Genomic DNA, 67,658 nt, shown 5'->3' on the forward strand with positions numbered 1-67,658 from the left:
CATAGGCTATGCTGCAGCAAGTGTAGGCCTACCTGTCACAAGAAAAAAAGTTACCATGATGAGATGATAGGTCTACATGCGTTTTTAACTGCTGCTCCATACTGAGATGGGCTGTCTGTCCCCACCCTGAGTGTTGATTCATCATGCAGAGGCCGTTGTGAAGCCAGATTTATAATTTAACAGTTCCATTTCACGTCATGCTGTTCATAAAAATAATTTGTTATAATTTACAGGTTTCTCGCAGTTATTTATCCCGGGAAAAGGTAGTGGTTCCCGGTAACCGGATTCCCGTCATTCAACCCTACTGGGAACATTGCTTGGCTGAAGAAAAACACACCTCCCTGTGGTCGTCAAAGGTGTCCTGAGAGGTCACACACAACACACCCCATAATGATAAGGCATGGTTTACGTTTCATGACAGAGAAGTAGTTACATGTTCCTTGGTGTCCACATCACCAACAAACTATCATGGTCCAAACACACCAAGACAGTCATGAAGAGGGCACGACAAAGCCTATTCCCCCTCAGGAGACTGAAAAGATTTGGCATGAGTCCTCAGATCCTCAAAAAGTTATACAGCTGCACCATCGAGAGCATCCTGACTGGTTGCATCACTGCCCAGTGATGTTCCGCCCAGTATATCACTGGGGCCAAGCTTCCTGCCATCCAGGACCTCTATACCAGGCGGTGTCAGAGGAAGGCCCTAAAAATTGTCAAAGACTCCAGCCACCCTAGTCATGGACTGTTCTCTCTGCTACCGCACGGCAGGCGGTAGCGGAGCGCCAAGTCTAGGTCCAAGAGGCTTCTTAACAGCTTCTACCCCCAAGCCATAAGACTCCTGAACAGCTAATCATGGCTACCAGGACTATTTGCATTGTCCCCCCACCCCACTCCCTCTTTTACGCTGCTGCTACTCTCTGTTTATTATCTATGCATACTCACTTTAACTCTACCCACATGTACATATTACCTCGACTAACCTGTGCCCCTACACATTGACTCTGTACCGGTACCCCATGTATATAGCCTCCCTACTGTTATTTCATTTTCATTCACTGCTGCTCTTTAATTATTTTTTACTTAACACTTATTTTTCTTAAAACTGCATTGTTGGTTAAGGGCTTGTAAGTAAGCATTTCACTGTAAGGTCTACACCTGTTGTATTCGGCGCATTTGGCAAATAAAATTTGATGTCTGTACATCTATTAATCTTTCTATCCACCCTTCCTCCCTCCCCCCCAGCTGTGGATGCGTTAGAAGCACTTAACCATGATGTTGACGGTTTCCTGGTGTCTAACCACAGAGCCAGGCAGCTAGACGGGGTCCCCGCTATGGTGAGGGAACCCAACACACACACACTCTTCAGAAATGTTTCATTTTATAGCCTGTGACATGTGTTATGCGTCTGTGTGTAGCTGGATGTGGTGTCTGAAGTGGTGTCGGTGGTAGCAGGGTGGTGTGAGGTGTACGTGGACAGAGGGGTGAGGAGAGGGAGAGACGTCCTGAAGGCCTTAGCTCTGGGGGCTACCGCTGTCTTCCTTGGACGACCTGTACTCTGGGGGCTCGCCTGCCAGGTACAACTGTGTGTGTGTGTGTGTGCAGATGATGCCAATTGCAATGATCATATGTGGTTGTGTTACCCACTTCAGTTGAGTGTCTGCTAAATAACTAAAATGTCAAATGTGTGTGGGTGTTTGTAGGGGGAGCAGGGTGTCAGTTATGTTCTGGATCTCATGAGAGATGAGCTACACCTGGCGATGGACCTGGCAGGTAACCATGGTGACCACTATCCATAGCTAATTAACCTACTCTGGCCCTTTCCTCCTCATCTCCTTTCATTGCCTTCTTGTCTCTTAATTCTAGCCCTCTCCTCCAATCCTCCTCCTTTCATTTATCCAAGTATGTGTAACTGCATACATGGAGTGTCTGAAAGCGGGTGTTGCAAAAGTGGGTGGATCAACAGTGATGGGTGTAACATCAGCGCTCCGTTATTGGTTAGGCCGCCATAGCCCAGTGCGCCGCGGGTCAGCTTATTCTTAATAGCAGCCACGCGAAACAGTTGAGTGAAAACAAATCTGCCCAATTAGCTAATTCGCTTTCCATATACCAACTTCTGTTGATCCACCCTGTTTTTTTGCCATGGCCACTTTGACACACTCCACGTATGCAGTTACACATGACTGCATTTATCTGCACTGACTTGAGTTCAGAGGTGAGGGTTGAACCGTGTGTTTTGTCTGCAGGATGTCGTTCGCTGGCGGAGGTTAAAAGATCCCTTGTCAGAAGACCTGAATTCACCTCCAGGATCTGAAGAGTGAAGACGCGGAATTCACACACACACACACACACACACACACAAATTGGGTTTCAAAGCACCAGCCATGTTTTGCACATAATCTCTTGCACATCTAGCATTCCAGTGTTAATACTATTGTAATTATTCTGCACTATAGCCTATTTATTGCCTTACCTCCATAACTTGCTACATTTGCACACACTGTATATATATTTTATGTTGTATTTCTGACTTTGTGTTTTTTTTTTACCCCTTATGTAACTCTGTTGTTTTTATTGCACTACTTTGCTTTATCTTGGCCAGGTCGCAGTTGTAAATGAGAACCTGTTCTCAACTGGCTTACCTGGTTAAATAAAGGTGAAATAAAAAAAAAAAATAAAAATGGAGTGTCTGAAAGCGGGTGTTGCAAAAGTGGGTGGATCAACAGTGATGGGTGTAACATCAGCGCTCCGTTATTGGTTAGGCCGCCATAGCCCAGTGCGCCGCGGGTCAGCTTATTCTTAATAGCAGCCACGCGAAACAGTTGAGTGAAAACAAATCTGCCCAATTAGCTAATTCGCTTTCCATATACCAACTTCTGTTGATCCACCCTGTTTTTTTGCCATGGCCACTTTGACACACTCCACGTATGCAGTTACACATGACTGCATTTATCTGCACTGACTTGAGTTCAGAGGTGAGGGTTGAACCGTGTGTTTTGTCTGCAGGATGTCGTTCGCTGGCGGAGGTTAAAAGATCCCTTGTCAGAAGACCTGAATTCACCTCCAGGATCTGAAGAGTGAAGACGCGGAATTCACACACACACACACACACACACACACAAATTGGGTTTCAAAGCACCAGCCATGTAACACCTGGATAAATTAGTGATTTAATCAATTAGTAATTGTAGTGATTCTCGCTGCTTTTCAACAGTTTACAAAACACTACGAATCTGATGTAATATACTGATGAAATAACCCTCATCACCTGGTATCATTTGAAGCCTCATTAAATCATGTTTCTTTCCAATATTACTGGTGTTGCGGTTTGACTAGCCTTGCACAGCCATACTTCCAAATCTCGTCTCACTGAAACCTGGACTTCCGAGGGTTTGACTAAACCGGTTGTATTGGAAAAGTCACTAAGCTAAGAGACAGAACTAATGGCAATACAAATATCAAGTCAATTTGATAATCAACAGCTGGTGACTTCAGTAGACCAGCAGATGTCACTAACACACAGCTTTGACACAGTAAACCTTTTTGGTACAATTGGTGGTAATGTTGAAAACCTTGGAAACGTCACCATCATACAGACACTTAAAATTCCCACCACACACACACACACACACACACACACACACACACACACACACTTGCAGAATCCTGATCCTCTTTACAGACCATACTAGTAATCTAAACAAGTAGTTGACACATACAGCGAGAGGCTATCAGAGCAGGTTCATGGTTTAATCACATCATTCATCAGATACAAAACAGTTCCCATGGCAATACTGAGATTAAAAATACGCACTCAGAGTACATTTTGTATTCTTTCCAAACACAAGTGGGTGTGTGTTTGTTCATGATTGAGGCAAGAGTGTATTAAGTTGCAACCGTTACTTGGTGTTGCCATGGTTACTTGGTGCTGTTGAGCACAGCGACAGTCTTCATGCCGTAGTGATAGTAGCTGTAGCCTGACACAGTCGTCGTTACCGCTGTGATATACCTGCACAAACAAACACAGTATCCCAAAATATGCAGAACAATAACAATGTACCATTTAGAGTTCCAGTGTGCAGTGTGTGTAGCCTGCAGAAACAGACTGCTTGTGGAGTGTGTCTTACCATAGGGCTTGCAGGAGCGGACTGTCTGTGTAGTGAAAGACGGGAGAAGCCAACGATGCTGCTACCAGAAAGAGCTGGATCGCTGTGTTCACCTGCATGCCCGCACACAACCCACACACACGATTAACCAACTAGACAAACGACTGGGGACTGTTGTATGACGTTTTGTGCATATATACACTACCGTTCTAAAGTTTGGGGTCACTTAGAAATGTCCTGTTTTCGAAAGAAAAGCAATTTTTTTGTCCATTAAAATAACATCAAATTGATCAGAAATACAGTGTAGACATTGTTAATGTTGTAAATGGCTATTGTAGCTGGAAACTGCTGATTTTTAATGGAATATTTAAATAGGCGTACAGAGGATCATTATCAGCAACCATCAGTCCTGTGTTCCAATGGCACGTTGTGTTTGCTAATCCAAGTTTATCATTTTAAAAGGCTAATTGATCATTAGAAAACCCTTTTGCAATTATGTTAGCACAGCTGAAAACAGTTGTGCTGATTAAAGAAGCAATAAAATAGTCCTTCTAGAGACTAGTTGAGTATCTGGAGCATCAGCAATTGTGGGTTTGATTACAGGCTCAAAATGGTCAGAAACAAATAACTTTATTAATTTTTATTTCACCTTTATTTAACCAGGTAAACCAGTTGAGAACAAGTTCTCATTTACAACTGCGACCTGGCCAAGATAAAGCAAAGCAGTGCGATAAAAAACAACAACACAGAGTTACATTTGGGGTAAACAAAACACAAAGTCAAAAATACAACAGAAAATATATATACAGTGTGTGCAAATGTAGCAAGTTATGGAGGGAAGGCAATAAATAGGCCATAGTGCAAAATAATTACAATTTAGTATTAACACTGGAATGATATGTGTGCAAGAGATTATGTGCAAATAGAGATACTAGGGTGCAAATGAGCAAAATAAATAACAATATGGGGATGAGGTAGTTGGGTGGGCTAATTTCAGATGGGCTGTGTACAGGTGCAGTGATCGGTAAGGTGCTCTGACAACTGATGCTTAAAGTTAGTGAGGGAGATAAGAGTCTCCAGCTTCAGAGATTTTTGCAGTTCGTTCCAGTCATTGGCAGCAGAGAACTGGAAGGAATGGCGGCCAAAGGAGGTGTTGGCTTTGGGGATGACCAGTGAGATATACCTGCTGGAGCGCATACTACGGGTGGGTGTTGCTATGGTGACCAATGAGCTAAGATAAGGCGGGGATTTGCCTAGCAGTGATTTATAGATGACCTGGAGCCAGTTGATTTGCCTAGCAGTGATTTATAGATGACCTGGATGTAGTCTATCACAGCCAACAAGAGCGTACAGGTCACAGTGGTGGGTAGTATATGGGGCTTTGGTGACAAAACGGATGGCACTGTGATAGACTACATCCAATTTGCTGAGTAGAGTGTTGGAGGCTATTTTGTAAATGACATCGCTGAAGTCAACGATTGGTAGGATTCAGTTTAACGAGGGCACGTTTGGCAGCATGAGTGAAGGAGGCTTTGTTGCGAAATAGGAAGCCGATTCTAGATTTAACTTTGGATTGGAGATGCTTAATGTCAGTCTGGAAGGAGAGTTTACAGTCTAACCAGACACCTAGGTATTTGTAGTTGTCCACATACTCTAGGTCAGACCCACCGAGAGTAGTGATTCTAGTCGGGTGGGCGGGTGCCAGCAGCGTTCGATTGAAGAGCATGCATTTAGTTTTACTAGTGTTTAAGAGCAGTTGGAGGCTACAGAAGGAGTGTTGTATGGCATTGAAGCTCGTTTGGAGGTTTGTTAACACAGTGTCCAATGAAGGGCCAGATGTATACAAAATGGTGTCGTCTGCGTAGAGGTGGATCTGAGAGTCACCAGCAGCAAGAGCGACATCATTGATATACACAGAGAAAAGAGTCGGCCCGAGAATTGAACCCTGTGGCACCCCCATAGAGACTGCCAGAGGTCCAGACAACAGGTCCTCCGATTTGAATGAGATGGGCCTGACTCGAGGCTAGCTCAAGGCTGATTAGCCAACCACAACATCCATTAGGTTGCAGCTAGCTAGTTGCGATGATCCGGTGTTAAAGGTCCAGTGATTCAGTGATTCCGGCAGAACCGCTGTTAGCTGGCTACTCCCGTCCGGTAGACAGAGAGGTAGATAGCCGGGATATGGGCCTGGCTCGAGGCTAGCTCAAGGCTAACTGGTGCTTGCTTCGGGGGCAGTGGTGATTAGCCAACAGCAACATCCATTCGGTTGCGGCTAGCTGGTTGCGATCCGGTGTTAAGGTCCAGTGATTCAGTTATTCCGGAAGAAAATCTGATGTTCTGGGTTAAAACCGCTAACGATGGCTAATAGCAAGTAGCTAGTTAACTGGCTAGCTAGTTTCAACTGGAGATTCTAGATAAAAGGTAAGTAAATAATAGAAGCCGTTCCACATTGAGTGAGGCGGGTTGCAGGAAAGTATATTTAGTAGAAGGATGAAAAGTGTGATAGGGGAAATATATACAACAAAAGACAAAAAATTGAAAAAACAGACTATTTACACGGACACACAACAGAGTACACGACCGCACTGCTACGGCATCTTGGAACTTTCTTCTGAAACTCATCAGTCTATTCTTGTTCTGAGAAATGAAGGCTATTCCATGCGAGAAATTGCCAAGAAACTGAAGATCTCGTACAACGCTGTGTACTACTCCCTTCACAGAACAGCGCAAACTGGCTCTAACCAGAATAGAAAGAGGAGTGGGAGGCCACGGTGCACAACTGAGCAAGATGACAAATACATTAGAGGTCCTCAACTGGCAGCTTCATTAAATAGTACCCGCAAAACACCAGTCTTAACGTCAACAGTGAAGAGGCGACTCCGGGATGCTGACCTTCCAGGCAGAGTTGCAAAGAAAAAGCCATATCTCAGACTGGCCAATAAAAATAAAAGATTAAGATGGGCAAAAGAACACAGACACTGGACAGAGGAAGATTGGAAAAAAGTGTTATGGTCAGACGAATCGAAGTTTGAGGTGTTCGGATCACAAAGAACAACATTTGTGAGATGCAGACCAAATTAAAAGATGCTGGAGGAGTGCTTGATGCCATCTGTCAAGCATGGTGGAGGCAATGTGATGGTCTGGGGTGCTTTGGTGGTGGTAAAGTGGGGGATTTGTACAGGGTAAAAGGGATCTTGAAGAAGGAAGGCTATCACTCCATTTTGCAACGTCATGCCATACCCTGTGGACGGCGCTTGATTGGAGCCAATTTCCTCCTACAACAGGACAATGACCCAAAGCACAGCTCCAAACTATGCAATAACTATTTAGTGAAGGAGCAGTCAGCTGGTATTCTGTCTATAATGGAGTGGCCAGCACAGTCACCGGATCTCAACCCTATTGAGCTGTTGTGGGAGCAGCTTGACCGTATGGTACGTAAAAAGTGCCCATCAAGCCAATCCAACTTGTGGGAGGTGCTTCAGGAAGCATGGGGTGAAATCTCTTCAGATTACCTCAACAAATTGACAACTAGAATGCCAAAGGTCTGCAAGGCTGTAATTGCTGCAAATGGAGGATTCTTTGACGAAAGCAAAGTTTGAAGGACACAATTATTTTTTCTATTAAAAATCATTATTTCTAACCTTGTCAATGACTACATTTCCTATTCATTTTGCTATATTTCCTATTCAAACTCATTTCATGTATGTTTTCATGGAAAACAAGGACATTTCTAAGTAACCCCAAACTTTTGAATGGTAGTGTGTGTGTGTGTATGTATGTATGTATGTATGTATGTATGTATGTATGTATGTATGTATGTATGTATGTATGTATGTATGTATGTATGTATGTATGTATGTATGTATGTATGTATGTATGTATGTATGTATGTATGTATACACACGCACACACACACACACACACACACACACACAAACAAACACAACCAGTCAAAAGTTTGGACATACCTACTCATTCAAGGCTTTTTCTTTATTTTCACATTGTAGAATAATAGTGAAGACATCAAAACTATGAAATAGCACATATGGAATCATGTAGTAACCAAACAAGTGTTAAACAAATCAAAATATATTTTATATTTGAGATTCTTCAAATAGCCACCCTTTGCCTTGATGATAGCTTTGCACACTCTTGGCATTTTCTCAACCAGCTTCATGAGGTAGTCCCCTGGAATGCATTTCAATTAACAGGTGTGCCTTCTTAAAAGTTAATTTGTGGAATTTCTTTCCTTCTTAATGCGTTTGAGCCAATCAGTTGTGTTGTGACAAGCTGGGGGGGGGGGGGGGGGGGGGGGGGGGAATATACAGAAGATAGCCCTATTTGGTAAAAGACTAAGTCCATATTATGGAAAGAACAGCTCAAATAAGCAAAGAGAAATGACAGTCCATCATTACTTTAAGACATGAAGGTCAGTCAATACGGAAAAGTTCAAGAACTTTGAAAGTTTCTTCAAGTGCAGTCGCAAAAACCATCAAGTGCTATGATGAAATTGGCTCTCATGAGGACCGCCACAGGAATGGAAGACCCAGAGTTAACTCTGCTGCAGAGGATAAGTTCATTAGAGTTACCAGCCTCAGAAACTGCAGCCCAAATAAATGCTTTACAGAGTTCAAGTCACAGACACATCTCAACATCAACTGTTCAGAGGGGACTGTGTGAGTCAGGCCTTCTAAAGGACACCAATAAGAAAAAGAGACCTGCTTGGGTCAAGAAACATGAGCAATGGACATTAGACCGGTGAAATTTGTCCTTTGGTCTGGAGTCCAAATTGGAGATTTTTGGTTTCAACTGCCGTGTCTTTGTGAAACGCGGTGTGGGTGAACGGATGATCTCCGCATGTGTAGTTCCCACCATAAAGCATGGAGGAGGTGGTGTTATGGTGTGGGGGTGCTTTGCTTGTGACACTGTCTGTGATTCATTTAGAATTCAAGGCACACTTAACCAGCATGGCTAACACAGCATTCTGCAGCAATTCGCCATCCAATCTGGTTTGGGCTTAGTGGGACTATCATTTGTTTTTCAACAGGACAATGACCCAACACACCTCCAGGCTGTGTAAGGGCTATTTGACCAAGGAGAGTGATGAGTGCTGCATCAGATAACCTGGCCTCCACAATCCCCCGACCTCAACCCAATTGAGATGGTTTGGGATGAGTCGGACCACAGAGTGAAGGAAAAGCAGCCAACAAGTGCTCAGCATTTGTGGGAACTCCTTCAAGACTGTTGTAAAATAATTCCAGGTGAAGCTGGTTGAGAGAATGCCAAGAGTGTGCAAAGCTGTCATCAAGGCAAAGGGTGGCTACTTGAAGAATTTGTTTAACACTTTTTTGGCTACTATAATATAATAATAATATAATATGCCATTTAGCAGACGCTTTTATCCAAAGCGACTTACAGTCATGCGTGCATACATTTTTGTGTATGGGTGGTCCCGGGGATCGAACCCACTACCTTGGCGTTACAAGCGCCGTGCTCTACCAGCTGAGCTACAGAGGACCACATTACACGATTCCATAAGTGTTATTTCATAGTTTTGATGTCTTCACTATTATTCTACAATGTAGAAAATAGTAAAAATAAAGAACAAGCCTTGAATGAGTAGGTGTGTCCAAACTTTTGACTGGTATTGTTTGTGTGTGTATATATATATATATATATATATATATATATATATATATATATATATATATATATATATATATATATATATATATGTATGTATGTATATATATACATACAGTATCTCACAAAAGTGAGTACACCCCTCACATTTTTGTAAATATTTGAGTATATCTTTTCATGTGTCAACACTGAAGAAATGACACTTCGCTACAATGTAAAGTAGTGAGTGTACAGATTGTATAACAGTGTAAATTTGCTGTCCCCTCAAAATAACTTAACACACAGCCATTAATGTCTAAACCGCTGGCAACAAATGTGAGTACACCCCTAAGTGAAAATGTCCAAATTGGGCCCAAAGGGTCAATATTTTGTGTGGCCACAATCATTTTCCAGCACTGCCTTAACCCTCTTGGGCATGGAGTTCACCAGAGCTTCACAGGTTGCCACTGGAGTCCTCTTCCACGCCTCTATGACGACATCACAGAGCTGGTGGATGTTAGAGACCTTGCACTCCTCCACCTTCCGTTTGAGGATGCCCCACAGATGCTCAATAGGGTTTAGGTCTGGAGACATGCTTGGCCAGTCCATCACCTTTACCCTCAGCTTCTTTAGCAAGGCAGTGGTCGTCTTGGAGGTGTGTTTGGGGTCGTTATCATGTTGGAATACTGCCCTGTGGCCCAGTCTCCGAAGGGAGGGGATCATGCTCTGCTTCAGTATGTCACAGTACATGTTGGCATTCATGGTTCCCTCGATGAACTGTAGCTCCCTAGTGCCGGCAGCACTCATGCAGCCCCATACCATGACACTCCCACCACCATGCTTGACTGTAGGCAAGACACACTTGTCTTTGTACTCCTTACCTGGTTGCCGCCACACACGCTTGACACCATCTGAACCAAATAAGTTTATCTTGGTCTCATCAGACCACAGGACATGGTTCCAGTAATCGATGTCCTTAGTCTGCTTGTCTTCAGCAAACTGTTTGCGGGCTTTCTTGTGCATCATCTTTAGAAGAGGCTTCCCTTCTGGGACGACAGCCATGCAGACCAATTTGATGCAGTGTGTGGCGTATGGTCTGAGCACTGACAGGCTGACCCCCCACCTCTTCAACCTCTGCAGCAATGCTGGCAGCACTCATGTCTATTTCCCAAAGACAACCTCTAGATATAACGCTGAGCACATGCACTCAACTTCTTTGGTCGACCATGGCGAGGCCTGTTCTGAGTGGAACCTGTCCTGTTAAACCGCTGTATGGTCTTGGCCACCGTGCTGCAGCTCAGTTTCAGGGTCTTGGCAATCTTCTTATAGCCCAGGCCATCTTTATGTAGAGCAACAATTCTTTTTTTCAGATCCTCAGAGAGTTCTTTGCCAGGAGGTGCCATGTTGAACTTCCAGTGACCAGTATGAGGGAGTGTGAGAGGAATGACACCAAATTTAACACACCTGCTCCCCATTCACACCTGAGACCTTGTAACACTAACGAGTCACATGACACCGGGGAGGGAATATGGCTATTGGGCCCAATTTTGACATTTTCACTTAGGGGTGTACTCACATTTGTTGCCAGCGGTTTAGACATTAATGGCTGTGTGTTGAGTTATTTTGAGGGGACAGCAAATGTACACTGTTATACAAGCTGTACACTCACTACTTTACATTGTAGCAAAGTGTCATTTCTTCAGTGTTGTCACATGAAAAGATATACTCAAATATTTACAAAAATGTGAGGGGTGTACTCACTTTTGTGAGATACTGCATATATATATATATATACACACACATATATATATACACATACAGTCAGTGGGGAGAACAAGTATTTGATAACCTGCAAAATCGGCAGTGTTTCCTACTTACAAAGCATGTAGAGGTCTGTAATTTTTATCATAGGTACACTTCAACTGTGAGAGACAGAATCTAAAAACAAAAATCCAGAAAATCACATTGTATGATTTTTAAGTAATTCACTTGCATTTTATTGCATGACATAAGTATTTGATCACCTACCAACCAGTAAGAATTCCGGCTCTCACAGACCTGTTAGTTTTTCTTTAAGAAGCCCTCCTGTTCTCCACTCATTACCTGTATTAACTGCACCTGTTTGAACTCGTTACCTGTATAAAAGACACCTGTCCACACACTCAATCAAACAGACTCCAACCTGTCCACAATGGCCAAGACCAGAGAGCTGTGTAAGGACATCAGGGATAAAATTGTAGACCTGCACAAGGCTGGGATGGGCTACAGGACAATAGGCAAGCAGCTTGGTGAGAAGGCAACAACCGCAATTATTAGAAAATGGAAGAAGTTCAAGATGACGGTCAATCACCCTCGGTCTGGGGCTCCATGCAAGATCTCACCTCGCGGGGCATCAATGATCATACTTATGTCATGCAATAAAATGCAAATGAATTATTTAAAAATCATACAATGTGATTTTCTGGATTTTTGTTTTAGATTCCGTCTCTCACAATTGAAGTGTACCTATGATAAAAATTACAGACCTCTACATGTTTTGTAAGTAGGAAAACCTGCAAAATCGGCAGTGTATCAAATACTTGTTCTCCCCACTGTATATATATACAGTGAGGGGAAAAAAGTATTTGATCCCCTGCTGATTTTGTACGTTTGCCCACTGACAAAGGAATGATCAGTCTATAATTTGAATGGTAGGTTTATACACACACATATACACACATATATATATATATATATATATATATATATACACACATATATATATATATATATACATATACATATATACATATACATATACATATATATATATATATATATATATATATATATATATATATATATATATACACACACACACACACATATATACAGTTGAAGTCAGAAGTTTACATACATTTAGGTTGGAGTCATTAAAACTATTTTTTCAACCACTCCACAGATTTCTTGTTAACAAACTATAGTTTTGTCAAGTCGGGTAGGACATCTACTTTGTGCATGACAAGTAATTTTTCCAACAATTGTTTACAGACATATTATTTCACTTATAATTCACTGTATCACAATTCCAGTGGGTCAGAAGTTTACATACACTAAGTTGACTGTGCCTTTAAAAAGCTAGGAAAATTCCAGAAAATGATGTCATGGCTTTAGAAGCTTCTGATAGGCTAATTGACATAATTTGAGTCAATTGGAGGTGTACCTGTGGATGTATTTCAAGGCCTACCTTCAAACTCAGTGCCTCTTTGCTTGACATCATCGGAAAATCAAAAGAAATCAGCCAATACCTCAGAAAAAAAATTGTAGACCTCCACAAGTCTGGTTCATCCTTGGGAGCAATTTCCAAACACCTGAAGGTACCACATTCACCTGTACAAACAATAGTACGCAAGTATAAACACCATGGGACCACGCAGCCGTCATACCGCTCAAGAAGGAGATGCGTCCTGTCTCCTAGAGATGAACGTACTTTGGTGCGAAAAGTGCAAATCAATCCCAGAACAACAACAAAGGACCTTGTGAAGATGCTGGAGGAAACAAGTACAAAAGTATTATGGATGATTTTCTAGTACATATGTTGTAGAATGAAACGCCTATATGCCTTAAATGTTTATGGATTAAGAACCAATTAAAGGGTTAAAACACAGCAGGGACATTTCTTTAGTGCAAATGCTGTGCTTCTGATAAGAATGGTTCCTTAACTCCCTGCAGCTGGTCTGGGTATGTCAATGACATGTGATGGCGATACAACTTCTCATTGTAGCTGTGTGGAGATTGGAGTAACAATGGAACTAGTGTTATCACTTGTTTGTGCTTATGACCTGACACACATAGCCACATGCACATAGTCACAAGGAAAAACCATAGTGGCTCAGGATCCTTGGAGGATGGCTGTTTGGAAAGGCTTAAATGTATGTTATGGACATGACGTGTAAACCATGTTTAAGTATGAATTGATATGTTTTATAATGTGTTATGAAATGATAAGGGTAAAACCGAATGAACATGATTGATACTTTGTACTCCAGATGCATGCCTGGATAGTGAATATAGTCAATACAGAGTGTGATTGTCCTTTAACGTAGGTATGTATGTTATTTTCTGAGAGCGTGTCCGAGTCACGGCACCAATATAATGAGATGAGACACAGAGGCCCCATTTAGAGAAACGCACGTAGCCTTCGCGAGTAAACAACATGTGACACCGAAGGATGTTAATCATGTACATATAATGGAGTAACTGTGTAGGTTGTATAAGCATGACTATGCATGTGTCTGTATAAAAGGAGAGCTCCGAATCAGGGAAAACAGATGTTCTGCTGATCATCTCGGCTTTCGTTGCTTTGTGTAATAAAAGTATATTTTCATTCTACAAAAACTCTGGAAGAACTTTTGATTTTTAACAAGTATAGTGATACTTATCCACGACATATTGGCGAGCCAGCCAGGAGTGGAAGGGATCATTGAGTACTTCGCCATCAGAGAAAGTTTGGACAAATCACACACAAAATTCAGTGGCCACTGTTAATACAGGTAAGCAACGTTCTTACTTTTAAAACATAGAAATTATGTGATTCGATCAAGCTGAATCTGAGGGTAAGGTACAGAAGGGGTCTCTCCAGCATTAAGGACTACATTTAAGAAAAGTACAGAGGTTTTTTTGGAATGAGAATTAAGCATGCATGCAATGTTGTTGATAATTGAGGTTTAAAAATCCTGCGGATACAGCCCAGGGGATACAATACACAGGGAACTTAGTTGTAAAATACTTTCATTTTGGCAAGAGAGGCTGCTCATCGTAACCGGTGTGTGTGAGTGTGTGTGTCCTGATCAGAAGGGGATCAGAAGGAGTGTGTGTGTCCTGATTAGAAGGGAATCAGAAGGTGTGTGTGTGTCCTGATTAGAAGGGAATCAGAAGGTGTGTGTGACGTTACCAGGAGGGGTATGAGAAATCCTGTTGGAGGAACAGGTCACGTGTACGGGTGTGATCATATGACGTATACACATTGTATTTCGGCCAATCTTTTAGGGTATCATTACATTTAGGAAATGTATTAGTAATGTAGGATTATGGTCAAATTGACCATAGTAAAATGTCAAATTCTAAAACTAGCCGCCGAAATTGTCGCAACCCCTATTACTAGTCTGTTCAACCTCTCTTTCATAACGTCTGAGATCCCCAGAGATTGGAAAGCTGCCGCGGTCATCCCCCTCTTCAAAGGGGGTGACACTCTAGATCCAAACTGCTACAGACCTATATCCATCCTGCCCTGCCTTTCGAAAGTATTTGAAAGCCAAGTTAACAAACAGATCACCGACCATTTCGAATACCACCGTACCTTCTCCGCTATGCAATCCGGTTTCCGAGCTGGTCACGGGTGCACTTCAGCCACGCTCAAGGTCCTAAACGATATTATAACCGCGATTGATAATAGACAGTACTGTGCAGCCGTCTTCATCGACCTGGCCAAGGCTTTCGACTCTGTCAACCACCGTATTCTTATTGGCAGACTAAATAGCCTTGGTTTCTCAAATGACTGCCTCGCCTGGTTCACCAACTACTTCTCAGATAGAGTTCAGTGTGTCAAATCGGAGGGCCTGTTGTCTGGACCTATGGCAGTCTCTATGGGGGTGCCACAGGGTTCAATTCTTGGGCCGACACTTTTCTCCGTGTATATCAATGATGTCGCTCTTGCTGCTGGTGACTCTCAGATCCACCTCTACGCAGACGACACCATTTTGTATACATCTGGCCCTTCATTGGACACTGTGTTAACAAACCTCCAAACGAGCTTCAATGCCATACAACAATCCTTCAGTAGCCTCCAACTGCTCTTAAACACTAGTAAAACTAAATGCATGCTTTTCAATCGAACGCTGCTGGCACCCGCCCACCCGACTAGAATCACCACTCTCGACGGGTCTGACCTAGAGTATGTGGACAACTACAAATACCTAGGTGTCTGGTTAGACTGTAAACTCAACTTCCAGACTCACATAAAGAATCTCCAATCCAAAGTTAAATCTAGAATCGGCTTCCTATTTCGCAACAAAGCCTCCTTCACTCATGCTGCCAAACATGCCCTCGTAAAACTGACTATCCTACCGATCCTTGACTTCGGCGATGTCATTTACAAAATAGCCTCCAACACTCTACTCAGCAAATTGGATGTAGTCTATCACAGTGCCATCCGTTTTGTCTCCAAAGCCCCATACACTACCCACCACTGTGACCTGTACGCTCTTGTTGGCTGGTCCTCACTACATGTTCGTCGTCAAACCCACTGGCTCCAGGCCATCTATAAATCACTGCTAGGCAAATCCCCGCCTTATCTTAGCTCATTGGTCACCATAGCAGCACCCACCCGTAGTCTGCGCTCCAGCAGGTATATCTCACTGGTCATTCCCAAAGCCAACACCTCCTTTGGCCGCCATTCCTTCCAGTTCTCTGCTGCCAATGACTGGAACGAATTGCAAAAATCTCTGAAGCTGGAGACTCTTATCTCCCTCAATAACTTTAAGCATCAGTTGTCAGAGCACCTTACCGATCACTGCACCTGTACACAGCCCATCTGAAATTAGCCCACCCAACTACCTCATCCCCATATTGTTATTTATTTTGCTCTTTTGCACCCCAGTATCTCTATTTGCACATAATCTCTTGCACATCTAGCATTCCAGTGTTAATACTATTGTAATTATTCTGCACTATAGCCTATTTATTGCCTTACCTCCATAACTTGCTACATTTGCACACACTGTATATATATTTTCTGTTGTATTTTTGACTTTATGTTTTTTACCCCATATGTAACTCTGTGTTGTTTTTATTGCACTACTTTGCTTTATCTTGGCCAGGTCGCAGTTGTAAATGAGAACCTGTTCTCAACTGGCTTACCTGGTTAAATAAAGGTGAAATAAAAATAAATAAAAAAATGTGATAGGGTTAACATTCCAAATTTGGGCCCTTTGATAGAATAAAATATTTATTTATACAAATAGAGGTTAAGCGCATTTGAGAACAACATTGTGTGAATATGGAACAAGAGTGGTATAATGGTATAAATGAGTCACACTCTGAAGTTTGAATGATGAGGTATAGAGGTGTGTATGATGATTTTATAGAAATTTGGATAATAAGCTTTTGATATAATCCATTTGATTAAACTCGTCAGATCTGGTTTCAAAATCAATGAATGTAGATTTGACTCGTTGACTGCTAATTCATTCCCTTCGAGCTTGTGAGATATTTTCTGATAAATTGTGTTATGTGCAAGATGTTAAAATTACAGACCATTATAATTGGAATAAAGGAGGATTTACCTGTCATTTCAATAAAGCATAGGTTCTACATGACTGACTAAAATCTAGGTTTTCTGATTATAGTTCAACTATGGTTATGGGTTGCTTAGATTGATAGAACAGTCAGTGTTGATTTTGTGATGTAAGACTGGGATTTAGCAGCTTGCGTCTTTCGAATTGAAAGACTCACTTATTCAACAGGAATAGTGGGACGAGTTCAAGAGTCATTTTTTGTGTGGTCTAATGATTTGGGAGTTTAAACTACTGTGAATGGGATTGTAATTTGGAATATTGAATTGAATATATTTTATTTATTTTATTTTATTTATTTGGATAAATAAATATATGGATATGAATTGAATGTATGCTTGTCAATCATAGCAAGTGTTTGTTTTATTAACTATAGCCTAATCAGAAAGGACATAAATGTAACAGAGGACTGGCAATTATAATAGAGCTGTGGCAATTATTTGAATTGATAACAGAGGAAAGTGATTTAATAGAGAAGTGAGAATTTCAAATTTGAATTGTTAAGGTAGACTCGAATGAAATTAATGTATTTTAATAATATGAATGCAAATATACTATTAGTTATTGGTGGTTTGTGAATAGACTTTACTAATGCCATGTTTTAGTTTACGGGTAAAAGAGAGTTGTACTTGCTGGACTGTATCGAGCTGTAAGAGACATTTTAAGCAGAAGTCTGAATAGTTGAATGGAAAACATTTATTTGACAAATTCTAATTGTTATTACTTTATTCTATAGTTTGCGTAACACCAGGGACGTATGCAAATAGTTAATGAATTCTAAAACGATAATTTGTTTTCGTTACGTGAACCAGTGGATTGCAAGTAGCTTTAACTATTATGCTGATGGGATAGCACCAACTTATTGTGGGTTCTAGATTTGTTAAACAACAAATTTATATTTTAACTAAATTAATGCAATAGGCTACAATTATAACATTATCAGAAAAAGGCAATAGCTAATGCGAAAGAGCTATTACCTATGTCATTGATCCAGTAATGATACCTGGATAATAGTAATAATAGAAATCTAGGTAGGATAATTTAGGATAGGGACTAGCTGTCCAGATATAAACAAGTAAAAGAGAAAGCTAAAAACCAAGATTAGGGAATAAATGCCGAGACGAAGATTAGAGAGAGAACAGATACAAAAATTCAGATACGGGAAAAATGGAGTATGTCAATACAACTGGAGGGTTTTTGAAAAGTAGAGTAATGAGGATATTGATCGGGGAAAATAGGGTGTGGTCTAGTGACCCGAGGCTGAACAAACCACTGGGAATATACCTAATCACAAGAAAGCGAGAGAGGATTTATAAATTTGATGTAACTTACAGGAAAGTAATGATAAAGATAAATAAAATAAAATAATATTAAAAGGAGGGGCACAAGGGATAAACACATTTTTGGAAAGAAGCAGAGTATGAAGATATACTAGGAAGGATACCATTGATTGAGGAATATAAAAACTTTTAGCTGAGAAAGCTAACAGAAATAATTTACTTTGCATCCTAATATAAACACTGAACCAAACATAAGATTAGCAACAGGAAGGCCAAGAATACAAGGAGTAGGGATGGCAGGAACATCAGTAGAAATCATGAAGAGAAAGTTCCCAGAGAATAAGGAAGAGATTGGAAAAATCTCTGATAAATGGGAAAAAAGAACCAGAAAAATAGCAACAACATGGCCAAAGGAGGGAGCGTTTGATGTAGCGGTGTGTGAGGATATGGATACCCTAATAAAGAACTATAAAACAGGAGAGAGAGGGGAGAAAATAAAGAAGAGAGAGAAAGAGAGAAATCTTGAAAATATTTTGGGAGGAAGGAAAGAGTTGGAGGGACAGCATAGCCAAAGCTAGAAGGATAATAATGGAGAGGAAGAGTGAACCAAAAAAGGCTGGTTTAACTACACCACCACCATACACAGAAGGGGGCAGTGTTCTCAGGTCACAGGTCTAGTCTCAATAACAGGGAATGTAGAGCTAGAAGGAGAAAAAGGGAAGCAACAGCCTTCCACACCAAAGAAAGGAAAATAATCACATTTAGATATAGACTGTTATGGAGGACTGAAGAGTATGTTAAACAAATTGGAAAATTATGGGATAGATGGACAAGATGTTGATGGACAGAGCAAGTGGGATGATGAAAGTAATGAGGAACTAAAACAGTGTGCTGACTCTGAGCAAGAACAGAGTGAGACAGAGGGACAATTATCACACCAAGGAACCACAGGAGGCAAATCTATAGTAACAGAACTAGGTGAAGCACTGCAAGCCCACCTGGAAAAATCAAAGAGAAAATTAAGAAACAGAAGAACAACAACAAAAAACAGATAAATAAGGAGCCCAGTATCCTATTTTGGTAAAGGGGACACGGGTTCACTATGTGCCCTGGGGATCGCAGGACCTGGAAGGCCTGGTGACTAGACTGCCTAACCTGCATGAAGGAGCAGGGAAATGGATTAGAACATATGAAGAACAAACAATGGGGAAGCTACTGGCAGTGGGAGACTTGAAGGCATTGCTGGCCAGGGTGGTGGGAGTGGCCAAAATGGAGGACCTGTTGCAGGCGGCTGGCCTTATACAGGCGGAGCAGAGGACGTTACTGGATGGAGTGGCCTTTGACAGTTATAGGCCAGGACTATGGCACACTCTGAGAATGGAGTATCCAGCCAAGATAGACCTTAAGGCACTGAGAGGGGAGCCATTGGGGGATAAAGAAAACCCGGCAGGTTACCTGAAGGACCAGCTCAAAAGGTGGCGACAAGAAACAGAAAAAGATCCAGAGGGTGATCCACTAATGACAACACTGTTCAGGACATCATTGATGGAAGCAATGCCAACGCCTGTCAGAAGCAAACTGGAAGATGAGGGGATTGGACTAACATCAAAGTCATACAAAGAGTTCTGTGACCATGTTATTCATGCAGTGGAAAAATACAGGAAGGACAAACAGAAACGGACAGTGCAGGGGAGAGATAGTCAGAGAAAACTGACACGGATGCAGCTGGAAGAGCTGACAAGAAAGGACAAAAATAAAACACAAGCTCCAGTGATCGCTCCAGCGCCACCGGAAGAGGGCACCATGGCACCTGTCATATAGGGAGGTCAACAACCACCGCCTCAACCACAAGGCCAAAGAGCTCCTGCCTTACCAGTAGTGAATGTGTACACATTACAATCCCCTAGACAGTGGCAAAACAAAAATTATAAAAACAGACCAAGGAATCAATGGTACCGACCACAGCAGCAGACACACCAAAATGGTGGACCAAGAAGACCAGGTGTATGCTGGAGGTGCAATCAATCAGGACATACAAGAAGGAATTGTCCTACCAAGCCGTGGTGGCCTAGGCAACCACAACAGGGTAATTGGCAAGGAAATGGGCCCAGCTTAGCTGAATGGCAGCAGTCTCAGACACAGGCTCCACAAGGCCCAGTGAACCCGTGGGGAGGACCAAATCATTGATACTAGGGATGCCCAGGTAATCCTAAAGGGGAGGGTCAGCTAGTGGCAGTAACTATGCAGGCTGATGAAGAACCTATGCTGCAGGTTCAGGTGAATAATAGAGGCACACCAATGATGATAGATACTGGAGCAACTTACTCATGTGTAAGTCCAAATTATGCCTCTCACCTCCCCATATCAGGCAAATATGCACAGACAGTAGAATTTATGACAAATGCAGTTAATACATATGACAGTTCCAGTAAAACCAGAAGCACGAAAATTCTACATTTATACCTATATTAGTATCAGAACAAACTTCAGTTAATCTAGTAGGAAGAGATGCACTGTGTAGAATGGGGGTCCAGATTAAATGCACATCAGAGGGACTAATAATAGTTCAGGAAGGGGTATGTCCACAGATGATCATGGCTACAGACAAAACAGCAAATGTATACTGGATAGGGAGCATAGAATCACCAATACAAGAGGTATTAAAAGAAGTGGGGAACATTTATCAAGAAGTTCAAGAAATGAGAGTACCAAAATCAGGCTATCATTGTACACTGCAATATGATTCATATCAAAATAATTTGCTAGAACAACTATGGTTAAGGAAGGCATGAGGTAAACTAGCTTCCATGAGATCGCAATATTTTATAATAGGAAAACAAGGGTCACCAATGGAAGCACAAGATGCTCTAGGATCTGATATCATACAGATCTGGTTCATAACACTTTTAGTGGCCAAGGGATAACAGCCAATGTTGTTGTTTACTTTTTTGAACACATGAATCACGATGTGAATCATGTGTCCAAAGGGGGGAGTACTGGTTAAAACAGAGTGACTGTAACAGGCCACCAGTACTAAAGGCAGACAAACAGAAGTGGAGATTGGTTCATGACCTGAGAGCAGTAAATTAAGTAGTTCAGGATAAAGCAGAAGGTGCCTAATCCACACACACTGTTAACAAATGTTCCACCAGAGGCAAAATGGTTCTCAGTAATAGACTAATGTGGAGCATATTTTAGTGTACCCTTGGCATGAGAAAGTAGACATTTGTTTGCATTTAATTACAAAGGACAGCTGTTTATGGAGTACAGTGGAATTATTGTCATGTTTGTTTATAGTTAAAACGTTTGGGTGGCTAATTAAGATGTACTATAGTAAATGTTAACGAAATGTACATTTTCTGTTCCAGGAGAATGGGAGTTCCAATATTTCTCTTTGGAATGTTTCCTGAGACTGTGAGCTGAGGAGAGCAGTTAGTAAAACTCAGCAATCTTGTAATTAGGCCGTAAGAGGGAGCTACCAAATTAAATAAGGCCTATCCATTTGTTTGGTTTTGCCCTACGTTTCACCAGCACACACGACCCACCTATTATTAATATTTGTAGTTGGGTAGGGTTTTATTTTTGGTTTCATAGGGTAGAAATAATACACCTTAAAGGGCACATAAAGTACATTTTTGGTAGTTTCTATTGCCAGAGTTTTAAGTACACACATGTAAATTCTCCTGATAAGAAATGTACTGAAAAAACCCAATGTAAACTTGGTACGCAAAATGTTTGAAATGTTTAAAATATATTTAAATAATATCTTAGATAAAGGGGAAGGAAATGGAAAGAGACATTCACTTACATGGGGTTGAATGACCTCTGGCCTTTGTTCTGACTTTCTGGTGGGGCCTGATCACCCTCCCTAGAAAGCTAGAGACATTGTGTGAGATTTATATGTAGTGTGAAAACACTAATAATTAGGAAGAAGCTTATAATTTAGCAATAGGCCTATGTATGATTCATACCATAACAAGGACAGAGAAAGATAACTAGCCCTGAATGAGGGACACCTGTCGCTAATACATTTTACTATTCCTTGAATGACCTGTTATCAAGGGTTATTATTCTAATTTGATTTGGTGTTTTGTTTTTTGGGGCCTTACCTCTGGCACTAATGAGTTATCGCATGCAAGCTAACAGAAATACGCATCTAACACCGCATGAAATGCTAACAGGTTGACATGCCTGTGCTGGTGCTTAGGGGACCATATTAGGGTCTGCCTCTAGAGCACATGGAAAGGGAATTGGAAGGGTATATCAGGCAACTAACTGTCATATATGAAGTTATATACCAACAGGAGAGAAGCAGAGTTCTAAAACCAGAGGCGAATCTACCATGACCAGTGGTCCCGGGGGAGAAGGTCTACGTCAGGGTCTTCAGAAGGAAGTAGAACGAACAGAGACATGTGGTACCCTACGCCTTCATCCAGGTTACACCAACTGCTGTAAGGGTTGAGGGGAGCTCGACCTGGTATCATCTAAACCGACGACCGAGAGATGAGGAAGTTGAGGATGCCGAGACCCTAGTGACGGAAGAAAGTCCTGAGCGAAAAGGACCAACGCCAGCCCGGAGTAGAGGCCCAGAAGCAGATGGTCATTATCAGAACATTGAGGACCACTTGACTGCCCTTATGGCAACCTAGATTGTCTATATGGGGTAGTGGCAGGGGGTGTATGGGCCTGTCATGGTTACAAAGCTCAACAGCAACAATTGGAGGTTAGCTTAGAGGGAAACCTTCCGGATTTGTACCCAGTACCTGACTGGGCTCCTCGTCCTCATCGTGATGGGTCAGACAATGAGGAAGATACATTGGTCTGAATATATATTCTTATAAAATGAAACCACAAATGGCAAGGCTAAGAATAAGTATATGCACATGCTTACACTCATTATATGTTAACTTTTGTTTTATTGGTTGGGACATAGAAAGTCCCAAAAGGGGTATATATGGATGATTTTCTAGTACATATGTTGTAGAATGAAATGCCTATATGCCTTAAAATGTTTATGGATTAAGAACCAATTAAAGGGTTAAAACAGAGCAGGGACATTTCTATGTAAACTTCCGACTACAACTGTATGTATGTGTGTGTGTGTGTGTGTGTGTGTGTGTGTGTGTGTGTGTGTGTATATATATATATATATATAATATATATACACACACACACACACACACAGTTGAAGTCGGAAGTTTACATACACCTTAGCCAAATACATTTAAACTCAGTTTCACAATTCCTGACATTTAATCCTAGTAAAAATACCCTGTCTTAGGTCAGTTAGGATCACCACTTTATTTTAAGAATGTGATTTGTCAGAATAATAGTAGAGAGAATTATTTATTTCAGCTTTTATTTCTTTCATCACATTCCCAGTGGGTCAGAAGTTTACATACACTCAATTAGTATTTGGTAGCATTGCCTTTAAATTGTTTAACTTGGGTCAAACGTTTCGGGTAGCCTTCCACTAGCTTCCCACAATAAGTTGGGTGAATTTTGCCCCATTCTTCCTGACAGAGCTGGTGTAACTGAGTCAGGTTTGTAGGCCTCCTTGCTCGCACACACTTTTTCAGTTCTGCCCACACATTTTCTATAGGATAGAGGTCAGGGCTTTGTGATGGCCACTCCAATACCTTGACTTTGTTGTCCTTAAGCCATTTTGCCACAACTTTCGAAGTATGCTTGGGGTCATTGTCCATTTGGAAGACCCATTTGCGACCAAGCTTTAACTTCCTGACTGATGTCTTGAGATGTTGCTTCAATATATCCATATCATTTTCCTTCCTCATGATGCCATCTATTTTGTGAAGTGCAACAGTCCCTCCTGCAGCAAAGCACCCCCACAGCATGATGCTGCCACCCCCGTGCTTCACGGTTGGGATGGTGTTCTTCGGCTTGCAAGCGTCCCCCTTTTTCCTCCAAATATAACGATGGTCATTATGGCCAAACAGTTCTATTTTTGTTTCATCAGACCTAAAGACATTTTACCAAAAAGTACGATCTTTGTCCCCATGTGCATTTTCAAACCGTAGTCTGGCTTTTTTATGGCGGTTTTGGAGCAGTGGCATCTTACTTGCTGAGCGGTCTTTCAGGTTATGTTGATATACAGTGAGGGAAAAAGGTATTTGATCCCCTGCTGCTTTGTACGTTTGCCCACTGACAAAGAAATGATTAGTCTATCATTTTTATGGTAGGTTTATTTGAACAGTGAGAGACAGAATAACAACAAAAAAATCCAGAAAAATGCATGTCAAAAATGTTATAAATTGATTTGCATTTTAATGAGGGAAATAGGTATTTGACCCCATCTCAATCAGAAAGATTTCTGGCTCCCAGGTGTCTTTTATACAGGTAACGAGGTGAGATTAGGAGCACACTCTTAAAGGGAGTGCTCCTAATCTCAGCTTGTTACCTGTATAAAAGACACCTGTCCACAGAAGCAATCAATCAATCAGATTCAAAACTCTCCACCATGGCCAAGACCAAAGAGCTCTCCAAGGATGTCAGGGACAAGATTGTAGACCTACACACGGCTGGAATGGGCTACAAGACCATCGCCAAGCAGCTTGGTGAGAAGGTGACAACAGTTGGTGCGATTATTCGCAAATGGAAGAAACACAAAATACCTGTCAATCTCCCTCGGTCTGGGGCTCCATGCAATATCTCACCTCGTGGAGTTGCAATGATCATGAGAACAGTGAGGAATCAGCCCAGAACTACACGGGAGGATCTTGTCAATGATCTCAAGGCAGCTGGGACCATAGTCACCAAGAAAACAATTGGTAACACACTATGCCGTGAAGGACTGAAATCCTGCAGCGCCCGCAAGGTCCCCCTGCTCAAGAAAGCACATATACAGGCCCGTCTGAAGTTTGCCAATGAACATCTGAATGATTCAAAGGAGAACTGGGTGAAAGTGTTGTGGTCAGATGAGACCAAAATGGAGCTCTTTGGCATCAACTCAACTCGCCGTGTTTGGAGGAGGAAGAACGCTGCCTATGACCCCAAGAACACCATCCCCACCGTCAAACATGGAGGTGGAAACATTATGCTTTGGGGGTGTTTTTCTGCTAAAGGGACAGGACAACTTCACTGCATCAAAGGGACAATGGACGGCACCATGTACCATCAAATCTTGGGTGAGAACCTCCTTCCCTCAGCCAGGGCATTGAAAATGGGTCGTGGATGGGTATTCCAGCATGACAATGACCCAAAACACACAGCCAAGGCAACAAAGGAGTGGCTCAAGAAGAAGCACATTAAGGTCCTGGAGTGGCCTAGCCAGTCTCCAGACCTTAATCCCATAGAAAATCTGTGGAGGGAGCTGAAGGTTCGACTTGCCAAACGTCAGCCTCGAAACCTTAATGACTTGGAGAAGATCTGCAAAGAGGAGTGGGACAAAATCCCTCCTGAGATGTGTGCAAACCTGGTGGCCAACTACAAGAAACGTCTGACCTCTGATTGCCAACAAGGGTTTTGCCACCAAGTACTAAGTAATGTTTTGCAGAGGGGTCAAATACTTATTTCCCTCATTAAAATGTAAATCAATTTATAACATTTTCGAAATGCGTTTTTCTGGATTTTGTTGTTGTTATTCTGTCTCTCACTGTTCAAATAAACCTACCATTAAAATTATAGACTGATCATGTCTTTGTCAGTGGGCAAACGTACAAAATCAGCAGGGGATCAAATACTTTTTTCCCTCACTGTAGAACTCGTTTTACTGTGGATATAGATACGTTTGTACCGGTTTCCTCCAGCATCTTCACAAGGTCTTTTGCTGTTGTTCTGGGATTGATTTGCACTTTTCGCACCAAAGTACGTTCATCTCTAGGAGACAGAACGCGTCTCCTTCCGGAGCGGTATGATGGCTGTGTGGTCCCATGGTGTTTATACTTGCGTACTATTGTTTGTACAGATGAACGTGGTACCTTCAGGCATTTGGAAATTGCTCCCAAGGATGAACCAGACTTGTGGAGGTCTACAATTTTTTCCCCTGAGGTATTGGTTGATTTCTTTTGATTTTCCCATGATGTCAAGCAAAGAGGCACTGAGTTTGAAGGTAGGCCTTGAAATACATCCCCAGGTACACCTCCAATTGACTCAAATTATGTCAATTAGCCTATCAGAAGCTTCTAAAGCCATGACATCATTTTCTGGAATTTTCCTAGCTGTTTAAAGGCACAGTCAACTTAGTGCATGCACAAAGTAGATATCCTAACAGACTTGCCAAAACTATAGTTTGTTAACAAGAAATGTGTGGAGTGTTTGAAAAACGAGTTTTAATGACTCCAACCTAAGTGTATGTAAACTTCCGACTTCAACTGTGTGTATATATACACACACACGTGTGTGTGTGTGTGTGTGTGTGTGTGTGTGTGTGTATAAGGTACAGAGACTTACCTTGCTGATGGTGGTGGGTTTGAGCTGTGCTGTTGTGTAGCAGGGGTTAAAAAACTTATTGAGAGTCACCTGGAATGAGAGAGAAGGAAAGAGAGAGAGCGCGACGAAGAGAGTGAGGGCGCAAGAGAGAGGAAGATAATTATTATGTAGTCTAAACAGAGCAACACCAAAGATCTAAACGCAACACAGTACTGGATCCACTGCCATTCATCTCCTCATTCCTGTATCCTGACTGATGGACCACAGTGTGTCCGTGACAGCCCTGAACCAGCCCGCTGTGTGTGTGTGTGAGACTTACAGGAGGTGGGACAGTCTTGTATCTGACGTAGAAAACAGCCGCTATCAGACCGACGTCTCTGGCGATCACCAATGCTGTCAGGGGAGCTGAGAACACACATGGTCATTTTTGCTTTCAAATGTGACTTCTACCTCTATGTATTGTGGATTGTGTCGACATTGTTTGGGATTATTAGCACTGTAAACAGAAAGATTTAATTGAATTTCGCAGCATTTCAACACACACACACCTGGGATGAGCTGTGCGTAGGTGAGACTGATGTAGAGAACGCTGATGAGGATTTTATCAGCCAATGGGTCAAGCGCGCTGCCCAGCGCAGACTTCTGACTGGCCCAGTTACGGGCTATATAACCATCCAGCTACAAATAAAACACACAGGGTTAACAGAGTGTCTAGTATGTGTGTATGGTGGTGTATTTTTGATCAAAGTACACACATACATACAAATATATATATACAGTGCTATGAAAAAGTATTTGCCCCCTTTCTAATTTTGCATATTTGTGATACTGAATGTTATCAGATCTTCAACCAAAACCTAATATTAGATAAAGGGAACATAAGTGAACAAATAACACAACAATTACATATTTATTTCATAAACAAAGTTATGCAACACCCAATTCCCCTGTGTGAAAAAGTAATTACACTCAATAACTGGTTGTGCCACCTTTAGCTGCAATGACTCCAACCAAATGCTTCCAGTAGTTGTTGATCAGTCTCTCACGTCGCTGTGGAGGAATTTTGGCCCACTCTTCCATGTAGAACTGCTTTAGCTCAGTGACGTGTGGGTTTTCAAGCATGAATTGCTCGTTTCAAGTCCTGCCACAACATCTCAATTGGGATTAGGTCTCGACTTTGACTAGGCCATTCCAAAACTTCCAATTTGTTGCTTTTTAGCAATTTTCATGTAGACTTGATTGTGTGTTTTGGATCATTGTCTTGCTGCATGACCTAGCTGCGCTTCAGCTTCAGCTCACAGACAGATGGTCTGACATTCTCCTGTAGAATTCTCTGATACAGAGCAGAATTCATGGTTCCTTCTATTAAGGCAAGTCGTCCAGGTCCTGAGGCAGCAAAGCATCCCCAAAGCATCACACCACCACCACCACGCTTGACCTTTGGTATGATGTTCTTACTGTGGAATGCAGAGTTTGGTTTTCGGCAGGCATTACTGGAACCATTACTGGTCCAAAAAGTTATACTTTTGAATCATCTGTCCATAGAACGTTCTTCCAAGAGTCTTGATGATCATCCAGGTGCTTTTTGGCAAACTTGAGTCAACTTTTTGTACGTAAGAGACTGATCAACAACTACAGGAAGCATTTGGTTGGAGTCATTGCAGCTAAAGGTGACACAACCAGTTAATGAGTGTAAGGGGGCAATTACTTTTTCACACAGGGGAATTGGGTGTTGCATAACTTTGTTTATGAAATAAATGAAATAAATATGTAATTGTTGTGTTATTTGTCCACTTATGTTCCCTTTATCTAATATTAGGTTTTGGTTGAAGATCTGATAACATTCAGTATCACAAATATGCAAAAGTATAGGAAATCAGATAGGGTGCAAATACTTTTTCATAGCACTGTATGTGTGTGTGTATATATATATATATATATATATATATATATATATATATATACACACATATACACACACACACACATACACACACACACACACATATACAGTGGGGAGAACAAGTATTTGATACACTTCCGATTTTGCAGGTTTTCCTACTTACAAAGCATGTTGAGGTCTGTAATTTTTATCATAGGTACACTTCAACTGTGAGAGACAGAATCTAAAACAAAAATCCAGAAAATCACATTGTATGATTTTTAAGTAATTAATTTGCATTTTATTGCATGACATAAGTATTTGATACATCAGAAAAGCAGAACTTAATATTTGGTACAGAAACCTTTGTTTGCAATTACAGAGATCATACATTTCCTGTAGGTCTTGACCAGGTTTGCACACACTGCAGCAGGGATTTTGGCCCACTCCTCCATACAGACCTTCTCCAGATCCTTCAGGTTTCGGGGCTGTCGCTGGGCAATACGGACTTTCAGCTCCCTCCAAAGATGTTCTATTGGGTTCAGGTCTGGAGACTGGCTAGGCCACTCCAGGACCTTGAGATGCTTCTTACGAAGCCACTCCTTAGTTGCCCTGGCTGTGTGTTTCGGGTCGTTGTCATGCTGGAAGACCCAGCCACGACCCATCTTCAATGCTCTTACTGAGGGAAGAAGGTTGTTGGCCAAGATCTCGCGATACATGGCCCCATCCATCCTCCCCTCAATACGGTGCAGTCGTCCTGTCCCCTTTGCAGAAAAGCATCCCCAAAGAATTATGTTTCCATCTCCATGCTTCACGGTTGGGATGGTGTTCTTGGGGTTGTACTCATCCTTCTTCTTCTTCCTCCAAACACGGCAAGTGGAGTTTAGACCAAAAAGCTATATTTTTGTCTCATCAGACCACATGACCTTCTCCCATTCCTCCTCTGGATCATCCAGATGGTCATTGGCAAACTTCAGACGGGCCTGGACATGCGCTGGCTTGAGCAGGGGGACCTTGCGTGCGCTGCAGGATTTTAATCCATGACGGCGTAGTGTGTTACTAATGGTTTTCTTTGAGACTGTGGTCCCAGCGCTCTTCAGGTCATTGATCAGGTCCTGCCGTGTAGTTCTGGGCTGATCCCTCACTTTCCTCATGATCATTGAAGCCCCACGAGGTGAGATCTTTCATGGAGCCCCAGACCGAGGATGATTGACCGTCATCTTGAACTTCTTCCATTTTCTAATAATTGCGCCAACAGTTGATGCCTTCTCACCAAGCTGCTTGCCTATTGTCCTGTAGCCCATCCCAGCCTTGTGCAGGTCTACAATTTTATCCCTGATGTCCTTACACAGCTCTCTGGTCTTGGCCATTGTGGACAGGTTGGAGTCTGTTTGATTGAGTGTGTGGACAGGTGTCTTTTATACAGGTAACGAGTTCAAACAGGTGCAGTTAATACAGGTAATGAGTGGAGAACAGGAGGGCTTCTTAAAGAAAAACTAACAGGTCTGTGAGAGCCGGAATTCTTACTGGTTGGTAAGTGATCAAATACTTATGTCATGCAATCAAATGCAAATTAATTACTTAAAAATCATACAATGTGATTTTCTGGATTTTTGTACCTATGATGAAAATTACAGACCTCGACATGCTTTGTAAGTAGAAAACCTGCAAAATCGGCAGTGTATCAAATATTTGTTCTCCCCACTGTATGTATATATATATATATATGTGTGTATGTATATATATATATATATGTATGTGTATATATACACACACACATATGTGGACACCCATTCAAATTAGTGTATTCGACTATTTCAACCACACCCGTTGCTGACAGGTGTATAAAATCAAGCACACAGCCATGCAATCTCTATAGACAAACATTGGCAGTAGAATGGCCTTACTGAAGAGCTCAGTGACTTTCAACATGGTCGTCATAGGATACCACCTTACCAACAAGTCAGTTCGTCAAATATCTGCCCTGTTAGAGCTGCCTCGGTCAACTGTAAGTGCTGTTACTGTGAAGTGGAAACGTCTAGGAGCAACGACAGCTCAGCCGCGCAGTGGTAGGCCACACAAGCAACGTCAGCACAAGAACTGTACTTCGGGAGCTTCATGAAATGGGTTTCCATTACCAAGCAGGCGCACACAAGCCTAAGATCACAATGCGCAACGCCAAGCGTCGGCTGGAGTGGTGTAAAGCGCAACACCATTGGACTCTGGAGCAGTGGAAACGCGTTCTCTGGAGTGAGGAATCACGCTTCACCATCTGGCAGTCCGACGAACGAATCTGGGTTTGGCGGATGCCAGGAAAACGCTACCTGCCCCAATGCATAGTGCCAACTGTAAAGTTTGGTGGAGGAGGAATAATGGTCTGGGTCTGTTTTTCATGGTTAGTTTTAAGCCCCTTAGTTCAAGTGAAGGGAAATCTCAACACTACAGCATACAATGACATTCTAGACGATTCTGTGCTTCCAACTTTGTGGCAACAGTTTGCCTGTTTCAGTATGACAATGCCCCGTGCACAAAGCGAGGTCCATGCAGAAATGTTTTGTTGAGATCGGTGTGGAAGAACTTGACTGGCCTGCAGAGAGCCCTGACCTCAAACCCATTAGCCTCCAGTATCTATGCTGCAATAGTCTATGTGCCAGGGGGCTAGGGTCAGTCTGTTATATCTGGTGTTACTCTCCTGTCTTATCCGGTGTCCTGTGTGAAGTTAAGTAAGCTCCCTTTAATTATCTCTCTCCCTCCCCTCCCGGAGGACCTGAGCCCTAGGACCATGCCTCAGGACTACCTGGCCTGATGACTCCTTGCTGTCCCCAGTCCACCTGGTCGTGCTGCTGCTCCAGTTTCAACTCTTCTGCCTGTGGCTATGGAACCCTGACCTGTTCACCGGACGTGCTACCTTGTCCCAGACCTGCTGTTTTAAACTCACTCTCTCTACCGCACCTGCTATTTCAACATCTAAATGCCCAGCTATGAAAAGCCAAGTGACATTTACTCCTGATGTACTGACCTGTTGCAACCTCTACAGCCACTGTGATTATTATCTATGAACGTTTGAACATATTGGAGAAAAATCTGGCCTTAATGGCCATGTACTGTTATAATCTCCACCCGGCACAGCCAGAAGGGGACCCCTCAAAGCCTGGTTCCTCTCTAGGTTTCTGCCTTTCTAGGGAGTTTTTCCTAGCCACTGTGCTTATACATCTGCATTGCTTGCTGTGTGGGGTTTTAGGCTGGGTTTCTGTATAGCACTTTGTGACATCTGCTGGTGTAAAAAGGGCTTTATAAATACATTTGATTGATTGATCAAACACCTTCGGGATGAATTGGAACGCCGACTGCGAGCCAGGTCTAATCGCCCAACATCAGTGCCCGACACCACTAATGCTCTTGTGGCTGAATGGAAGCAAGTCCCCACAACAATGTTCCAACATCTAGTGGAATGCCTTCCCAGAAGAGTGGAGGCTGTTATAGCAGCAAATGGGGGACCAACTTCATATCAATGCCCATGATTTTGGAATGAGATGTTCGACGAAAATGTGTCCACATTATTTTGGTCATGTAGTGCATTTCAAGGTGTATATGTGTGTGCAGGCAGGCGTGTGTACCACGTCAGTAAATCCAGCCAAAGCAAACAGCCCAAGGGAGAGGTGAAAATGTTGCTCAGTTATCAGGACTCCCAGGACTGGAGCCAGTGCGATGCGACACACACACAGCAGGTTGGGGATGGTCCACGGGTTCTCATACTGAAACACACACACAGAAAGTAAAAAAACACTGGTTTTGCTATATTTAGTGCAGGACTGTGCATTGTTCATATGACTAGAGAATGTGTGGTTCTTTCGGTCTTTAAAACATGCATGACAGGACGAAAGTGACAGCAAGGGAAATCAGCCCTAAAAGTAGACTCAACAATATGGCATAATTTAGCCTACAGCGGGGCAACTTCCTGCTCACAGACATCAACAACAATGAATCTGCCAAGACTACGACTTTTCTTACCACACACCGACCTACCAGTTCTTTAAACTTGAACAGTCCTTGACCAGGATCAGGTAGTCTATCAGCTGGCTGGGTGGTTTCCCTCTGGTCCTCTCCAGTTGGGCAGTCGGCTGGGGTCTCCCGGGGTTTTCCACTACAGAGACCTCTCCAGCCTGGAGACACACCAGAACTCACCGGGATCAACCTCAACCCCAGGAGAAGATGAGAGGGAGACGAGAAAGAGGGATCCGTAGGATAAAACTTAAAGCGGTTGTCGTTACTCCGCGTCCTCTCGTGGCCTCTGCGGTGACAGGATCGGGTGACGCTTTCGGTGGGACCCTTTAGCGCGTGGCCCCTAACCTCTGGGGTCGTTAGGTTGGGGATGTGTGTGTGAGATTGTGTGTAGCTGCACCAATGGGCGACTGAGGAGATTCTGTTTTTGAGTCTCTGCAGCAACTTCAGTTCTACCCTCACACACACACCGGTCTGCTGCTGCCGCCATGACGCAGGAATTGGCCGAAACACACTTCTCCTCACACAGCGCGCCACGTTAGTTACGTGCCCTCGCGCACACACCGCCAAGAAAAACATCGCGAACAACACGCGATTTACAAACTAACCTCATGTACTCCTCTTCACACACACAGCTGTTTATAACACCTCCCCGCTGGTTCATATTTTTCCTGTTTCCTTATTATCAACCAGCAACTCTAGCCGATCATGCCAACGTCTTCCATGTTTGCTGCCGTATTCCGCGACAGTTTTACGACGTCGTGTTATTGGTGGATCTCACCAGACATACAAGCGTCTCTGGTCACTTAAAAGACGGCTTACCAAAATCGGTCCTGGGGCCCACCCGGGTGCACGTTTTGGTTTTTGCCCTAGCACTACACAGCTGATTCAAATAATCAAAGCTTGATGATGAGTTTGTTATTTGTAGTGCTTGGGCAAAAACCAAAACGTGCACCCGGGTGGGCCCCAGCCCCGATTTTGGGAAACCATGTTTTAAGTGACCAGAGACGCTTGTATCTCTGGTGATATCCACCAATACCACGACGTCATAAAACTGTCGCGGAATACGGCAGGACCGAGTTTGGGAAACCCTGATTTAAAAAGTTAGCTAGTTGTGATAATTTGGGTAATTATAATCCGACAATGCAGGATGTGTAAACCGTTTGAGGCTTCAGAGTGCATAATCTGTTACCACTACCTGTCTCCCTTTCTCTACAATGCAAACGTTACTTATTTCACGCCTGCGCACTCAGATAAATCCTTGAACCAGCCACTTGCGCCACAGCTGAACAACCAGCGCCTCGCAGTGGCCTCTATGCGCAACTGCAAAGGAGTCTGCAAAACCCAGTTGTTCCTAATATTTTCAACATTTACTTTATTTTACCAAAACGTTCATAATATTTATAACTTATTTATTTTACCACATTCGTCTCCAGAGCAGTTAAATGTTAAGATTTGCCTAAGGCAAATAGTCAAAATATAAAAAATACATTAACATTGGTCAGGAATTCATATTCAAAACAGTTTAATTATTCATGTATTAAACTGTAATATATTAATCAGTATTGGAAGAATTCACTGATACACAATCAATTCTTAAGTAACAGCAGGTCTTTAGATTATGTTTGTGTGTTATATAGTCTGTAGCTGGTACTGTCTGTGTCCTTTCTTCAGCAGGTAGCCCTGTTCATTCAGAGAACTGATGAAACCTTCAAAGTCAGCAACCTGTTTCAAAACACACACACAAAACCTTTTGAATTCCAAGACCTGAAACATAACAGCGGCCGTAAGACAGAAAGCAACAGACAAAGGTGTGTGTAGGTGTTACCTGTATGTTGAGGTCCTTGGCCAGGCTGCGTAGCTGTGTGAGGTCGTACAACATGGTGTGTGTGCGCTGAGCATGTGTGTTGAGCGCAGTGATAAATCTCTTGGCAGCTGAACGCTGACTCATCCCAACACCCAGTACCGACCGCTCAAAGTCCAGACCTCCACTACCATCAGAGAAGGTATCTGCCAGACTGACACACACACCAGACAATATACACATTCACACACACCAGAATGTCCCCCACAGAACTGTCCCTTTTATTTGAAGGTATTTTCATAAATCTGTTTTACCGTTTAGAAATGAAAGCACTTTATCTAGTCCCCCCCATTTGAAGGTATCATAAGTATTTGAACAAATTCACTTATAGTGTAGTCAATTTAGTCCAAAGTTTAGTATTTGGTCCCATATTGCTAGCACGCAATGACTACAAGCTTGTGACTCTACAAACTTGTTGGATGCATTTGCAGTTTGTTTTGGTTGTGTTTCAGATTATGTTATGCCCAATAGAAATGAATGGTAAATAATGTATTGTGTCCTTTTGGAGTCATTTTTATTGTAAATAAGAATAGAATGTTTCTTAACACTTCTACATTAATGTGGATGCTACCATGGATTACGGATAATCATGAATGAATCGTGAATAATGATGAGAGAGAAAGTTTTAGAGGTATAAATATCATACCTCCCAAAAAATGCTACCCTCCATGTTTTAGGGGCATGATCTCTGTGCATCTGTAAATTACTCACTCATCATTATTCACGATTCATTCATGATTATCTGTCATCATGGTAGCATCCATATTAATGTACAAGTGTTTAGAAACATATTCTGTTCTTATTTACAATAAGTGACATTATGTACCCATTATGTAACCTATCAGTGAATTTGTCGAAACACTTATGACACCTTCAAATGGACTAGATACACATAGTACATTCATTTCTAAACGGTAAAACATATGTATGGAAATACCCTCAAATCGAAAGGTGACATTCTGTACTGTCACCTCATATAAAACATTTGATCTCAAATCCAAAATGGTAGAGTATAGAGCCAAATTAAATGTTTTAGCTTCACTGTCCAAATAGATACGCAGGGGAATGTATGTGGGATAGTGTGTTACCTGTGTTTCATGATCTCCACTACGTCTTCAGCGTCACTCTTGGTGGCTGTCTCTCTGAGCTCCAGCTTCGCCCGCGCCTACACACACACACAGTCAGGAGTCAGGGCACAGGGTCACCTCTGTGTGACATGTTAGAGACTTTAGGATGTGTAATGATCAAATGACGTGTGTATATTTGAGTGATGTGTTTGAGTACCTCTGTGAGGCGGATGAGGGACTCCAGCTGACGTGTGGTGATGGGTGTGGCGTCGACAGGGTGTGTGTGTGAGCGCAGGGAGAGGTAGAAGTCCTGGAGCGTCTGGGCAGCGGCGGTAGAGAGCGAGGGATGAACATAGCGGCGAGCGTAACCAACATATTTTCTCAGCAGGGAGTGGGGGATGGGGTCTACACACTCCCCTGGACACACCTTACAGACAGACGGACTCAATGTCAGAAATTCCATATATATTGGTAAAGTACTTTGGCATTTGTGTGTGTTGTCGTATGTGTGTGGGTACCTGCAGCCGGTCAGACAGGGGTGTGTCGGAGGGCTCCAGCAGTGAGCTCTGTGATTTATGGTCGTCTCCTCGTGTAACCACGGCACCTGAGGCCCCTCCCTTCCCTGACCTGACGGCCATGACATGTTCCGACAGCCGGCGGTCATGTGACTCATCAGGAACATCCAATAGGAGGAAGACCACGTCAAACCTCGACAGGAGGGCACTGCCCATCCTACACACACATACACAAAATAAGTTAACTTGTACCTACAGTTCAGCATTAGCTAAAAATGAAAGGTGTATGTTTACTTGAGGTTTTCGGAGACCGTCTTGGCCCTGTTGTAGTGTCCTCCAGCAGGGTTAGCAGCAGCGATAACAGAGGTCCTAGCAGGTAAGGAACACACCAGACCAGCCTTAGCCAGACTGATGGTCTGCTGCTCCATGGCTTCTAGTAACGCCTGCTGCTGGTGGCCCAGCTTATCAAACTCATCTATACAGCACAGCCCTGACACACACACACACACACACAAATGGCACAGATAGGTTGGATGATGACAGTTGGGATGATGACAGTTGGGATGATGATAGTTGGGATGTAAGCACACACCCCCACCCCTACCTTGGTCTCCTAGTACCAGAGCTCCAGCCTCCAGTGCGTAGTCTCCAGAGCCAGCGTCTCTGGAGAGAGTGACGGTCAGCCCTGACGTACTGGTAGTGTTACCACACACATAGATCCCCCTGGGAGCCACATTACACACCGCCTACCCACACACACACACACACACACACACACAGTTACACCGGCGAGTTTGAGGTTGGCGTGTGTGTAAGTGTGTGTGCACGTTACCTGTAGCATCTGACTCTTCCCCAGGCCAGGGTCTCCCACCACCAGTATATGAGGGTCTCCTCTGACGGGGATCCTGTTCTTATCATCAGCATGCTTCTGACTGCCTCCAAACAACGCTAAGGACAGGCCTGCTTTTACTAGCTTCAAACAAACACACACACACTTTTTTTTAAACAAACACAATTTTTTAAAAACGTGGCCACAGCTTAGCTGAAACAACATGGCCACTGGAAAGGCTTACTCACCAGGTGGCCGTAGATGGCTGGACACAAGGAGCTGGAAGACAAGTCACATCAGTCACTCACAATAGATATCAAAAGCACTCTAGTAGTACAGTACAGTACAGTAGTAGAGTAGTATTCTGTGTTTGATTGTGTCTTACTGTACGATGAGCTTCAGTAGATCAGGTTGGCTATGTATTTCCTGGATGGCGTACAGCTCCTTCAAAGAGAACTCTATCCCCGATGACCGTTCACCTCCAGACGACCCCTGACCTCCAGCCTCCTTTACTTTCTGACCTTAAGAACAAACTTTTTGTCCACGCAATTTGGAAACACTTCATTGTTTGGCCTTCGGCCTCCCAATAACATGAGTAACAACTACACAATAACAGACCTACAACTACCTTTAGAGTTGCTGACGGAGTTGGCCTCGATGTAGAGCAGGAACATACACTTATCCTTCTTCCCCCTGCTGCCGCCTACACACACACCTCATCAATTACTCAGACAGTGCCAGTGATGTTAACAACTGTGTGTGTGTGTGTGTGTGTGTGTGTGTGTGTGTGTGTGTATACCGTCGTCTTGGCTGACTCTGACTGTTCCAGTAATAGTAACAGTGTCTCCAGGGACAGCACTGTCACAGAGGTCAGAGGTCAGGTGACATTCCACTGTCCGAGGGATCCGCCCTGCCTCCCTCTGCTCTCCTCCAATCATCTCCTGGACCCTGGGGCACCATGGGAGATAGTTTGCATCAACAGCCTCAGTCCCCTAAACCCTTTCCCCCTAGCCCATACACCCTAGTCACTGACCCCTAGCCCATACACACGGACCCCTAGCCCATACACCTTAGACATGAACCCCAAGCCCATACACCCTAGACACAGACCCCTAGCCCATACACACTATACATGTCTGGAGATCTAAGAGGATTGGATAGTTATGTTTAAGCATGATAAATAATAGTGTAGTTACTTGATATTCTGCCAGTCCACAGTGAGGGTGAGAGGGGAGCTCCTGTTGGGGACGAATGAACGACTGCGACACTCTGGCTGCACACACTGAAGAAACACACGCACGCACAATCAGTACACACACACACACAGCCTGTGGTTCAATCCAATGTAGGTTGTGGTGAAAGTGCTCTGTGGCAAGGTGAGTGTGTGTTGTACCTTGGTGGGCGTGGTGAACTTGCCGTGTGGCAGGGTGAGTGTGTGTGTGTGTGAGCAGCCGGAGCAGGTGAAGGCCAAGCGTGTGCAGAGTGGTCTGATGTTGCTGACACGGACCACGGTCCCCCTCACACACACCAACCGACCAAACACACTCGCACGCAGCATCCTCAGGGCTGTCAATGGCTCATAGTTATACAACCTGAAACAAACACACAGTTATACAACCTGAAACTGAGTCAGAGAGAGACCGTGAGAGAGAGTGTGCGTGTGTTTTACCTGGCGCTGATGTGTGGTATGTTAATGATGGGTGTGGCTCCCCCAGGAAGCCCTTCCCCGTGTAACTCTGCAGCGTGTCTCTCCAAGTCCACCGTCAAAACCTGACACACACACACATTAAAATACATAGACACAACTACCTTCAGTGAAGTATGTGTGTGTGTGTGTGTACCTGGTGTATGGCGAGGCCCAGACAGTTGAGGGTGGTCTCTGGTTGTTCTCTCAGCTGATTGGCCAGGTCCGGCAGAGCCATACACACCTCCTTATCCTCAACCAGACCCTTATAGTCCACCAACACACTGCCCTGACGCTCAATCTCATCCTACACACACACACAAATTAAGCTTACCTGCTCGCCAAAGGCTACTATTTTCAGAGCTTAAAACAATGTGCTGAAAACTCTGTTTTTTCATCTTACTTTGTCGTAAAGGTGTATCTGTGAGGTGAAGTACTGTTCAAACACTTTGATCTTCTCCACATACGGAGAACTCTCTACGAAACCTTCATACAGGAAACACACACACAATTAGATCATTACAAAAAAAATAGGCATATAGACAATACACACATACCACAGGTTGGCGGAACCTTAATTGGGGAGGACGGGCTCGTGGTAATGGCTGGGGTGGAATAAGTGGAACGGTATCAAATACATCAAACACGTCTTCCATGTGTTTGATGCAATTCCATTTACGCCATTCCAGCCATTATTATGAGCCGTTCTCCTCCACTGATACACACCTACCTTCAGTGAAGTAGAGGGCCCAGCCTTTATAAGGACAGAGTCTGTCCAGAGTGGTCTGAGACACACAGGACTGAGAAGAGCCTAGAGAGACAGCAAGAGAAAGAGATACTGAAGCCTCCACCATGCAGTCAGTGTTGTCCCAAAACCAAGGGGTTGGAAATCATTGAGGGGTTAAGGAATATTTAGAGGCTAGTTAGGGGCTAGTCTTCCCTCTAACTGACCCTTACCTCTAACCAGGCTAACCGTGTGTGTGTGTCTGACCCATACCTCTTTGAGCACTGGGGGGGCGTGAGTTTCCTCTCTGTGGTCTTCCTCTCCATCCCCCTCCTCCCCCTCTCCATCCCCCTCCTCTCCATCCCCCTCCTCTCCATCCTCCCCTTTGCCCGCCTCTGCAGGAGCCGTGACCAGAACCCTCTCCACTCATCTTACACCTGGAAATGAGAGAGAGATAACGTAGAGAAATAGAGAGGTTCAGGTGTTTGGGGATGAATAGGGATAGCTCGTTCTGAAGGCATCCTAACATCCTGAACATTTGTGGAAAACTGTAATATTGGGGAATGGAGCGAAACAGGCTAAAGTTCTTAATGAAGATTGGCCTAGGTCTAATAATGCCTTGTTCCTTGTTGTAGTATGTTTCATGGAGAAGGGTGTGTTTTGGGGAGACGCACTGGGAAAGGTGGAGTCAAAGTGACCAGGAGTGGTATGGTGTTAATTTATTGCGTGTTAGAAGAACAAAATGAAAGTGCACTGTGTCTTGGGGAATTCAGTAGAAAGCTTTAATTTTCTGAACAGGGCACCGGTAAAAGGTGTCATCTCTGGCGTTGCGGTGGAAATTGAGGCTGAAAAACTAAAGCAGAAAGGTACCAGGAGTAGTGTGGGCAAGTCGATTGAACCGTATGGTGAATGGAAGGAAAGAGGAAAGCCTATTGGTGCTATTGTTATTTGATGAAGAATCTCTTCCGACATGCAAAGCTGAGATACAGTGGGGGAAAAAAGTATTTAGTCAGCCACCAATTGTGCATGTTCTCCCACTTAAAAAGATGAGAGGCCTGTAATTTTCATCATACATACACGTCAACTATGACAGACAAAATTAGAAAAAAATATCCAGAAAATCACATTGTAGGATTTTTTATGAATTTATTTGCAAATTATGGTGGAAAATAAGTATTTGGTCAATAACAAAAGTTTCTCAATACTTTGTTATATACCCTTTGTTGGCAATGACACAAGTCAAACGTTTTCTGTAAGTCTTCACAAGGTTTTCACACACTGTTGCTGGTATTTTGGCCCATTCCTCCATGCAGATCTCCTCTAGAGCAGTGATGTTTTGGGACTTTCAACTCCCTCCAAAGATTTTCTATGGGGTTGAGATCTGGAGACTGGCTAGGCCACTCCAAGACCTTGAAATGCTTCTTACGAAGCCACTCCTTCATTGCCCGGGCGGTGTGTTTGGGATCATTGTCATGCTGAAAGACCCAGCCACGTTTCATCTTCAATGCCCTTGCTGATGGAAGGAGGTTTTCACTCAAAATCTCACGATACATGGCCCCATTCATTCTTTCCTTTACACGGATCAGTCGTCCTGGTCCCTTTGCAGAAAAACAGCCCCAAAGCATGATGTTTCCACCCCCATGCTTCACAGTAGGTATGGTGTTCTTTGGATGCAACTCAGCATTCTTTGTCCTCCAAACACGACGAGTTGAGTTTTTACCAAAAAGTTATATTTTGGTTACATCTGACCATATGACATTCTCCCAATCCTCTTCTGGATCATCCAAATGCACTCTAGCAAACTTCAGACGGGCCTGGACATGTACTGGCTTAAGCAGGGGGACACGTCTGGCACTGCAGGATTTGAGTCCCTGGCGGCGTAGTGTGTTACTGATGGTAGGCTTTGTTACTTTGGTCCCAGCTCTCTGCAGGTCATTCACTAGGTCCCCCCGTGTGGTTCTGGGATTTTTGCTCACCGTTCTTGTGATCATTTTGACCCCACGGGGTAAGATCTTGCGTGGAGCCCCAGATCGAGGGAGATTATCAGTGGTCTTGTATGTCTTCCATTTCCTAATAATTCCTCCCACAGTTGATTTCTTCAAACCAAGCTGCTTACCTATTGCAGATTCAGTCTTCCCAGCCTGGTGCAGGTCTACAATTTTGTTTCTGGTGTCCTTTGACAGCTCTTTGGTCTAGGCCATAGTGGAGTTTGGAGTGTGACTGTTTGAGGTTGTGGACAGGTGTCTTTTATACTGATAACAACTTCAAACAGGTTCCATTAATACAGGTAACGAGTGGAGGACAGAGGAGCCTCTTAAAGAAGAAGTTACAGGTCTGTGAGAGCCAGAAATCTTGCTTGTTTGTAGGTGACCAAATACTTATTTTCCACCATAATTTGCAAATAAATTCATTAAAAATCCTACAATGTGATTTTCTGGAGAAAAAAATTCTCAATTGGTCTGTCATAGTTGACGTGTACCTATGATGAAAATTACAGGCCTCTCTCATCTTTTTAAGTGGGAGAACTTGCACAATTGGTGGCTGACTAAATACTTTTTTCCCCCACTGTATATGAGATACGAGAGCTTATGTGAACAGACTGTTGCAGTGTCATAAATGTAAAAAGTTTGGCCACTGGCAAGTGTGTGCTGAAGGAATAAATACGGTATGTTGTGGAAGAGTCAGTGGATACACGTTCATGAGTTCCCTGTAAGGGTGAAGAAGGTCTAAGTAGCAAAAATCCGGGCTGTCCACCAGGTCTCCTATGCAGAGGCAGTGCAAATAGCTGAAGGAAAAAGTGCAAATGAGGAAGAAATGGCAATGGATGCTCCGCAGCCTGCAGAAAGTGTTGTTCATCAGTTGAGGGATCCTGAAGTAGTGATTGTTAAGAAGGTGGATTTTGTTGCCTTTATTGCGGAGGTGATAAATTGTACAAGTCAAACTAACAAGACATCTTAGAAACTCGACATAATTGTGAATGCAGCAAACCGTTTTTTGGACCTCCAGGACTTTACGGCTGAATCGTTGCAGGGAATACAGTCCGAAGATGCGCTTCGCTCTCAGGACCCAGAGCCTGTTGGGAGAATGAACAGAATCTGAAAGGAGTACATATTTTTGTTGTAGTTTTTGGGCGGGGGAGATTGTTTGCGGACCGACATAATGCCGAAGAAGATTAACCTCGCTAACATAACTAGTTTAATAGAGGAATATGACTCGATAAATCAATTAAATAGCTAGCTGTTATGTTGGGGGTGAACGAGAGCTAACTTAGGTCATCTGAGCTAGCTAACTCACAATTTACGCTGAAAAGTTACCACCTACCTTAACTAACTTCAGCTACCTCACCTGCTACTAGAACATCTAAACTAGCTAGCTAACGTTAGCTACAATCGTGGAAGACAAATGTTGCTGCTCACCGGAGTTGCTTGGCTGGGAAGCGAAGTCACCTCTAAAGACAAACTTTACAGATTAATAGATACTCGTTGGTTACGCTTCTTTAATGAGCTAAATGTGCAATGATATTCTTAACTAGCTATAGCAGAAATATAGAATCCATATATTTGGCTATAGTAAGTAGTTAACAAAACGTCAGCTTCTGGATTCTGTTGATGATGGTTCTGTTTATCAATTTTTTGCTTTGGCGCAATTTTGAGGCAACTTCCGCTTCTTTGCAGCGGAAGACCATACAAATAGCATAAAAAATACCAATCATAGTTTTGTTTTAAGTCTTCTATGAATATCTATACAACACACTTGTTATAGAAGCTAGCAGAAACTATAAATGCAGTATGATTCGTACGTAAAAAAATCGTACTGGATTTCAACTTGCAATTTTCTCCAGCTCGCTAGGTGGAGGTAACGCACCAAGACTGTCTGAGGAAATCAGAATAAATAGTCATACAACCAAGGAAGATTCTCTCTCATCAGCACCATCTCAGCAAAACGGATTCTCCGGAATATTTGTTTTTACCTTGTCGACGACACACACACAGCCCAATCAGCGATGGATACCTCCGGGAAAGAGAAGGAGGCGATGCAGTTGATGGCTGAAGCCGACAAGAAGGTCAAATCCTCCGGCTCGTTCCTGGGGGGTATGTTCGGGTGAGATGAGATGCACTGGTTTTCTTGTACCAAGTCAGTAAATGAGCGCTAATTTCAGTACTTTATCACGGCGGGGGGAAGGGTCGAGGCTTTGCATGACATTGGACACCAAAAAATAGCGAGTGTATTGGTGATGTAGCTGTATGATGGTTAGGCCTACATTAATGTAAATGGTTTAAAAGTATAATTATACAGTAGTGAGGGGGAGAATGTCGGGCCTGTTTGTCGCAGTCAGGCCTCTGCCTTGGGGAGAAGATCTGCAGTGTTCCGGTCATCTGACAGCAAATGGTCAACATGTACTGTTTAACCACCAGGATATCGTTGCTCATTACAGATGACAGTAGGACCGCGTATTAAAGGGTAGTGGCCTATTATATAGGTACGGAAGTCCAGAAAGGACATACTGTATGAATAAATAAATTCATTCCTTTGTTATGTCGAGATCACAACTTATTTACACTACATCACCAAAAGTATATGAACACCCCTTTAAAATTAGTGGATTTGGCTATTTCAGCCACACCCGTTGCTGACAGGTGTATAAAATCGAGCACACAGACATGCAATCTCCATAGATAAACATTTGCAGTAGAATGGCCCAGTCAACTGTAGAGCTCAGTGACTTTGAACGTGGCACCGTCATAGGATGCCACCTTTCCAACAAGTCAGTTTGTCAAATTCCTTCCCTGGTAGAGCTGCCCCAGTCAACTGTAAGTGCTGTTATTGTGAAGTGGAAACGTCTAGGAGCAACAACGGCTCAGCCGTGAAGTGGTAGGCCTCACAAGCTCACAGAACTGGACCGCCGAGTGCTGAAGCGCATATCACGTAAAAATCGCCTGTCCTCGGTTGCAACACTCACTACCGAGTTCCAAACTGCCTCTGGAAGCAACGTCAGCACAATAACTGTTCGTCGGGAGCTTCATGAAATGGGTTTCCATGGCCGAGCAGCCGCATACAAGCCTAAGATCACCATACGCAATGCCAAGCGTCGGCTGGAGTGGTGTAAAGCTCACTGCCATTGGACTCTGGAGCAGTGGAAATGCGTTCTCTGGAGTGATGAATCACGCTTCACCATCTGGCAGTCCGACGGATGAATCTGGGTTTGGTGGATACCAGGAGAACGCTATATGCTTGAATACATAGTGCCAACTGTAAAGTTTGATGGAGGAGGATTAATGGTCTGGGGCTGTTTTTCATGGTTCGGGCTAGGCCTCATAGTTCCAGAGAAGGGAAATCTTAACGCTACATCATACAATGACATTCTAGACGATTCTGTGCTTCCAAATTTGTGGCAACAGTTTGGAGAGGGCCTTTCCTGTTTCAGCATGACAATGCCCCAATGCACAAAGCGAGGTCCATACAGAAATGGTTTGTTGAGATCGGTGTGGAAGAACTTGACTGGCCTGCACAGAGCCCTGAACTCAACCCCATTGAACACCTTTGGGATGAATTGGAATGCCGACTGCTAGTCAGGCCTATCGCCCAACATCAGTGCTGACCTCACTAATACTCTTGTGGCTGAATGGAAGCAAGTCCCCACAGCAATGTTCCAACATCTAGTGGAACGCCTTCCCAGAAGAGTGGCGGCTGTTATAGCAGCAAAGGGGGGACCAACTCCATATTAATGCCCATGATTTTGGAATGAGATGTTCGACGAGCAGGTGTCCACATACTTTTGGTCATGTAGTGTATCTCATGATCACGACATAACAAAAGTTGTTTTGTCGAGATCACAAGATAAACTCTATAAATAGGAGTGTGGGCGTATTGATGATGGATTGACAGTATGTCTGAGGCAGCAGAGCTCATGGTGGATCAGAGCATACGTTTTTATTGATTGCTACACAAAGGGATGGTACATTTCATGCTAACATCATGCTTTCGTTTGTGTTTGCAGCTTATTATCAGTTTCTAAGTTAGAATGTAAGCAAGCTAAATGTTCCTTGCCTTGAGCTGAAAGCACATGGGGCATTTAAGCCCTGAATGATGTCTGACAGGCAGCACTGTCCCCCAGGCTGTGTGTTCCACCCCCAGGACCACAGTCAATCACATGCAAGCAATAACGCAGCCAACTTGGCTAGTCTCGTGAGCGAGCTAGCTAGCTAGGTAGTCTTGTTAGCTAGCTTGCTAGCTAGCTTGTTATCTGTGTTGGTTGTTAGCTTGCATAACTGATATGTGTATAATTGTAAGGGACACTTAATGTTATTTCAATTTACAGAGTGGGTGATCTCCATTCCTGACAGGCTGATCAGATTCAAGAGCAACCTCACAGGCTAATAAGTCAGGATTCTGCCTTGTAGGCTTTCATAGGTAAAGCTTCTTGTAGGCAGATTATCATTCAGTGCGTTATGTATATGATCAAGAGTGGGTGCACTCTATTCCTAGCAGGCTGATCAGGTTCAATAGCATCCTCAGAGGCTAATAAGTCAGGATACTGCCTGTAGGCAGTCTACAAGGAGCCTTACATATGAAAAAGCCTTCAAGGCAGTATCCTGATTTATCAGCCTCTGAGGCTGCTATTGAATCTGATCAGCCTGCCAGGAATAGAGCACACTCACTCTGGATTCTATGCATCAGCCTATAAAGCGCTGACAGCTAATCTGCCTGCAAGGAGCTTTACCTATGAAACAGCCTACAAGGCAGCATCCTGACATCAGCCTCTGAAGCTGCTATTGAATCTGATCAGCCTGCTAGGAATAGAGCTCACCCCCCGAATCAGATATGCATCTGCCTATAAAGAACTTTGACAGCTAATCTGCCTGCAAGGAGCCTTACCTATGAAACAGCCTACAAGGCAGCATCCTGATTTATCAGCCTTTGAGGCTGGAATGTTATCTGATCAGCCTGTCAGGAATGGAGCTTGCCCACTGTAAATGTAAATATTATGCACAAAACATGACGTGTCCCTTATAATTATATAACAGTTATGGAAGCTAACAACCAGCATAGATAACAAGACTACCTGGCTAACTAGCTAGCTCATAAGACTAGCCAAATTAGCTGCGTTGTTACTTGCATGCGATTGGCTGTGGTCTTGGGGGCGGCATGCAGCCTGGTAGACTACCTGTCAGGCATCGTTCAGGGCTTAAATGGCCCACGAGCACATTGCGATCAATGCAGCACAGGGCTCCTTGATGAGTTGGTTATCGTGCATCTGAACAAATGAATGGATGATGCGTGGTACTTTTGATTATCTCGTGATCTCAACAAAACAACTTTTGTTATGACTTGATCATGAGAAAATTATCTTGTGATCTTGACAAAACAACTTTTTTGTTATGTAGTGATAATGAGATAAATAAGTTGTGATCTTGAGATAACAAGATAATATTTTTGTATTCATACAGTATGTCCTCTCTGGACTTCCATATAGGCCTATTCTGTAGAACAGACATGGCTCTCTGACATGTAGAGTAAGCCAGCTCTATTCATGAGATGTCTATATTTTCTTTAGTAGACAATGATCAGTTTGCATCCTCCTGAATGAGACCCAGTAAACACAAACACACATATTCTGACGGTGTCCAGGTCTATAGCTCATATACCTGCCAAGGTTTTTAACCGTGTGTGTGTGTGTGTGTGTGTGTGTGTGTGTGTGTATTTCAGGGGGAGTCACCACAAAGTAGAAGATGCATGTGAGATGTACGCCAGAGCAGCCAACATGTTCAAGATGGCCAAGAACTGGACCGGTGGGTCACACACACACACACACACACACACACACACACACACACACACACACACACACACATACAATAGACATTATAATTATATTTGTGTGTGTGTGTAGCTGCTGGTAATGCGTTCTGCCAGGGTGCCCGGCTCCACATGCAGCTGCAGAACAAACTGGACTCAGCCACCAGCTTCGTCGACGCAGGGAATGCTTACAAGAAGGCTGACCCTCAGGGTAGGAACACGCACCCACACCCACTCACTAGACTAGACTAGAGGGCAAAGCCTCCCTGACATCTGGGACCCTCCCCTTTGATATTAGTCGCTAATAGTAGGTCAAGTATGCTTCTGTCTGTGTTCTCTCTCTCTTGCCCTCTCTGGTGGGAAAACCTAACCTCTCTTACTCTGCTCCCTTCATCTATATCCCTGCCCCCTTTTCTCTTTCTCTCTCCCCTATTTCACTCCTCCCTTTCCCCCTCTTTCTTGTAGAGGCTATCAACTGTCTAAATGCAGCCATCGATATTTACACTGACATGGTAAGCCTAGTCCAACCCTTGAGCCCTGACCTCTAATCCCTAACCTGTGACCTCTAACCATACCACTCTCATCTTGAACCTGCTTCACCCGTTTCTATGTGCAATTGTGCATGTACTGTGTGTAAGGGGGGCTATGTTTTCTAGCCATCATCGAATGAGACCGCCCGATATGAAGGCTGATACAGTATGTATATTCTAGTGATTCTGTATCAGTGTTGTTGCAATCGACATGTTATTCTCCATCTCTGTCCTAACGATCCACATGTGTATTACAGGGTAGGTTTACTATCGCAGCCAAACATCACATCACCATTGCAGAGGTGTATGAGTCTGAGCTGGTGGACATAGAGAAGGTACGGAACACACACACAAACGCGCGCGTGCACACACACACACACAGACACACAGACACACAGACACACAACTCCTTATGAACAATACTTTATGTGTGTGTCTCCTGTTGCCCAGGCGATCGCCCACTATGAGCAGGCAGCCGATTATTATAAAGGGGAGGAGTCAAACAGGTGAGTCTCCTGTGTTGTTTAGTATAAATGAATACTATACTATTCAGTTATGCTACCCTCTACTACTACTGTACTGTACTCAAATGCTATTGTATTATACTACTCTAGTACTTTTTATCATATAGATTAGGGTTCAGGGGGAGTTGTCATGAGAGGTTCTCCAGGGCTCTATACTGGGACCTGTGCTGTTCCTTCTGTCTCTCGCTGTCTCTCTCCTCTCTCTGTCAGTTCTGCTAACAAGTGTCTGCTGAAGGTGGGCCACTACAGCGCTCAGCTGGAGCAGTATCCGAAAGCCATTGAGATCTACGAGCAGGTGTGTTTGTGTGTGTTTTGCCTGCATTTTAAAACCCTGAAATGTAATCGGCTCTCTCTGAGGGATGTCAAAGTGATGTAATGGTGTGTGTGTGTGTCAGGTGGCCACCAATACCATGGACAACCCCTTGCTGAAGTATAATGCCAAAGAGTACTTCTTTAAAGCCTCCCTCTGCCACTTCATAGTGGATGAACTCAACGCAAAGGTATTATTATTATTATTATTATCATTATTATTAGTGGTAGTAGTTCTCTTGTTTTGAAGCAAGACACACAGAGTAGACACATATTCTTCATATTATTCCAACTGAACCGAGGGAGCACCTGTCAATTATTAGTGATTACAAGTGTGTGTGTTTGTGTATTTTATAGCTGGCCATAGAGAAGTATGAGGAGATGTTTCCTGCTTTCGCAGACTCCAGAGAGTGCAAGCTGCTGAAGGTAGACACGATGAGCGCCTTTGTGTGTGCGTGTGTGTAACAGACTTCACGCTGCTTGTTTAACAGCATAGCTTCCTTCTTCACGAGCCCACACCCATCTCCCCCTCTCTGTCTCTCTGTAGAAGTTGCTGGATGCCCATGAGGAGCAGAACTGTGAGGCGTTTACTGAAGCTGTTAAAGAGTTTGACTCCATCTCTCGTCTGGACCAATGGCTCACCACCATGCTGCTCCGTATTAAGAAGACCATCCAGGGAGATGCTGGAGATCTCAAATAAAGAGATATAGAGGGGTGGGTTGGGGGGGATACAAGAGGGAGGGAGGGATAGAGAAAAAGATAGAGAGAGGATGGACAGAGACGGAAGGAGAGATGAGGGCGAAAGGGATGGAGGGAGAGATATAGGGTTAGGGCAGTGGTGTGAAGGGAGACGGGTCTCTATGCGTTCGATGTGTTCAGTGTAAATAAGTCCATGACTCCTGTAGTCCATCATGTCTTACCATACCTCTCCACACACTCCTGTCAAAAACGTTAGCTGTTTCAACTTAAAAATAGGAGTTACCCAGCTGATGTAATGTTACGTCAACTTATCAAGTTGAGTTGACAAAACCAGGGAACTCCTATTAGATACATTATAGTAGACAACTTCATACAACTTTATATTTTAGGTCAGTGGGGTACACTTACACTCATGTTTTTAAGTTGAAACAGTAAGCTTTTTACAGTGCATGTCACACTTAACCTTCCTAACCTCTCCACTGAATGTCTTCCCTTGTTTGGACCATGAACGTTCATGTTTTAAAGTGTAGGGCTGTACAGATAGTGTGTGTAAAGGTGGAGTGTGTGTGTGTCGTGCGCACGCACACAATGTATCACATTGAAGCCATTATATATGTGCCAGTGCTGGTTGTCGTTGTTTGTGTTTGTGTGTGTGTGTGTGTGTGTGTGTGTGTGTGTGTGTGTGTGTGTGTGTGTGTGTTTGAGTGAGAGAGACAACCAAAGGGAATGAACACTAGCTCTATGGGACTGTATCGTGGTAATATAACGGTGTGTTAATGATTCTTGTTATATCGAAGTCCTCTATTTATGTTTGAACCCTTTAGTGTCCGCTCCTCTTGCCCCTAACCCCACATATCACACCACTACTCCCTACACACTTCTCCCCTAACCCCTAGACACTCCCCCTAGCCTCAACACACTTCCCTTAACCCATGTACACTTCTTCACTACACCATAGACACATCCCCTCCATAGAAATAGAATGAATATAAAAGGTGTCCCCATTCAAGTCCATTATGGCATAATGGGTGGATTGGCAGCCAATGCGAGTGTACCCATTGGAGCAAAGTAGGAAGTAAAAGCAGGAAGTGTGTTGATTCAACTCAACTTACATTACAAAAAATATGAGCCACCTCAGTTAACATTATTTGAATGAACATTCTACATTACCATGGAAATGATTGCATCACAATACCAGGCAGCTATTGCGAGTGTACCCATGAGTTTACCAGTCAAATTGCCAGGGTTAGAAGTTCCAAGCCCGTTCTATTTATTCTATTTCTATGGTCCCCTTAGATACTTCTTCCACCCCTAGACACTTATGATCTGAAAAGATTGGATAGGTATAAGCACACACATATCCAATCCTCTCAGATCTACACAAGTGTTAAGGGTCAGAGGTTAAGGGTTAAGGCCAAATATTATGGGAAGTGTCTGTAATGTAGTGTGTGTTGCTGTGTTGTGCTTTTGTGCTGTGTGTGTATTCCGCAGCATGTTGCCACGGTAATGATGTGTGTGTTGTGTGCAATCAAACTATAGGTTATCACACATATCTCTATGTTCATTAATTATCACACGTTTGTATGATATGATGATGTGCAAAAATTTACAAAAAAATAAACTTCAACAAACTTGCATTTGCTGCCGTGTGTGTGCCTGCGTGCGTGTGTGAAAGAGAGCGAGAGGGGAGAATATTGTATATTTCTATAATCAAAATCAATTCAAATAAAATATTTAATCAATTTAAAATTATGGGAATTTTCGTGAAATCAAATAACGATATCTAACACTGATTTTCCAAATTGTATGCACATTTGTCAGACGGTAGGACTACAAACAAAACATTCTCTTCAGGCTGTATAATCTCATTTTGTCAATGAAACAGCAGCAGCTTCGTCATTTTTTCAGACATTCCGATGTTGTTTTTAGAAAACCGCGTTATTTGTTATCAGCAACGTTCTATTGGCAGTTAGTTTCTGGTTGTTTGTTATTTTGTCTACCCTGTCCATTAATCACGGAAGATATTTGGCGTTATATATTTCATATAGCCTACTTTTAGATTATTTTATCACATGGACATGCAGGTAGTCTCAGGATCACCTGAGAGCATCAGTCAGTCACCAGACCCCTCAAACTCTCTGTCGGACAGTATCTCGAGCGCTCCTTTGGTATCACGCAGCCAACCGGTAGGTGTCTCCCGCCCTCCCCTTCGGTCCCGCAACGTGGGGAACTACCTGTTGTATGATCCGCTGCAGGAGAACGTACTCAGAGCTGCGAATGCTCACAGCGGAGAGGAGCTGGTGTGCAAGGTCTGTGGATTAAAACAAATATATACAAGTATTTATTTTTGAAAATATGATGGTGCTCCATCAACTCCTCTCATCTCTTTTCCATCTCAATCGTTGGCACCATCTTCTAGTCTCCTCTCTCCTTGTCTCCTTACTCAAATCAAATCAAACTTTATTTGTCACATGCGTCGAATACAACAGGTGTAGGTAGACCTCACCGTGAAATGCTTACTTACAAGCCCTTAACTAACAATGCAGTTCAAGAAAGAGTTAAGAAAATATTTATCAAATAAACTAAAGTAAAAAATAATAAAAAGTAACACAATCAAATAACAATAACGAGGCTATATACAGGGGGTACTGGTGCAGTGCCAACATGCTCAACAGAAACAGGACACTCATGTACAGTAGGCATGTGTTTGTATCTAGGCTGTGCTAACACAGTAACACCATAATGCAGATCTTGTATTATTGGTTTCGTAGGGCCCCAAAAGTATTCCTGAATTCCAGTTGTTCCACCTATAATGTAGGCTATTGTAGAATCTTTATGACTTCTCAACAGTATTCCTGTGTTCTAGGTGCTTCCTGTCTCTCGGTACCGGGAGGTTCTGTGTTCGTACTACTGCCTGCCCCCCCACCCCAATATAATCGAGATGCGTGATGTGGTTGTCGGGGACGCCCATGCCTACCTGTTCTTCCCACGTTCCTACGGGAACCTGGGGGTGATGCTCCAGGCCCAGTGCCGGCGGCTACCAGAGGACACAGCCAGATACCTGTTCCGCCAGCTGGTGTCGGCTGTGGCACATTGCCATGACAATGGACTAGTGCTCAGAGACCTCAAGCTGAACAAGTTTGTCTTCAAGAACAAGGAGAGGTGTGTGTGCAGGGCCGGTCCTAGCCTTTAAAGGACCCTAGTTGGGGGCCCGTCCAACTTACAACTAGGCAAAACATTTTAGTGGCCCCCCTTTTGACAGCTGGGGAGAGAAAAGTTTTAAAGGTCCAATGCAGACAATTTTATCTCAATATCAAATCATTTCTGGGTAACATTGAAGTACCTTACTGTTATTGTTTTAAATTAAAATGGTCAAAAAGAAACAAAAATAGCTTCTTAGCAAAGAGCAATTTCTCAAGCAAGAATTTTGCTAGGACTGTCTGGGAGTGGTCTGAGTTGGGAGGAGAAAACTGAAAACTAGCTGTTATTGGCATAGAGGTTTGGAACTCTCTTTCTTATTGGTCTATTAACTAATGTATCGCCTGTTGATGTCACCAGGCAGGCCAAAACTCCATCCCACCAAAACAGGCTGAAATTTCAGGCGGTCTTTTCCAACAGCTCTTACAAGGGCATTATCAATTTTCACAATTTCACAATATTATTCCAACCTCATAGTGTGGAAATATATATAAAATACAGGAAAATCACATTTTTCACTGCACTGGGCCTTTAAAGTAAATTTCCTGCAATTCTACGCATTTTGCCATGGGGCAGAGAAAAACATTGTAGTTTTACAGCTAATTTCCTGCAATTCTACCCATTTCGCCATGGAGTGGAGCGACATTGTAGTTTTAAAGCGAATTTCTTGCAATTCTACTCATTTTGCCATGATTTATGCCATGCCATGTTAATGATATCTGAGTTACTTACTAAATTAATGGGGGCCCCCTGGAGGTCAGGGAACCTGGGCACGTGCCCTGCGTGCCTGTATTCGGCCATGATTAATACAAGTTTATTACTCGGATCTCCCGAGTGGCGCAGTGGTCTAAGGCACTGCATCGCAGTGCTAGCTGTGCCACTAGAGCTCCTGGTTTAAATCCAGGCTCTGTTGTAGCCGGCCGCAACCGGGAGACCCATGGGGCGGCGCACAATTGGCCCAGGGTAGGGGAGGGAATGGCCAGCAGGGATGTAGCTCAGTTGGTAGAGCATGGTGTTTGCAACGCCAGGGTTGTGGGTTTGATTCCCACAGGGGGCCAGTATTAAAAAATAATGTATGCACTCACTAACTGTAAGTCACTCTGGATAAGAGCGTCTGCTAAATGAAAAAAATTGTTTGCTGACATGGCTAATTGAGTTACTGACATAAGAGCAAAACTGCTGACGCACAACCATATTTGCTAAATTTCGAAATTGCATCTTGTGTATTCTACATCTTGTGTATTCTAGTTGAGATCCCGACTGAGTTTAATTATTTTTGGTCGGGCGCCGTTTTTGTTTGTGTGTGTGTGTGTGTGTGTGTGTGTGTGTGTGTCAGGACCCTGTTGATGCTGGAAAGCTTGGATGATGCAGTCATAATGCAGGAAGGAAACCTCTCCCCGAATTGCAGCCCAGGACATGGGAATGTCTCTGGCAGTTTGTGGGTCTGTGCTCCGGCTACAGATGTCTGGTATCTGGGAGTGATGCTCCATGCGTTGCTATTGGGCTGCTACCCTGTTGGGGCTGGACTAACCCAAGAGGGGGCTGTACTAACCTCGCAGGCTCGCTGTCTGATACGCTCAGCCCTGCATTCTAACCCCACCCTCCGCCTCTCTGCCTCCGAGCTTCTCACACACCCCTGGCTGTCCACACATGCACAGGCATACACACAGGCACACACACCAGATCAGACTGTACCCACCTGACACACACACGCACGCACGCACACATACAGACACACACACACACACACACCATGTATATAATTTTGTTCTTAATTTTCTTTTATGCTATTTTTACTAACACTATTATATATTGTTGATTAACTTTAACCCTATAGTTGAATCAAAGAGTTTGGAATATACTGGTTAAAGGCACTTAGTCATTGGCTCTTGATATGAACATCAACTCACAGTAGCCTACAGCTCTTGAGTTTCCGTGTACCATTTTAATCATTCCTATCCATTTGTTGCAATAAACTTAACTGACATTATAAAAATGCCTTCTATTCCATGAGCCACATGAGAATTATATCAATATAAAGCTGAGTATTTTCCAAACGCGTTAGAACAGAGTGGACAAGACCAGACACTTAATCAGACTGGGGGGAAAAGTACGTCATGAATAACCACGTTTCCATCTACAGTTTTTATGCCAGTAAAGCAGTGCTTGACTTGGCTTGATATACGTTCCTGTACTCATTTTGGGTGCCGGTACTATTTATATTTAGGTGCAGTAGCTCCACAATACTTTTGAGCTATTATTCTATAAGAAGAACATGAGTTCAAGCAGTAGAAAATGTAAGATGCCAGTACTCAGCTCCGGTGAGCTCCTGCCCAAATCAAGCACTGGAGTAAAGTCATACCATATAAAAAAAAAAATCATGACAGCTGTGACAGAAACAGGAAGTTTCGGAACCATTTTATAAATGCAGACAGATAATTTGTTCGTTCGACATGGTGGGATCTTTTTGTGTCTGTAATATGTATTATGCGAGAAATGGCGGTGGAAACACCTTTATGCAAAAATATTGATATAATAACCATCATATCAAAGTAAACTTGGAGTAATGTGATGATATGGTGTGTGGTCCTCCCACTACGACTTGGAAAACATGTCGTTTATTAGACTACAGATGAAATAAGTTATGATGAACTTCACAGAATGGTGAAAGTAAACGGTGATCTTGATGCTCCTTTCCAATAAATATCGAGGGTCTGATTCTGGTGACATGACGATCGATGCTTGACTGCCGTTTGACAAATACAAATATTCCATAATAATCTCATCATAGAATAGCCTATCTGCAAAGCCTACCAACTTTATCTACCAGTTGTTGGCTAGAGCGCACGTGCCAAGACCAGAGTACAGTGGCTTGCGAAAGTATTCACCCCCTTGGCATTTTTCCTATTTTGTTGCCTTACAACCTGGAATTAAAATTGATTTGTTGGGGGGTTTGTATCATTTGATTTACACAACATGCCTACCACTTTGAAGATGCAAAATATTTTTTGGGGTGAAACAAACAAGAAATAAGACCAAAAAAATGAAAACTTGAGCGTGCATAACTATTCACCCCCCCCAAAGTCAATACTTTGTAGTGCCACCTTTTGCAGCAATTACAGCTGCAAGTCTCTTGGGGTATGTCTCTATAAGCTTGGCACATCTAGCCACTGGGATTTTTGCCCATTCTTCAAGGAAAAACTGCTCCAGCTCCTTCAAGTTGGAAGGGTTCCGCTGGTGTACAGCAATCTTTAAGTCATACCACAGATTCTCAATTGGATTGAGGTCTGGGCTTTGACTAGGCCATTGTCACGGATTCTGCCGAGGCTGCTCCTCCTCCTTGTTCGGGCAGGCTTCGGCATTCGTCGTCCCCGGAGTACTAGCTGCCACCGTTGAATGTTTCTATGTTTGATTGCTTTTGTCTGTCTATTGCACCTGTGTCCGTTTGTGTCTGATTATGTGTTCTATAAGTTGCCTGTTTTGTATTGGTTAGGTTGTGTGTTGTTTTTCGCATGTTAGTTAGTGCTGCGTGTTTGCTCTGTTTGTTGTTTTGGAGTTTACGCACAGTTTGCGTAATCGCTCGCCTCTGTGTGTTTTGAGGCCGTTTATTGTATTTTTGCCTAGTGGTTAACTAGTAAACTTTGTTGGACTAAGCTTCGGTGTCCTGTGCCTGACTTCCACACCACACTTACATCAGCCCTTGACAGAACAACACACCATTATGGAGTCAGCAGGAGCAGCGGCGGCACCCAAGTCGCTGGAGGATCGGATCAGCGACCAAGACACCATGATCCGGCAACTTTGGGCCGCCATGAACGAGGTGTCCAACACTCTACGCCGGTTGGTTACGGGAGAGGTGCCCACGCCTTCGCACACCTTACCATCACCATCGGCCAGTCCTCCTCTCCCAGCACCGGAACCCAGTGGCATTCGGCTCTCGCTCCCGAGGGCATATGATGGTTCTGCAGCCGGGTGTCAGGGGTTCCTCCTGCAGGTGGAACTATACCTGGCCACCATACACCCGGTGCCCTCGGGATACGAGAGCATCTCCGCCCTCATCTCCTGTCTATCCGGCAAGGCGTTGGAGTGGGCCAACGCCGAATGGAGGGGAATAGACGCCGCTACCATCACCTACGCAGAGTTCTCCCGCCGCTTCAGGGCTGTGTTCGATCATCCACCTGAGGGGAAGGCGGCGGGGGAGCGTCTGTTCCACCTCCGACAGGGGAAGAGGAGTGCACAGGAGTTCGCCCTGGAGTTCCGGACTCTAGCGGCGGATGCGGGGTGGAATGAGAGGGCCCTCATCGACCATTACCGGTGTAGCCTACGAGAGGACGTTCATCGTGAGCTGGCCTGCAGGGACACCAACCTATCCTTCGACCAGTTGGTGGACATTTCCATCCGTCTCGACACCCTGCTGGCTACCCGCGGACGTCCCGAGTGGGGGTCGTCCATTCCACCCTCCAGCACCTCCGAGCCGATTCCCATGGAGCTCGGGGGTGCTGGCGCTAGGGAGAGGAGGAGAGAGAACCCGAGGGGGGCCGTCCCCTGCACCAACTGTGGCCGTGGAGGACACACTGCGGCTAGGTGCTGGGGAGGGTCTCCTGGGAGAGGGGACAACAGGTCACGCACCGGGGAGTCATTTCAGGTGAGTAGGCACCCCACTTACCCAGAGCTCTCTGTTGGTCACATGAGTATACCTGTGAGGTTTCCACAGGTGGCACCTCATTCCCAGCATAAGGCGCTAGTAGATTCAGGCGCAGCTGGGAATTTTGTTGATCATGAATTTTGTTATAGGCTAGGAATTCCCCTTCGGCCGGTAGAAGTCCCTTTCCCTGTTCATGCCCTAGACAGCCGGCCGCTGGGGTCGGGGTTGATCAGAGAAGTCACAGCACCACTTAAGATGACGACGCAGGGGGGTCATGAGGAGATCATTCAGTTTTATCTGATCGACTCTCCTGCGTATCCCGTGGTGCTGGGGCTTCCCTGGTTAAGCGCCAATGATCCTACCATTGCGTGGCAACAGAGGGCTCTTATGGAGTGGTCTGCCCAGTGTGTAGGGAAATGTCTAGGTGTTTCCTTAGGGGCGACCTCGGTGGAGAGTCCGAACCAAGTGCCCGCAATGCGCATTCCCCCTGAATATGAGGATTTAGCACTTGTGTTCAGCAAAACTAGGGCAACACGGCTACCACCTCATAGACAGGGGGATTGTGCGATAGATCTCCAAACAGGAGCGGCACTTCCGCGGAGCCGTGTGTATCCCCTGTCTCAAGAAGAGACCTTGGCACAGGGATACATCCGGTCCTCCACTTCCCCGGTTTCCTCGAGTTTCTTCTTTGTGAAGAAGAAGGACGGGGGTTTGCGCCCGTGTATTGATTACCGTAGTCTCAATCAGATCACGGTTAAGTACAGTTACCCTCTTCCTCTGATTGCGACTATGACGGAGTCATTACGCGGAGCGCGGTTCTTCACAAAGTTGGATCTCAGGAGCGCGTACAATCTGGTGCGCATTAGGGAGGGGGATGAATGGAAAACAGCATTTAGCACCACCTCGGGTCATTACGAGTATCTCATCATGCCATACGGGTTAATGAATGCTCCTTCAGTCTTCCAATCCTTTGTTGACGAGATTTTCCGGGACATGCATGGGCAGGGTGTGGTAGTATACATTGACGACATCCTAGTGTACTCTTCTACCCGAGCCGAGCATGTAGCCCTGGTGCGCCGAGTATTGAGGAGGCTGTTGGAGCATGACTTTTATGTTAAGGCAGAGAAATGCCTGTTTTTCCAGGAGTCCATCTCCTTTTTGGGTTATCGATTGTCCGCATCTGGTGTGAAGATAGAGGTTGACCGTGTGTCGGCCGTGCGTAATTGGCAAACTCCAACCACTGTAAAAGAGGTGCAGCAGTTTTTGGGTTTTGCTAATTACTACCGGAGGTTTATCCGGGGCTTTGGACAGGTGGCAGCTCCCATTACGTCCCTGCTAAAGGGGGGTCCGGTGCGTTTGCAGTGGTCAGCTGAAGCAGACAGGGCATTTGTTAGACTGAAGAACCTGTTCACTTCGGCTCCGGTGCTGGCGCATCCGGACCCCGCTTTACCATTTCAAGTTGAGGTAGACGCGTCCGAGGCCGGTATTGGGGCAATCCTGTTGCAACGGTCCGGCACGCCACCCAAGCTCCGCCCCTGTGCGTTCTACTCTAAGAAGCTCAGCTCGGCGGAGCGTAATTATGACGTAGGGGACAGGGAGCTGTTGGCTGTAGTCCAGGCCCTAAAGGTGTGGAGGCATTGGCTTGAGGGGGCTCAACACCCTTTCCTCATTCTGACTGACCACCGTAACCTGGAGTACATCCGGGCAGCTAGGAGATTGAACCCTCGTCAGGCTAGGTCGAACATGTTCCTGACCCGGTTTGTTTTTAAGATCACATACATCCCAGGGTCCCAGAACGGTAAGGCAGATGCCCTGTCCCGGCGGTATGACACAGAGGAGAGGTCCATCGAGCCTACTCCCATACTGCCGGAGTCTTGTCTGGTGGCTCCGGTTGTGTGGGAGGTCGATGCGGAGATCGAGCGGGCACTGCGTACCGACCCTACTCCCCCCGAGTGTCCTGTGGGGCGGACGTACGTTCCGCTCGAGGTTCGTGACCGCCTTATTTATTGGGCTCATACATCACCCTCCTCTGGACATCCAGGTATTGGCCGGACAGTGCACTGCCTTAGCGTGAAATACAGGTGGCCAACGTTAGCTAGGGATGTGAGGGTTTATGTCTCCTCCTGCTCGGTGTGCGCCCAGTGTAAGGCGCCTAGACATTTGCCCAGGGGAAAGTTACATCCCCTGCCCGTTCCACAACGACCATGGTCCCACCTCTCGGTGGATTTTGTGACCGACCTTCCCCCCTCCCAGGGGAATACCACCATTTTGGTCGTTGTGGATCGGTTTTCCAAGGCCTGTCGTCTCCTCCCAATGCCGGGTCTCCCTACTGCCCTACAGCCGCTGAGGCCCTATTTACCCACGTGTTCCGGCACTATGGGGTCCCCGAGGATATTGTGTCTGACCGAGGTCCCCAGTTCACCTCCAGAGTCTGGGGGGCGTTCATGGAAAGCTTGGGGGTCTCGGTGAGCCTTACCTCGGGGTACCACCCAGAGAGCAATGGGCAGGTTGAACGAGTCAACCAGGATGTGGGTAGGTTTCTGAGGTCCTATTGCCAGGGCCGGCCGGAGGAGTGGTCTAGGTATATCCCCTGGGCAGAGATGGCTCAGAACTCTCTCCGCCATTCCTCCACCAATTTAACACCTTTCCAGTGTATTTTAGGGTATCAGCCGGTCCTGGCACCATGGCACGAGAGCCAGATCGAGGCCCCTGCGGTGGATGAGTGGATTCGGCGCTCGGAGGAGACGTGGGACGCTGCACATGTCCATCTGCAGCGGGCCATCAGTCGACAAAAGGCGAGCGCCGATCGCCACCGCAGTGAGGGAACGGTATACGCACCGGGAGATCGAGTCTGGCTCTCGACTCGAAACCTGCCCCTCCGCCTGCCCTGCCGGAAGCTGGGTCGGCGGTTTGTGGGGCCCTTTAAAGTCCTGAGAAGATTGAACGAGGTGTGTTACAGGTTACAACTGCCTATTGATTACAAGAATATTAACCCCTCGTTCCATGTGTCTCTTCTCAGGCCGGTGGTAGCTGGCCCACTCCAAGAAGATGAGATAGGAGAGACCCCTCCGCCCCCTTTGGACATCGAGGGGGCCCCGGCGTACAGGGTCCGGACCATCTTGGACTCGAGGCGCCGGATGAGTGGTCTCCAGTATCTCGTGGAGTGGGAGGGGTACGGTCCGGAGGAACGGTGCTGGGTGCCTAGGAGGGACATCCTAGATCCATCCCTCCTGACTGAGTTCCACCGTGGGCATCCCACGCGCCCGGGTCCGCGTCCTCCTGGCCGTCCCCGAGGCCGGGGTCGGCGCACGGCTGGAGCCGCGCGTCAAGGGGGGGGTACTGTCACGGATTCTGCCGAGGCTGCTCCTCCTCCTTGTTCGGGCAGGCTTCGGCGTTCGTCGTCCCCGGAGTACTAGCTGCCACCGTTGAATGTTTCTATGTTTGATTGCTTTTGTCTGTCTATTGCACCTGTGTCCGTTTGTGTCTGATTATGTGTTCTATAAGTTGCCTGTTTTGTATTGGTTAGGTTGTGTGTTGTTTTTCGCATGTCAGTTAGTGCTGCGTGTTTGCTCTGTTTATTGTTTTGGAGTTTACGCACAGTTTGCGTAATCGCTCGCCTCTGTGTGTTTTGAGGCCGTTTATTGTATTTTTGCCTAGTGGTTAACTAGTAAACTTTGTTGGACTAAGCTTCGGTGTCCTGCGCCTGACTTCCACACCACACTTACATCAGCCCTTGACAGCCATTCCAAAACATTTAAATGTTTCCCCTTAAACCACTCGAGTGTTGCTTTAGCAGTATGCTTAAGGTCATTGTCCTGCTGGAAGGTGAACCTCCATCCCAGTCTCAAATCTCTGGAAGACAGAAACAGGTTTCCCTCAACAATTTCCCTGTATTTAGCGCCATCCATCATTCCTTCAATTCTGACCAGTTTCCCAGTCCTTGCCGATGAAAAACATTCCCACAACATGATGCTGCCACCACCATGCTTCACTGTGGGGATTGTGTTTTCGGGGTGATGAGAGGTGTTGGGTTTGCACCAGACATAGCGTTTTCCTTGATGGCCAAAAAGCTCAATTTTAGTCTCATATGTGTGGGGAGTCTCCCACATGCCTTTTGGCGAACACCAAACGTGTTTGCTTATTTTTTTCTTTAAGCAATGGCTTTCTTCTGGCCACTCTTCCATAAAGCCCAGCTCTGTGGAGTGTACGGCTTAAAGTGGTCCTATGGACAGATACTCCAATCTCCGCTATGGAGCTTTGCAGCTCCTTCAGGGTTATCTTTGGTCTCTTTGTTGTCTCTCTGATTAATGCCCTCCTTGCCTGGTTCGTGAGTTTTGGTGGGCGGCCCTCTCTTGGCAGGTTTGTTGTGGTGCCATATTCTTTCCATTTTTTAATAATGGATTTAATGGGGCTCCGTGTGATGTTCAAAGTTTCTGATATTTTTTTATAAACCAACCCTGATCTGTACTTCTCCACAACTTTGTCCCTGACCTGTTTGGAGAGCTCCTTGGTCTTCATGTGTCACGACTTCCTCCGAAGCTTCCCCCTCTCCTGGTTCAGGCAGGCTTCGGCGTTCGTCGTCACCGGCCTTCTAGCCACTGCCGCTCCTCATCTCATCATTCCATTTGTTTTGTCTTGTTTATTACACACACCTGGTTCATATCCCCTCATTAGTACGTGTATAAGTGTTCCCTCTGCCCCCTTGTCCTTGTGGGTGATTGTTTATTGTGAGAGTGTGGCTCGGTTGAGCTCTGTGTATTTGGTATTGCCGGGGTATATTTTCTCCGTGTGCCTGTTTGGTTCCAGTGCGCCTGTTTGGCGCACTGGACTGTTTGACACATTTCTGCGTAACTTTGTATTCTGGAATAAACTCTGTATTCTGTGATTTACCCTCCTGCGCCTGACTCCTTCAAATCACCCATCACATCATGGTGCCGCTTGCTTGGTGGTGCCCCTTGCTTAGTGGTGTTGCAGACTCTGGGGCCTTTCAGAACAGGAGTATATATACTGAGATCATGTGACAGATCATGTGACACATAGATTGCACACAGGTGGACTTTATTTAACTAATTATGTGACTTCTGAAGGTAATTGGTTGCACCAGATCTTATTTAGGGGCTTCATAGCAAAGGGGGTGAATACATATGCACGCACCACTTTTCCAGGTTTTTTTTTGTTGAATTTTTTGAAACAAGTTATAAAAATCAATTTAAATTACAGGTTGTGATGGAACAAAATAGGAAAAACGCCAAGGGGGATGAATACTTTCGCAAAGCACTGTAGGCGCATTTGCTATTTAACGCAACAATTTTTATGACAAAACTATCGGTAGAGTTGAAAATGCAATGGAAACATATTGAACTTTAGATTTTATTTGGTACATGAAAACTTAAAAGCACATTTTGTGTGCTCTACCTCATCACGCACTGATTTTTATCCGCAACAAGTCAATTTGGTGGAAAGTGAAACACACCACTGGTGGGAAAATGCCCATATTTTCTTTATATGGATTCTAGAATATTCGCATGAAAATCTGTCACCGATTGGATGGAAACCTAGCTAGTGATTATGTTATTTTCTACACAGAAGATCATACAACATTATTGCCTGACGATCTTCTGAACTTCCCAGTACCTTTCTGATGCATTTCAGTCACTTCAAACCATACTGTCTTCAGATTGAAATACTGTCAGGCCATTGCCGGTCGGTGACGTTTAAGATGAGGCAGGACGATTTTTTTTTTTTATGAGCATGGCCTTATTTCTATTACAACATATTGGATGACTGTCATTCATATTCCATTCACCCAGCTCAATGTAACATTGATAGGTTTAGGCTAATACATGATACTAAAATGTTCCCTATACCCATCATGAGGTTGTTACAACCTAGCCTATGAAAGTTTACAATGTAGGTGCACAGATCGAGAGAAAAATTAGAGTAATCAAGGTGACAGACAGCACCACATTCAATACCACCTTGCACACTCTTGCCTGCATCTAGCTGATCTAGGGTGTAATCATTAGTCCAACAGTTGCAAACGAGAGTTTATTTTGGACAAATTCAGGTATGTTTATCCCTGTTTTGTTCCGTTTGCTTTCATTTAAGAAACATTTTTCAACAGAATTGGCTATATGAATACACCCCTGATCACACACAAACACAGTTCACTTTCATAGCAGCCACATACAAACAGCATGATCGTTTTGCTTGTTGTATAATTCCTTCTCACATCTACGCGCTCTCCTCCTCTCACCTTTTCCCTTCGCTTGTGGACTTCAGTGCACAACACATCAGCTTTCTGTGAAGAGGCAAAAAAACTTTACAAGTCAAACCTTCATATCATAACCGCTAACTGCTACACACACCCTACATCGTTGTCACTGTATTAGCTAATGTCATAGTCAACATAGCTACTAAAACTAACGCATTAGTAAACCTGCTACAATCATGCAGTACAGTGTACAGTTAGCAAGCAGTTTAGCAGTTACACCGGCGGGCCCCAGTTACAATAAATTAATAAAAACCAAAAGCTTACCTTGACTTGGAAGAGCTCCAATGTTGGATAGTCATAGCCAGCTAGCTAAGATAGCATCCCTCTCTATTTGAGCCGGGTGTTTGATTAGGCTAAACTTGCTAGCTGCATTCGCTAGCTAAGTGAAAGTGAAAGTGGGAAAAAATACAAAATATAGCTGGCTCGGTCTCTCTCTCTTTCTTTTCCTTCATTTTTAAAGAAATTAATTTGTTCAAAACTGTTCAACTATTGTCTTTCTCTCTCTTTGAGTCAACTACTCACCACATTTTATGCACTGCAGTGCTAGCTAGCTGTAGCTTATGCTTTCAGTACTCGATTAATTCTCTGATCTTTTGATTAGCTGGACAACATGTCAGTTCATGCTGCAAGAGCTCTGATAAGTTGGAGGATGTCCTCCGGAAGGTTTTATAATTACTGTGTAAGTCTATGGAACGGGGTGAGAACCATGAGCCTCCTAGGTTTTGTATTGAAGTCAATGTACCCAATTTCTCGCATGGAATAGCCTTCATTTCTCAGAACAAGAATAGACTGATGAGTTTCAGAAGAAAGCTATTTGTTTCTGGCCATTTTGAGCCTGTAATCGAACCCACAATTGCTGATGCTCCAGATACTCAACTAGTCTCAAGAAGGCCAGTTTTATTGCTTCTTTAATCAGCACAACAGTTTTCAGCTGTGCTAACATAATTGCAAAAGGGTTTTATAATGATCAATTAGCCTTTTAAAATGATAAACTTGGATTAGCAAACACAACGTGCCATTGGAACACAGGACTGATGGTTGCTGATAATGGGCCTCTGTACGCCTGTGTAGATTTCCATAAAAAATCTGCCGTTTCCAGCTACAATAGCCATTTACAACATTAACAGTGTCTACACTGTATTTCTGATCAATTTGATGTTATTTTAATGGACAAAAAAATTGCTTTTCTTTCGAAAACAAGGGACATTTCTAAGTGACCCCAAACTTTTGAACGGTAGTGTATTTAGTATAGTTGTATCTTTTTTTAAATGTTTCATTATTATTTTTTAAATGAAATTCATTGAGGAGGATGGTCCTCCCCTTCCTCCTCTGCAGAGTCTCCACTCTGTCAGACTGATTTGTATAGACTGTCATAGCCCAAATTAAAAAGGTAAACATTGGCCGTTGATTACATAACTTTCTTTACATGGTGGGGTCCTGAAGAAATGTTTATATCAAAATGAGGTTGTGGGCCAAAAACGTTTGAGAACCCCTAACCTTAACTCCGAGCCTAGCCAACGTTAGCCACCTATTGGAATTCGTAATATACAGTGAGGGAAAAAAGTATTTGATCCCCTGCTGATTTTGTACGTTTGCCCACTGACAAAGAAATGATCAGTCTATAATTTTAATGGTAGGTTTATTTGAACAGTGAAAGACAGAATAACAACAAAAAAATCCAGAAAAACGCATGTCAAAAATGTTATAAATTGATTTGCATTTTAATGAGGGAAATAAGTATTTGACCCCCTCTCAATCAGAAAGATTTCTGGCTCCCAGGTGTCTTTTATACAGGTAACGAGCTGAGATTAGGAGCACACTCTTAAAGGGAGTGCTCCTAATCTCAGTTTGTTACCTGTATAAAAGACACCTGTCCACAGAAGCAATCAATCAATCAGATTCCAAACTCTCCACCATGGCCAAGACCAAAGAGCTCTCCAAGGATGTCAGGGACAAGATTGTAAACCTACACAAGGCTGGAATGGGCTACAAGACCATCACCAAGCAGCTTGGTGAGAAGGTGACAACAGTTGGTGCGATTATTCGCAAATGGAAGAAACACAAAATAACTGTCAATCTCCCTCGGCCTAGGGCTCCATGCAAGATCTCACCTTGTGGAGTTGCAATGATCATGAGAACGGTGAGGAATCAGCCCAGAACTACACGGGAGGATCTTGTCAATGATCTCAAGGCAGCTGGGACCATAGTCACCAAGAAAACAATTGGTAACACACTACGCCGTGAAGGACTGATATCCTGCAGCGCCCGCAAGGTCCCCCTGCTCAAGAAAGCACATATACATGCCCGTCTGAAGTTTGCCAATGAACATCTGAATGATTCAGAGGAGAACTGGGTGAAAGTGTTGTGGTCAGATGAGACCAAAATGGAGCTCTTTGGTATCAACTCAACTCGCCGTGTTAGGAGGAGGAGGAATGCTGCCCATGACCCCAAGAACACCATCCCCACCGTCAAACATGGAGGTGGAAACATTATGCTTTGGGGGTGTTTTTCTGCTAAAGGGACAGGACAACTTCACCGCATCAAAGGGACGATGGACGGGGCCATGTACCGTCAAATCATGGGTGAGAACCTCCTTCCCTCAGCCAGGGCATTGAAAATGGGTCGTGGATGGGTATTCCAGAATGACAATGACCCAAAACACACGGCCAAGGCAACAAAGGAGTGGCTCAAGAAGAAGCACATTAAGGTCCTGGAGTGGCCTAGCCAGTCTCCAGACCTTAATCCCATAGAAAATCTGTGGAGGGAGCTGAAGGTTCGAGTTGCCAAACGTCAGCCTCGAAACCTTAATGACTTGGAGAAGATCTGCAAAGAGGAGTGGGACAAAATCCCTCCTGAGATGTGTGCAAACCTGGTAGCCAACTACAAGAAACGTCTGACTTCTGTGATTGCCAACAAGGGTTTTGCCACCAAGTACTAAGTCATGTTTTGCAGAGGGGTCAAATACTTATTTCCCTCATTAAAATGCAAATCAATTTATAACATTTTTGACATCCGTTTTTCTGGATTTTTTGGTTGTTATTCTGTCTCTCACTGTTCAAATAAACCTACCATTTAAAATTATAAACTGATCATTTCTTTGTCAGTGGGCAAACGTACAAAATCAGCAGGGGATCAAATACTTTTTTCCCTCACTGTATTGTACAAATTGTAATTTGTAACATCATACAAATAGTAATTCATAACATAATATTCTAAAAGGATTATGGACAGTCACAAATTAATACATATCATACGAAACGTAACATATCATGGTAAATGGAGGATGCCGATTTACCTTTACTATGTTATGTCTACCGCTAATTCCAGGTTGCCCTAGTTTAGCATAAGGGAAAGGGGTGTACTGTCTTTGATAAGGGTGTATACACTAGTGACTAGTGTAACAGTCGAAAAGCAACAATAGAGGTCCTATAAATCAAATGTAATTCTATGTGACTCTATGCAGATCTCCCTGTGCTGAAAAGTGGGGAGATTGTTGCAGTGAGAAATGGAGAAGGAAGAGATGTTAGCCCAGGCATTTGTGAAGGTGAACAGCTCAAATAATCTGACAGAAGAGGGGCAGCGTTGGAGAGAGAGGGTCAGAGGAGAACATCCGGGGGTCCTGGATCAGAGAGAGATGAAAGGGGATACATTGAATGGCCCCTTTACATTGGCTGAGATGAAGAGAGCATTAGCTAAAACTAGGGTAACATCTCCTGGGAAGGATGAGATGTGTTACATCATGATGGCTCATCTAAATGACACTGCAATAGGGAAAGTATTGGGCCTTTACAATACGGTGTGGCAGGAAGGGAAACTGTCTGGAAGTTGGAAGCAGGCGCTAGTGGTGCCAATACGGAAACCTGGGAAAGACCCTACTAGTCCTTCAAGCTATAGGCCGATAGCGTTGACATCTCACATACAGTACCAGTCAAAAGTTTGGACACACCTACTCATTCAAGGGTTTTTCTTTATTTTTTACTATTTTCTACATTGTAGAATAATAGTGAAGACATCAAAACTATGAAATAACACATATGGAATCATGTAGTAACCCAAAAAGTGTTAAACAAATCAAAATATATGTTATATTTGAGATTCTTCAAAGTAGCCAACCTATGCCTTGATGACAGCTTTGCACACTCTTGGCATTCTCTCAACCAGCTTCATGAGGTAGTCACCTGGAATGCATTTCAATTAACAGCTGTGCCTTGTTAAAAGTTAATTTGTGGAATTTATTTCCTTCTTAATGCATCTGAGCCAATCAGTTGTGTTGTGACAAGGTAGGGGTGATATACAGAAGATAGTCCTATTTGGTAAAAGACCAAGTCCATATTATGGCAAGAACAGCTCAAATATGCAAAGAGAAACGACAGCCCATCATTACTTTAAGA

The 67,658-nt window shown here is 44.0% G+C and overlaps 3 protein-coding genes across 7 annotated transcripts; 1 reads left to right on the forward strand and 2 right to left on the reverse strand.

Annotated features, from left to right (window-relative positions):
- Positions 1-3,723: 3,723 nt before the first annotated feature.
- Positions 3,724-33,650, reverse strand: LOC311145592 (cardiolipin synthase (CMP-forming)-like). Of its 4 annotated transcripts, none has more exons than XM_084181874.1 (7): positions 32,633-33,650; positions 32,224-32,361; positions 27,273-27,402; positions 27,044-27,129; positions 26,746-26,814; positions 4,125-4,216; positions 3,724-4,006 (listed from the first exon to the last, which is right to left on the reverse strand). In XM_084181874.1, the coding sequence occupies exons 1-7, from the start codon at positions 33,185-33,187 to the stop codon at positions 3,916-3,918; spliced, it is 1,161 nt and encodes a 386-aa protein (XP_084038000.1). In that variant the 5' UTR covers positions 33,188-33,650; the 3' UTR covers positions 3,724-3,915. The 4 variants fall into 4 exon arrangements, with proteins under 4 accessions (XP_084038000.1, XP_084037999.1, XP_084038002.1 ...); XM_084181873.1 differs by having other exon boundaries at positions 32,618-33,347; XM_084181876.1 differs by lacking the exons at positions 3,724-4,006; positions 4,125-4,216 and adding an exon at positions 22,126-22,212 and having other exon boundaries at positions 32,633-33,366.
- Positions 33,651-34,118: 468 nt separating this feature from the next.
- Positions 34,119-42,930, reverse strand: mcm8 (minichromosome maintenance 8 homologous recombination repair factor). Its single transcript, XM_084181714.1, has 21 exons — positions 42,708-42,930; positions 42,280-42,364; positions 39,565-39,728; positions 39,298-39,378; positions 38,971-39,053; positions 38,725-38,874; positions 38,553-38,653; positions 38,277-38,475; positions 38,080-38,165; positions 37,683-37,831; positions 37,512-37,586; positions 37,269-37,404; positions 37,132-37,162; positions 36,887-37,027; positions 36,659-36,800; positions 36,349-36,544; positions 36,058-36,271; positions 35,757-35,966; positions 35,561-35,637; positions 34,437-34,626; positions 34,119-34,333 (listed from the first exon to the last, which is right to left on the reverse strand). Exons 3-21 carry the CDS (start codon positions 39,719-39,721, stop codon positions 34,241-34,243), a joined length of 2,511 nt encoding a protein of 836 aa, XP_084037840.1. The 5' UTR covers positions 39,722-39,728; positions 42,280-42,364; positions 42,708-42,930; the 3' UTR covers positions 34,119-34,240.
- A 264-nt stretch (positions 42,931-43,194) lies between these two features.
- LOC311145517 (beta-soluble NSF attachment protein-like) lies at positions 43,195-50,786 on the forward strand (the record flags this gene model as incomplete). 2 transcript variants are annotated; one of them, XM_084181775.1, is made up of 10 exons in its annotated part: positions 43,195-43,392; positions 46,999-47,081; positions 47,183-47,299; positions 47,554-47,600; positions 47,876-47,953; positions 48,069-48,124; positions 48,353-48,437; positions 48,538-48,642; positions 48,809-48,877; positions 48,999-50,786. In XM_084181775.1, the coding sequence occupies 10 exons, from the start codon at positions 43,295-43,297 to the stop codon at positions 49,149-49,151; spliced, it is 891 nt and encodes a 296-aa protein (XP_084037901.1). The 2 variants fall into 2 exon arrangements, with proteins under 2 accessions (XP_084037901.1, XP_084037902.1); XM_084181776.1 differs by lacking the exons at positions 43,195-43,392; positions 46,999-47,081; positions 47,554-47,600 and having other exon boundaries at positions 47,192-47,299; positions 48,999-49,151.
- Between the last annotated feature and the right edge of the window lie 16,872 nt (positions 50,787-67,658).

The sequence above is a fragment of the Coregonus lavaretus genome, assembly GCF_964263955.1.
Source record: "Coregonus lavaretus genome assembly, chromosome: 18".
NCBI lineage: Eukaryota > Metazoa > Chordata > Actinopteri > Salmoniformes > Salmonidae > Coregonus > Coregonus lavaretus.

Bases quoted from the DNA above. Each gene is read 5' to 3' on its own strand.
- LOC311145592 (XM_084181873.1), bottom strand. From the start codon at position 33,187: ATGTTTTTCTTGGCGGTGTGTGCGCGAGGGCACGTAACTAACGTGGCG. The intron at 27,403-32,223 runs GTACACACGCCT...TTTTATTTGTAG, and splicing joins TGGCTGGATTTACTGACGTG to CTGGATGGTTATATAGCCCG. The intron at 27,130-27,272 runs GTGTGTGTGTGT...GTGTGTTCTCAG, and splicing joins CTACGCACAGCTCATCCCAG to CTCCCCTGACAGCATTGGTG.
- mcm8 (XM_084181714.1), bottom strand. From the start codon at position 39,721: ATGAGTGGAGAGGGTTCTGGTCACGGCTCCTGCAGAGGCGGGCAAAGG. The intron at 35,638-35,756 runs GTACTCAAACAC...GTGTGTGTGTAG, and splicing joins CCCTCATCCGCCTCACAGAG to GCGCGGGCGAAGCTGGAGCT. The intron at 34,334-34,436 runs GTAACACCTACA...GTTTTGAAACAG, and splicing joins CCAAGGACCTCAACATACAG to GTTGCTGACTTTGAAGGTTT.